The sequence below is a fragment of the Arvicola amphibius genome, chromosome 13 (assembly GCF_903992535.2).
Source record: "Arvicola amphibius chromosome 13, mArvAmp1.2, whole genome shotgun sequence".
Taxonomy (NCBI): domain Eukaryota; kingdom Metazoa; phylum Chordata; class Mammalia; order Rodentia; family Cricetidae; genus Arvicola; species Arvicola amphibius.
In genome coordinates, this window is record NC_052059.1 from 16,131,332 (window position 1) to 16,203,133 (window position 71,802).

At 42.0% G+C, this 71,802-nt stretch overlaps 2 protein-coding genes across 2 annotated transcripts; both read left to right on the top strand.

The window, feature by feature from the left end:
• Nucleotides 1-10,653: 10,653 nt before the first annotated feature.
• On the top strand, nt 10,654-55,298 carry Obi1 (ORC ubiquitin ligase 1). The gene is made up of 6 exons (XM_038310431.1): nt 10,654-10,776; nt 23,377-23,512; nt 24,616-24,707; nt 27,209-27,457; nt 31,072-31,160; nt 52,548-55,298. The coding sequence occupies exons 1-6, from the start codon at nt 10,705-10,707 to the stop codon at nt 54,073-54,075; spliced, it is 2,166 nt and encodes a 721-aa protein (XP_038166359.1). The 5' UTR covers nt 10,654-10,704; the 3' UTR covers nt 54,076-55,298.
• Nucleotides 55,299-65,251: 9,953 nt separating this feature from the next.
• Nucleotides 65,252-67,185, top strand: Pou4f1 (POU class 4 homeobox 1). The gene is made up of 2 exons (XM_038310594.1): nt 65,252-65,374; nt 66,046-67,185. Exons 1-2 carry the CDS (start codon nt 65,252-65,254, stop codon nt 67,183-67,185), a joined length of 1,263 nt encoding a protein of 420 aa, XP_038166522.1.
• The last annotated feature ends 4,617 nt before the right edge of the window (nt 67,186-71,802 follow it).

Below are 71,802 nucleotides of genomic sequence, written 5' to 3' on the forward strand. Positions count from 1 at the left end.
AATATTTTTCTAACAGGATGCCTGAAATTTTTGATGTAGAGTCAAACATACTAATAAAGCAAAATGTGATTTAGATAATATTTAGATAATGTTCCTTTGATTTTGAGAAAGAATTTTTGCTAAATACAATATTTACATACTTGGTAGAAAGAAAGGTAAGGAATCAAATGTGCTAAATAAGCACATTTTCAGAATGTTCACACACAGCAAATTAAAACACAGTTAAATGTTTAGGTCAAATGAAAACAACAAAGAATAGCACACAGGGATAACTGATATTTAAAAATACATATACTATAATTAACAATAATACTGATCTTGACATACATAATACATGCTTAGGCATCCTAGAAAGGTTCTGGAAATACTTCAGAGGCACAGAATTAGATCGTTCTAACTGTAGCACTGGCAATATGAGTTTTCCACTTACTCAAATTCCAGATCACATGTATTTGTTATGTGGATATATGAAGGCAGGAATTAGGAAGTGCATATCTACAAACATAGCATGTGTATGGTGTGAACACAGAATGAACATGTCACTCTTCTCTTGCTTTTCTAAAGTATGACTTCCATTATTTCCCTAAAAAGCATAACATAAATTCTTTCAACATTTTAAAAAAAGATTGTAGGCAGTTGAAACTTTATTTTTTTTCCATTTAGCACAGTTGTTTTTAATGTGCAAGCGTGTTTTGCCTACAGATATATGTATATATATGTACACACACATACACACACACAATCACATACATGCATACAATGTTCACGGAGGCCAGAACAGGGTATCATATCCCCAGAACTGTAGTTACAGATGGCTGTGAGCCACCATGTGGGTGCTGGAAGTTGAACTCAGGTCTTCTGAAAGAGTGTGCTTAAGTCCTGAGCCATGTCTCCAGCCCCAGCTCAGACTTTGAATCTTAGAGACTTCCACTCTTGTACTTTCAAAATTTTTTATTTATCCCAATATATAATGTTATACTTTATGGTTAGCCATTCTACAGTGACATAAACTGCAATGGATCTTGTTTTCCCAAAATAAATGAGTAAAGCAGAAGAAGTCATTAACTTATTCAGTTCTTACAACTGTTGCCCTAACAGGCTGCGAAATGTTCATTTGCCAGGAAATAAGGATCTACACTAAAACAGGAAAACTGAATCTTCATCATTATCATCATCACCATGATCACTATCTAAATTGACCAAAATTGATTGTATTTCTGTGGGGAACAATGGTGTATTTAATGTAAACATTCTAGAATGATTAAATCAAGGTAATTTGATATGTGTATCATCTACAATATATTTTTGCTATATGAACATTTTAAATTCAGTCTTAGCAATTTTGAAACACATATGACATTATTATTAATCATAGTCATGATGCTATATAAGACTTTGTCAGTAAAAAAAAAAAAAACCTCAGAGTTATCCTTCTTAGATGCTTGAAAATTTGCACTCTTTGGCTGGCATCGCTTCTCATTTCTCCCCACTTCTATTCCTTGTAATTACCTGTAGATGGAAGCTTCTGTCCCGCCCGGTCCCTATCTGTCTCTGGGTTTTTATTAATTGTGTTACAGTTACTCACCCACTAGGCATGTTTGACTTATTTAGGTGTCCCATGTAAGTGAGATCACACAATGCAATACTGACTACTCAGTGAACGTATTTAATAATTGCCTATGTTCTTGCCCCTCTCCTGTTATTTAAACTAAAATTCCTAGAGTAATTCCAATTCTCTTTCCCTTGACATGTATTCTAATGTCGGAAAGCACCCTCTTGGCAAGTCAGTTTCTCTACCCATGCAGCCCCTCCTGCTGGTTCTGAGAGCCTTTTCCTTGTTTGCTACAGTATATTCTCACTATCCTTCCTAGAGATGGGAAAATTTACCCAATCCCCAGCCTGAAAGGGATATTCCCATGATCCTATAGCACCATGTAAGCCAAAGTGAGTGTTTCCTAAGGAGCTGGCTGTCATGGCTATATTACCTTATTATCATACTTCATTTGATAAATTTGTTGTTTATTATTTATTTTTTTCTGGGGATTGAACGCAAGGTTTTGTGAATGCCAGTCAAATATTCTACCATTGAGCTACGTATTTCCAGAACTCCATCAACTGATTCAAGATTGTTGAAGATAAATGTTATGCCATCTTGACAACTGACTATTGGGTAAACACCAATCAGAGAGCTCACTAAGAGCACTTAACGTCTTTCTGATATTGGGACTCCTCTGAAGCCCAGTTTTCTGAACATAAGATAGGGACTTGGGCAGTTAGTCTTCAGAGTTGCTGAAAGAAGCACATACTATACACTCTGGAACTCACTGTTACCTTTGCAGCTCTGCAGAAGTTACATTTCTAAGAAAAGAGTTACCATCAAAACCAAACACTTTTGTTCCCCAAATGTTTATCCAAAGCTATGCTGTTCACTTTCTTTTGCTTCAAAGGAATGGTTACTCAAGAATAACAGTTTGGATATAAAGTTTCCCTTCAAAAGCTCATGTGTTAAAGACTCAGTTCCAATGTAAAGCTTGTGTGGAGGTCTTTTAGGTAGTCACTGTATCATGAAGCCTCTGGTTGAATCAATAGATTAATACATCCATGGCTTTAAAATTTGGTGCCTGTGCTGCTTAGGTTTTTGTCAACATAACACAAATTAGGTGTGGTGGTTTGGATGAGAATGTTCCCCAAAGGCTCATATGGTTAAATGTTTAGTCTGCAGTTAGTGGAACAATTTGGGAGGGTTTAGGAATATATCCTTATTGAAGTAGGTGTGACCTTGTTGGAGGAGGTATGTCACTGGCAGTGGACTTTGAGATTTAAAAAGTCTGTGTCATCTGGCTACTCCTCCAGCACAATGCCAGTCTGCCCACTACCATGATCTCAGCCATGATAGTCATGGCTAACATCCTAAAACTGTAATCAAGTCTGCAATGAAATGTTTTACTTTTCTAAAAAATGTATGGTAATGTTGTCTCCTTATGGCAATAGAACAGTAACTAAGACATGAGTTATATTAGGATTTGTACTGCTGCAATAAACCATCACAACCAAGGCAACTTAGAGAAGGAAGAGTTTACCTTGCATTTATAATTTCAGAAGGTTAAGTTCTCTAATGGGTAGGGGTACAGTACAGGTGGCAGACATGGAAGCCGAGAGCTAAGGTCTTGCATCTCTGACTGCAAGCAGGAAACAGAGGGAGAACCTAAAATGGTGCAGGTCTTTTAAAACCTCAGAAGTGCATCCCTATTGACATTCTTCTTCGGGCAAGGCCACACCCCGTAAATCTCTCAAAACAGCCACCTACTGAGACCCTTATCTGGACCAGTGGGTCATTCTTTAGTGAGAGATTTCTGGAAGAGAGGACTAGGGGATGAGAAAGTAAAGATGGGAAAACTGGTGTCAGGAGATCTTGCACAGGCTAAGTCTTATGCCAAGCAAGCTTATTAAGAGGTGTGGCATTTCATGTAGTTTGTAAGGGGGAGATAGACAAAGTCAGCAGAACATACAACAGGACAAGAAAGCTAACCAAGCAATGTCACACCAGGGACATAGGATGTCTAAAGTGCACCACAGACCAAGCACACGTTAGCTTTGGGACTGATAACTCTATTCTCCTCATGGAAGAGAAGTCGGACTCTCATGAACTGAAACTTAACTTCATCCAGATTCTAGCATCAACCCCAGACTGGACCTCACCAAGTCTTCCCCTGGGCAAGGTCATAAAGCTAGCCTTCCCTTTGTTCTTTCATGAGGGATTCCAAGAAAGCTTTGGATTGGCCTGGCTCCCAACAAGAACCAATTATTAAATATCAGAACTATGGGGGACATTGCACCAAAACTACCATGTTAGGGTTATCTGGGAAGAGGGAACCTCAATTGAGAAAATGTCACCATTAGACTAGACTGTTTTCTTGACTACTGATTAATGTGGAAGGGCCCAGACCAGTGTGGGTGGTGCTACCCCTGGACAGATGGTACTGGCTGTACCAAAAAGAAGGCTGAGCAAGCCACAGAGAGCAAAGGAGCACTCTGGCATGGTCTCTGCTTCAGTTCCTGCCTCCAGCTTCCTCCTTCAGTTCCTGCCCTTACTTCCATCAATGATAGACTGAGGCCTGACTTCTACCCAAGTTGCTTTCTGTCATAGTCATGACCATAGTAGCAGAAAAACATTAGGACAATGGCATTACTGGGAGGTGGTATAAACTAGGAGGGAGGAGAAACTGTATCACTCTGGATGCCCAGGAAGGATGTGACTTGTTCCTGAAATTTTCTCTAAACCCTGCTTCCCACCACCATGAGGTGAGCAGATCTCTCCATAACATGCCTCTGCTGTGATGTCCTCTCTCGTCTCAGTCCAAAATCAGTGGACTGAGACCTCTGAAATTGCAAAGCAAAATCTTTTTTCTCTATAGATGTTTCCTCTGGTCACATCAACCAAACCTAACACATCAATGAAAGATACGAGTCACTTGAAACTGATTCCTCCCTTTATAAATTCATTAATCTAACTTCTTTATACATCTACATGAGTGTGTTAAATGTGATAAGTACTGACTGAATTCATTTTTTTTTTTTTTTTTTTTTTTTGGTTTGCTTTGGTCTTGGTTTTCAGAATCAGGGTCTCACTGTTGTAGCCCTGCCCATCTTGGAACTTGCTTTGTAGGCCAGGCTGGCCTTGAAGTCACAGAGATACACCTGCTCCGCCCACTGAATGCTGAGATAAAAGCTGTGTGCCACCACACCTGACTTCACTTCTGGGCTTTCAAACCTGAAGTAAGGTATCAGAAAATAATCCAACTTGTGCTCCATGTGGTATTTTCCACAGCACTTCCCTGGTGTTTCTGACTCCTTTAAGGTCTCCTGGGTGACCGGCAAGTCCCTGAGAATGCCTCAGTCACTCATACCCTTCCTTAGAACAATATATATGATAAATTTCTGTGTTTGATAGTTGTTTTGTGATATGATTAGATTTAACAACTAGGTCCAGTGATGGCTTGTTAAACTAAAGAGATCATTCTGCAGTAATTTTGCCCAGACAAAGAACCTAGAGAACTAATGCCCACAGAGAGGTAGTGACCATCTGCCACACAGGCAGGTAAGCAGTTCTGTGGGACCTGCCTTCTACACCTCTGCTTTCCATTGCAGTTTAACATGCACCAACTGTTTACACAAGTATACCGATTGAGGTGGAGTGGAAGGGAGAACGTAAGGCTGCCGATCAACAGTTGAGGATTCTGAACTGGTGACAGGGGTTCCTACTTAGATGACAATTCTAACTGGCTGATGAATCAGTGACTGGGCACACAACAGTTCTAGGAAATGGAGCTCCGTTTCTATGAAAATAACTTTATGAGATTCCAGCGAGCTGCTGAGGATCCCATGGTCAAGTGCATGACACTTCTTTGGGAGAACTGTTCTCAAAGAGAAGGCAATTATCTGTGGACCCTCAAAAAATAGTATAAAAACATTAACATTGTCGATATTAGCTTGGCTTCGGGGTTCCTATGGGGAGCATCATGTTGGAACTTCTGTTCACACACAAAGTGAAGGCAAGAAGGAAGTAAGCATGTGCACATGTTTAACTTATTGTTGATAGCAGTGGTTTCCTGTTCCTCATAATATTCTGGAAAATCCTGCAACCTCCTCAACCTTGGCGATTGTTGCTACAATATTCCCAGATGTGATATTTTCTTCATTTATCTCCTACCATTCAGCAAACACTTGTGAAGCAACATTTAGCCTTGGGTGAAAATAAAATATTCTCTTAAAAATGACATAATTTAAAACAATCACCCCATTTGCAACATTTTAAAATATTTAATATTATAGCCTGCTATGTCACAATGGCCAAGGGCAAACCACAATATGAGTATCCAGAAGAGAAACTACAGAAGCTATAGCTACTTTAGGATGGAATCCACATGCTAGACTCAGTTGTCAGATTCATCAGATGCTTCATTTCTAGTACAGTGACTGGGATGTTATTGAATAACTTGGATGTTATTGATAATTTGGTGACTAAATGAAGCCAGGGATCTTGTTTGTTCGATTCACAGTTTTACACCCAGCCCTCAGACAAGCGCCTAGCAATAACAACATTTAAATATTGGTGGAATGAACAAATGAATAACTACTTTCACTTACTGATTCTGCAACCATTATTGCCGTGTCTACATCGAACTTGATGTACACTTTTATATTGTTACCCAAGAAGTCAGGCTTTATATTGCTTCAACCCAATGCAGATAACTTTTGCAGCCGAGTGTAATGTGCATGAATTTTATCTGAATGAGCTTTCCTTCATACTTCTAATGAACAGTCACCAAATGAACAAAGGCATGAATGAAGATTTGCAATGAAAGTGGACAACATATATCAATGTATTCATAAGTAAAACAAAAATACACTGTAGAAGAACACCCAATTCCTCTGCTGCGCTAAGAAACATGCTTTTCTGCCTTCAACTTGGGACATTTTAGCTCATAATACCTACATGAGGATGTTACCTTAGATAGTGCCCATGCAACTGAACCAGTACCTCTGATTAATTTTTAATATAATTTTTATGAGTTTCCTTAGTTTTAAGCACAATCCAGGTGGGGTGTATAAATTTCAAACAGACCAAAAATGTTTTTTTTTTTCAGAAATGGAAACTAAATTTAACCTGAAATCAATATTTATGAAGTTCTGTTTAATTGACTGATGATCCAATGATTACAAACCATCTGAAACATCTACTCAAATTTATTAGGTTTAACCAAAAAAAAAATTTAAAAACAATCTAAACTGGGTCAATGAGAGAATAATGCATTTCTAATCAATTTTTAATAGCACTTAAGATTTTATTTTTTTAAAACTTGCTTTTAAATTATTTATCATTAAAATGAGTCTGATTTAAACAAGGGGTAAAAGGTGTTCCAGGGCTATTTGATGGTTTTCATAGCAAAGAAATTCAATTATGACTGACTTTTTATTACTGAACTACTTTATTAATAATAATACATCTTGCATTTGCACAAAGGCATTGAGCCAACAACCTCAGAGAGTCCTCAAGTGTGAGCTAAAAGTTAGCTCTAATTCTCCCATTATCTGTTGTGTTGCTATAGCCAAGCCTCAATTTCTTCATCTGTGAGAGACCAGGCCTCCATAACAACCTCTAAGAGCCTTTCACCTTCTATGGGCTTGTAATTCTAAGGATTCAGGAGGCCTTAATTTACCTATTCCATGTGCCATTTGTCGCTGGACTCCTCAGGTCAGAGGGTCCCTTGTAAGGTCCTAAGAGATGTCAGCGAGATGTCTCAGCCGCAAAGCCACTTGGCATCAGGCATGATGACACCCATTCCATCCCCAGAACCCACGTGGAAGAGGAAAGAGAGAAAAAGACTTCCAAAAGTTGCTCTCTGACCTCACACACACACACATTTTTTTAAAAAAGAATATATTGAACCACACAGTTCAGTTAGCTATAACAGAGTCTTTTCCATTGGCAAATTCCTGTAAGATTATTGGATATATTAAGATTGGTTGTCTGAAAATCTTTGACTGCTCCTCTCTATTCTTATAATGCAACACTGAAATTGGTTCTGCATTAAATTCCTCTGTCTAGAAAAAAAGAATATATTGAACCAAAAAATCTATCTTAATTAAAAATAAAGAAAGTAGGTGAAATTGAAAATAAGTATTCAGTGAGCCATGGAATCTTGTCTTTGGAGAATAACAATAGCTTCTTTTAGCAATCGGTGCCAACCTATTTAAAGTATAATTTGTCAAAAATGGGAAATGGTCTTTGTGGAGTAGAGAGAAGAGAGGTTTTGCCCAAAGTTGCTGCCTTATCTAAAGAAAAGTCCAAGAATGGCCTGGAACCCTTATGGTCCTAGAGAGTCCTAGTTAACCACTATCCATAGCGATATAGCAATATTATGTGGATGTGGATTTGTGCATACGTGTGTATATATGCATGCTTGGTACAAAGCATTAAGTGAACAGAGCAGATCTGTGACAACATTAGGCAATGTGTACTTATTCACACACTAATATGCACATTAAAATGCTTGTGAGGGCATGATCTAGAGTGTTAAGAATGTCAGAACATGTAGGTGAACTTTCACTTACTATGGTGTGCATTTTAAATTGTTTAATTTTCTTAAAATGAACCTTAGTATTTTTTTAATTTATTTTTATTAGAACCTTAGTATTTTTATAATTCTGAATATATATTCGTGTGTGTGTGTGTGTGTGTGTGTGTGTGTGTGTAGTTTTCTCTTTACAAGTACCCCAAAAACATTGTTTAAAATAAAATGGCTTGGACTTAGAAAAAAGCTGCTTATTGGGAAAAGATACATTATTATTGTAGAATAATCAACTAGTAGCATACACTTGAAGAATTAAATGCTGTTCTTAAACTCAAGAAACATTGCGACTGGACTTGGTTGTGCATGCCTTTGGTCTTAGCACTTAGGAAGTGGAGGCAGGAGGATCTCTATGAGTTTCAAGCTAGTCTAGTGTACTGAGTGAAGTACAGTTAGTGTACTGAGTGAAAGTCAGTTAAGGTTATATGGTAAGGTGTTCTCTAAACCAAACAAAACAAAGGAAAAAATAACAAACAAAACCTCATAATTTGTTAAGGTAGTAAACATTTAATCTACTACAATAGAATTAAGCCAGTACAGGCATAGCTATATGGAGACAACATTAGAAAGCTGTGGCAATAATAGCAAAATAGGAAGAGATGTTAGAAATAGTTAAATCTTGTTATTCTAATTAAAACAGCTTTTATTTGTACAATTTATCTTTGAGACTAGGTATTGACATGAATCATGAAAATCAGCAGTCTTTAACTTGTCGATCTCGAACCCTTTGAGCTCAAATGACCCTTTCACAGGGGTCACCTAAGATCATCAGAAAACACAGATATTTATATTACAATTCATAACAGTAGTAAAATTACAGTTATAAAGTAGCAACAAATCTTTATGGATGGGGGACATCATAACATGAGGTATTAAAGGTGGAGAACCACTGATCAACATGATCTATAAGGCATGCACTAGCCAGGTACGAAGTGGAACTCTTTTGGAATGGAAGTGTCTTTTACATAGGTGTCCCTCGCTGTAGTATTCTCAGGGATAGACGTCACTGGCAGGTCATCCTCACTCCTCTGTCCCACTCAGAGGTTGTAGGAGACCCTGAAACATGAAACTTTCTCATTCTAATTCCGGGCTTCAGCCAAGAAACATACATTTTTCTAGGCTTGTGAATTCTAGACTTGGAATAAATATGACTTTGCTTTCAAATAACCATAAGGTTTTAGAAGCAGATTATTCTCATGCTGTGCATTCTGAAGAAGTGTCTACTATGCAGGAAGTCAGTATGGCTCGTTTGCCCAGTTCTCCAATTCCAAGCTGACCATAGCCTCTAATTCTTAGGAAACAAAGATAGTGAGCTGATTGGGACATACTCACTGCCAGGAGTGAGCAAGTTTTCAATTGGACTTGGGCTTCTCCAGCTTCTAACTTTTCCAGTCATATGGTTGCCTGGTTATTTTAGAGCCATGATGATTGGCCTCCACCTTCATTTCACACAACGCATTCAGAGAAAGGCACTAAGGTATAAATTGTTTAACAGGCTGCCTGAGGCCATGACCTAGGAAGTTGTCCAAGGCAGGGATGTCTTTTTCAGTCTCTTTTGAAAAAGGATCAGCAAAAGGCGTTTCACTTGTTTCTAAATTTCCAGTCTCACACAGTACATTTGTTTCCACCATTTGCCACATTAGCTCTTCCTCATTTGCACCAAGTTGCAGTTAAATCCCAAATCTCACTAGTAAGATTCACTTGGGAACATTTAGATTTTCTTTTCTTTGTAGTTGTTGGGAATGCTAATTTGTAACCTGGCAAATTAACTCGTGGCGTTCTACAGCACAAGCGGTACCTTTCATATCCTACTTGTCCCTAAAATGAAGTCGTGAAAATGCCTTGTGCAAATGTCTGCCTTGGACCGTTTGAAGTTTCCTCACTTAGAATCAGGGCCCTGGCTAGAATCCGTAAACCTCTTGACAAGGAAAGCACAGAAGGGCTAGTGAAAGTTGGTCTCCAAGTAGAACTGATATTGTATTTACTCAGGTATTTCTGGATAGTTTTGGAAAAAGATAACCATTGCTTTTACGTCAATTATCTGGGTCTTCTGGAAGCATGCTGTAAGAATAAGGACGGAACTGAGAGAGAACGGTTGTTTTGAAAATATTAAATGAATAGGTTACGTCTTTTCTCGGTATGTTTTGAGGGCTCCATTTTATCAAGACCTGTGGCTTAACTCTTCAGTCCCATTCGACTCTTTGAGGAAAGTTGTGGGGACTGAAACACCATAGCTTTCTCCTATTTCCTGCCCAAATTAATTAAACTTTCCTTTAAATTTTCAAGAGCCTCGAAACCTCTAGTAAACCGTCTTCTTTCCCATTCCCAGCAATTTTTTTAAAGCTCCTGACCCAGGCACCTATTTTTAATCTGTTCTTAATAATAGTCATTATTCAGTAAGGAAAGGAAAAAAAACGACGGGGTGACTGCGCGTCTCAGAAGCGCGTTTCCGTCCCCTTGCCTGGCTCGCTATGGCCCTGCCAGGCCGCCGTAGCCGGCCTCGCGCGTTCCCAGCGTGGCAAAGAGCTGCTGTCGGCGGGACTTCCGTGTTGGCGGGATTCTGAACGCTGCCATGGCTCAGACCGTGCAGAACGTTACATTGTCCCTCACTCTGCCCATCACGTGCCACATTTGCTTGGGGAAGGTAATGGGTACGGCTAAGGAGACGGGGTTGAGGACCCGATGGCCGCGGGAGGCGAGCGAGGCCCGGTGCTGGGCGGGGACGGGGACGGGGCGTGAGGCGCCGGGATGCGAGGGAAGGCTGACCTGCAAGCTGCTCGGCGGCGGGAGGCCGGTCCTGGGGGACGCGGGGGGGACGCGGATCGATGGGCTCCGCTGGCGCCTCTCGGAGCCCGGGGCTGGGCGGCCTGGGCGGCCTCCGCCGGCCTGCGAAGAGCGGGTTGGAGTCTCGGCGCCGCAGCCTCCATCCTCTGCAGCCGGTGCAGCGAGCCGCGCTCTGAACAGCAGGCTCGCCCGAGGGAGTCCCCGGTCTCCCGTCCGCCACCCAGTGTGATTGTTCTGGGAGCCACGGTCCATTTTTAAAGGCCTTCCTTTTCCTATCCTCTTCTGGAGGATGGCTTTTGCCAGGTGTTCAGATGGCTCCTGGCCCCCACTCCCTTCTGTGCTGTTGAGAATGAGAAGCGTGGTCCTAACTGCCGAGATTGGGATCAGTCACAAGAGGCAAGGGATGCCCGTGGGCTCGTGAAAGTACGAGGAGAAAGTAGGAGAAAGTAGTTTGGTATTAGAAACGGAGTTTTGAATGTTCTCCTGCCTTCGTATTTCCTTTCGTTTCCGTTTGTGTTTCCGATTCGGTTTTTTAAAAAAAAAAAAAAAAAAAAAAAAGCGTGCCTTTACCGCGTGGTTCAAGGACGGCAAAGAACAGGAACCCTCCTTTTCCACCCTGGACTGCTGCTTTTTTTTTTTTTTTTTTTTTTTTTTTTTTTTTGTAGGTAGTGTGTGCCCGAGAATGTGGGCTACAGTTTACAGCCTCTGGCTTAACAGGGAGAAAAGAAGTGAGTGCCAGCCAATAAGATGGCTTGCCTTTAGGTGTTGGAGGTTCAGCGTAGATTAGCCAATTCAATAAATAAAAGCAAGTTAGGATTGAAAGCAACTGCTGACCTAGACAGAGTCAGAGAAAACGGCCAGTAAAAAAGCACATGGACTGTGAGAAAGAATGGCTTGCTTGATCCCTTTGGCAAGCTGAAGGATGGATGGCTTGATCTGGCCAGCTGGTAAATCTGAACTATATTTCTTCATACCCATAGATTCCATCAGTGCCAGCTCTTGCTTCTTTCAAACATACATCTTTCTGTTTTCTTTTTTTACTTCTAGATTATCGTTTATTAACCTTGCTCCAAGGTGGAAGAGCTTTTTAATATTTGGACTGAGTACAACTCAGGTTTTGTCAGTTACAATCTATACTGTTGTTTCCTTACGTCTACTTCCACAGCTGAAAATGTATTTAATTTTATCAACCCCATTAACTTGTTGGAAGGATTTGTGTGGTCCTCAGTGGAGTGGAGATAGATTTTTGGTCCCCGGGAACATTTATGAATATGTAATTCCTTTTGATTGCTCCCAGGGGTAAGCCAATGGCATCTGATTGGTGGTTTCAAGAGCTGCTGCTAGCTAAATTTCTTATGATATACAACACAAAAATTCTTCAGTTTAGAAAAAGGTTGATGGTGCCCCAAATGAGAAGCCCCTACCTGAACCAATATATAATTCCTAATCAGTAAGCCCCGGATAGTAGGGCTGTTATTAATGGAGAACTTTAAACATGACTCCTCCCCAACACATTTGCTGTTTTAAGAAGAGGATTTAGGGGGCAGGGAGGGGACGAAATAAAAATTTAAAAAAAAGAGGATTTGAGGTCAGGTCGTGGTGATTCACGCCTTTAATCCCAGCACTTGGGAAGCAGAGGCAAGTTGATCTCTGTGAGTTTGAGGCCAGCCTGATCTACAAGAGCTAGTTCCAGGACAGGCTCCAAAGCTATACAGAGAAACTCTTTAAAAAAAAAACCAAAAACAAACAAAAAGGAAAAAGATTTGGTCATACGAGATATGAAATGATATAATAGAAACACAAGCTGAGTGTAATGGCACATGCTTTTAATCTGTAACTTGGAAGGCAGAGACAGGTGGATCCTGAATTGAATACCAGCCTGGTCTACAGTTCGAGGACAGCCAGGGCTACACAGAGAAACCCTGTATTTAAAAAAGAAAGAAAGAAAAAACACAGAAAGGACGGAGACGGATTATAGAGTTAATCTTTGCACCAAAGCCTGCCCCTTTCTGTCCACTAGTGTCCAGAGCACAGTATTGCCCTTTACTCTCTCCTCTTCCTATCCTTCCCCAACATTATCTTACGATGCTTCATCCTGCAGCATGCATGCTCTGAAGAGTTAAGGATTTCATGTGCCACTTAACCTTTACCATCATGACCTAGCCTTTTAGATTTTAAGGGCACTGTTTTATTGCTAGAGATCTCATATGAGAGGAAACTGATTGTGAAGACTAATGACCTGGGTGAATTATGAAATGGTTTCTATATCTTAAAACTTTAAACCTTTTCCTGTTTGGGTATTTTGTATAGTGGGATCTGGGTAGAGGATCATGGGTTGACAAAAACTGAAGGAGTATTAAATTCTTTGCATTTTACTACTCGAGTTCAGTCAAATAAAAACATTTACTTTTAAGTTAGTATTTATATTAGTTACTTCTTGTTGCTGTGATAAAAACACCAGGAACAAAAGTTACTACAGTATAGATCTCTCTCTTGGTGAACCACTTCCTGTATGCAGTTCTCCCTGGCAGATGTCGTATCTTGGGTTCTTCACCCACGATGGATTCTCGGGGCTTCTAGCCCTCTCAGCTTCCCTGCTGTGTGTTCCCTGGCCTCAGTGGCTCTCAGAAACTATAGAGGAAGAATCCACGACTCTCACTCTTAACATCATTTGTGCTTCCAAAGGCAGCGCCACTTAGAGGACACCACCAAGTTGAGCTGCCATTTTTGGATGGACCCTCACCTTCTTGATCACATTAGTAACAACTTTTTATGTTTTCCTATGAGCAAGCCACCCCTTAAGCTTTCTCCCTTTATGCTGGAAGCTTGGCCTCATGTAGTCCTGCCCTCAGAGCTCCGTCCTGTGGCTTAAGGCCTCTCTTTAGTGGCGATCTCTTCAACAGTTGCAGTCTCCTTTCAGCACAAGTCTTGACTGGAACTTTTCCTCTCATACTGTACTTTTGATTTATTATTATTTTTTTTTTTTGTAATCCTGCCTGACCAGTTTCCCCTCCTTCCTCTCTTCCCAGTCCCTATCCCCATCCACTCCTCCATTCGTATTCAGAAAAGGGCAGACCTTCCCTGGGTACCAACCGAGCACGGTATAACAAGCTGAGGTAAGACTAGGCACCTCTCCTTGTGTTAAGACTGGACAAGGCAACCCAAGTATGAGGAATAGGATCCCCAGCAAAAGAGTCAGAGACAGCCCCTGCTCCCACTGTTAGAAGTCCCACAAGAGAACAAAGCTTGTTCCTTTCATTGTAGAATTGTATGAGTTATTAGTAATAACCATACCACAGACTCAATGTTATGCTATCTTGAAATTTCCTCTCTCAAAAAAATTCCTTTTGAATTTAGCCTTGGGCAGGTTCTTAGGGCATGGGAGGAAGATAGCTATAGCTTTGCCGAAATATCACGGAAATGATCTTAGCCCAGCTACCAGTAGTGGGCTTGTTCTCCGAAGTCTCTCTCAGCCGCCATTGCCAGTCCACATCCTCTCATCACTGGTGTCTCCAGGTTCACATTGCTTACAGCAGTCCACTAGTTTAAAAGCCCAAGTTTCCGTCTTCTGTATTTTCTCCAAAAAAGAAAAAAGTCAGGTTCTTCACAGCAATACCCTGTGTCTCCTGGAACCAACTTTGTATCACTTTTTGCTGCTGTGCTAATGCACCATGAACAAAAATGACCTGTGCAAGAAAGAGTTTATTTGGACTTAATAGTTCCAGAGGGAGAGTCCATAGTGGCAGAAGTGGCATGGCAGCAGGTGGCCCGATTAGGATTCCGAGAGATCTCATACTCAACAACAAACAGGAAGCAAAGAGAGTGAACTGTAAGTGGGGCAAGACTATAAACTCTCAGAACCAGCCTCCAAAGATAGATTCCCTCTACCCCTTCAAAGTCCCATAACCTCCCTAAACACAAGTGCTAGTACCCAGGGACCAGGTGTCAAGTTACACAAACCTCAGGGGGCATTTCTCTGTCGGACCACCATGGCATCCCAAGTTTTATATGTGCGTGCGTGTGTGTGTGTGTGTGTGTGTGTGTGTGTGTGTGTGTGTGTGTAATTATATTTCTCCATTTTCCTGTTGACTCTTTTCTTCCCAAATAGCCCCTCCTGCTTTTGTGCCATGTTTTATATAATCTCGCTTCCCTATTAAGATCTTCCTCCCTCTTTTCTATTTTCATAACCTAGACTGACATAAATTTAAATCTGGATCTCACACATGAATGAACACATTTGATATTTGAGGTTTACTTCTTTCTCCTAGCATAGATGGAACTGGACAGTTTCATCCATTTTCTTACAAGACCTGACTTCATTTTTGTATATGTATCCTATTTATCCATTCATCTGTTGATGGGCATCTGAATTGGTTCCATATTTTAACTCTTATGATTATTGCAGCAATAAATATGGACATGCAAGTATCTGTGTAGCGTGTTGATTTAAAATCCTTCCATATGTATTCAGAAATGATATATCTGTATCACAACTAGTTCTAATATTAGTTTTTTGAGGAACCTACACAGGTACTTCTATAGTGTCTCTTTCAGTTTATGTTTGCACCAGCAGTATATAAGTGTGTAGGGTTATCACTAGCATTTGTTGCATTTGTTCTCTTAGTGAATGCCATTCTGATAATGATGGATTCTCTGGGCCATTTTGATTTTCATTTTCTTGTTGGCTGAGAACATAGAACACTTTCAAATATATATTGGCCATTTTTATTTTTTTATTTAAGAACTGTTGTGTCAGTTCATTAACCCATTCACTGATTGGATAACTTGGCTTTTGGTGTTAGGTTTTTCCAATTCTTTATGTATGTGGGATATTAATATCTATCCGATGTATAGCTGGCAAAGGTATTTTCCCCTTCTATACTGTCCCTTCACTTTGTTGTCTTTGCTGTTCAGAGGCTTCTCTTCTCTATTTGTCAAGATTTGGGGTTATTTCCTGTGCTATAGATTGTAGTAGGAGCTGCTTGTTTGTTTCCAGCTGCCCATAACCGAAATAATCACACAGAAACCATGTTATTTGCAATACCCTTTGACCAATCACTTAAGCGTATTTCTGGCTAACTCTTATCTTAAATTAACCCATCTCCATTAATCTGTGTATCGCCACAAGGCTGTGGCTTACTGGGTAAAGTTCCAGCGTCTGTGTCTGGCGGGGCTATATGACTTCTCCTTACTCCGCCCTCTTTCTCCCGGCATTCAGCCTAGCTTTCCCCACCTAGTTCTGTTCTGCCCTGCCATAGGCTCAGGCAGTTCTTTATTAACCAGTGATATTCACAGCATACAGTGGGGAATCCCACATCAATAGATCTTTTCAGAAAGTCTTCCTTTGTGCATTTATTTTAAATATATTTCTTATGTTTTCCTCTAGCATTTTCAAATTTTCAGGTCTCTGATCCACTTTGGATTGTTGCTGCATGCAAGAGTAGAGTTATGGCTCTAGTATTATTCATCTATGTGTGGATATCCAGTTTTCCCAGCACCAGTGTATGTTTTCTACACCATTGTTGAAATTAGGTGACTGATTAGGAGGTGTGGTCTTCTTACTGTGGGTGGGCTTTCAGAAGCCCCTGTCATGCTTCGTGCCATGTTGTTTCCAAACTGACCCTCTGGAACTGAAGAAGTCTCCGTTTAAATACCTGCTTTTAAAAGCTTCCTTGGTTGTGGTGTTTTATTTCAGCCATAGGATAGTAACTAAGTTGACAAAGATTTAAAAGCATATTTTTCTAAACATTAAAATTATGAGAGAATAATTATGAATAAGGTTATTTCACACATTAAAAAGAAAAATTAGGTGTCTATAGCTCTCTGGATCCTCTGTTTTTTATATATATATGTATGTATGTATGTATATATACATATATATATGTATATATATGTTATATCCATACACACACACAATATAGTTGGTGTTACTATGGCTCTGTGGTGTAATTGAAGTCAGATATTGTGATACTTCAGCCTTGTTCTTTCTATTTAGAGTTGCTTTAAGTGCTTAAGGTCTTTTGTACTTTCATGTGAATTTAGGGATTTAAGAGAATGATGTGGATATATGTGCAGGACTCTGCAAATGTGAGTGCTGGTGCCCACTGAGTCCAGAAGAGGATACTGAATCCCCTGGAGCTGGAGCTCCAGCTGCGAGCAACTTGATATGTGTGCTGGGAACTGAACTCTGACCTTTTGCAAGAATACTATGTTTGCTTAACTGCTGAACCATCTCTGTAGCCCCAGTTGTTAATTTTAGTTCTGTGAAGAATATTGATATTTTGATAGAGATTGCATTGACTCTTTAAATTTTTTTCAAAAATTACCATTTTCAATGTTTTGTCTGTCAGTGAACATAGGAGAACTATCCATCTTCTAGTGCCATCTAAAATTTATTTCATCAGTGTCTTTATTGTAATCTTTCACCTACGTAATTAGATTTACTCCTAGTATTTTATTTTTGAGGCTACTATGAATACAAGTTTTTTTTTTCCTGATTTCTTTCCTGGTAAAGGTCATTAGTGGTGTATAGGAGTGCTAATGATTGGCATATGTTGATTTCATGTCCTTCCACATGGAATACAGTGTTTATCCATATAAGAGTTGTCTAGTGGAACAGGAAGATCTTTTCAGTATAGGACCACATTACCTGCAAATAGGGCTGCCTTCAGCTTTTCTTCTCCTAGTTGGAACCCCTTTCATGTCTTTCTCACCATGGCACTCTAGCTGAGACTTTTAAGTAGTGTATTAAGAGCGGGAAGAGTGGGCACTTCTGTCTCAGTCATGATTTTGGAAGACATGTTTTCAGTTTTTTCTTGTGTAATACATGTTGCCTATAAATTTGTTGTATGTACTTATGATCTTGAAATATGTTCCTTTTATTCCTAGGTTGTTTGTGACTTTTATTGTGAAGGGATAGTGAACTTTATCAATTTTTTTTCCTGTCTGTTGATATGTTCATATGATTTATGTCCTTAACTCGATTTCTTATATTTACTGTATATATTGATCCATTTTTGCCTTGCTAGGCTAAAATCAACTTTATCATGATATATGATTTTAATGTGTTCTTTAAATTTTTTTCTAAGTTTTATGTGTATGAATGTTTTGCTTGTATATTCACTGTGTGTGTACTTTGTGCCTACAGAGGTCTGGTTCCCTAGAACTGGAGTTACAGACAGCGATAATGATCCATCATGTACAGCATTGGTTCTCAATCTTCCTAATGCTGAGGCCCTTTAATAGAATGCCTCATGTTGTGGTGACCCCCAACTAGAAAATTATTTCCTTGCTACTTCATAACAGCACTTTTTTTTACTGGTTGTAAATGGAGACTGCTTATTGGTTTCCCAGCCGCCCAGACCTGAATAATCACACAGAAACTATATTAATTACAATACTGTTTGATCTGCTAGCTTAGGCTTCTTATTAACTAACTCTTACATCTTAAATTAACCCTTTTTTATTAATCTGTGTATTGGCACGGGGTTGTGTCTTACTGGTAAGGATCTGGTGTCTGTCTCCTTCGGTAGCCACATGGCGTCTCTCTGACTCTGCCTACTCTCTCTGTGTAATCTCTTACAGCCTGACTATATTCTGCCCTGCCATAGGCCAAAGCAGCTTTATTTGTTAACCAATAAAAGCAACACATATACGGAAGGACCTCCCATGTCCACTTTTATGAATTGTAATGTAAATGTCTGAATGCAGGACATCTGTGTGTGACCCGGGTCTCCTGCAGGAGTTTCTGTGGTCCTGAGTAAGACTTACAAGAATTTTGGTGGAAAGTTTTCTGTTTGTGTTTGTCGGTGAAATTGTCCTGCACCCTTTCTTTACTTTTCTTTTCTTTTCTGTGTATTTATCTGGTTTGGTGAGTATCATTCCCTTCCTATCTTGTGTAATTTGAGGAGTTGCTGTATTACAGTTTAAGGATTATTGTTGATTTACAGTTTGCAGAGTATTGCCATTGTACAGTTTGAGGAGTATTATTTGTTATCTCTTTCTCAAACATTTGGCAGAACGTGTCAGTGAATCCATCGCTTCTGGGTCTTTCATAAAGTGAAAAGCTTTTGATTACTCCTTCAGTCTCATTACTTGATATGGATCTGCTTAAGTTGTTTATATCATCTTGATTCCATAAAATTAATGCCATTATACATCTCTTTAATAATACAGATTATGCAAGTAGATAAAAGTTTCAAAGTAGTTCTCAGTGAACCTCTGGATTTCATTGTAATCTGTTGTAATGTTTTCTATTCAGCTCTAATTTCATTACGTTGGGTCGTTGTCAGTTGCACACTCCTCGGAGGACACCGTTTTGTTTGTTCCGTGTGTTGTCCTGTCGTTTCCATTTCATCACTGGTCTGCTCTAATCTTTATTATTTCTAACTACCTTGTCTGGTTCTGATTTTACAACCTCAGTGTGCATCAGTATGCTATTTATGTAAGATATCTTTTTCTAATATAGTATATTTTTCTCCTATATACTATATAGTATTTAGACAGATGTAAACTATGGTTCTAGGAGTGACTTAATTGTGTCACAAAGTTCTAGGAAGTTATATTTTTAACTTTCATTTCCTCTAGGATTTTTTTAATAGTTTCTTTGATTTTCAACAACCCACTGGTCATCAAGAATGTATTGTTCAATCTTCAAGTGTTTGTGTAGTTTCTGTCGCTTCTCTTATCTTCATTTTAGCTTACTGTTGCCTGACAATATCTACAAGATTATTTCTGTTCTTTCATGTTTAAGGTTTGTGCTGTGACCTAGAATGTCGTTATTTTAGGGGTGGTTACACAAACTGTGGAGAAGATGTGTATACTGTTTCTATTAGATAGAATATTCTCTAGATATTTGTTAATTCTATTTGATTGATGATATAATTTAACTCTGAAGTATCTTTAATTTAGTACACATATTTAAAATTGTTACTTCTTCTTGACCAATTATTCCCTTTTGTTGTATAGCAGTTTCTTCCAATGAGAATAATTTTGGAGTTTAATACCTCTGAACTTGGATCCACCTGTTTGCCTTTCACTTCTGTAGATTCAGAAAGCTTTGATGTTCCAGCCCAAAACTCCAGACATCCACATCCTTCCAGCAGGAAGCTCAGTATTTAGGGGACTTGGAAAGTACAAATCCTTTGCCTATAGAGTATCATGGTTGCTCCCTTACTTCCCTCAGATTGAACATTGCCCACCCCAGAGAAGGGCATAAATCTGAGGAAATGGGAGGACCTGCCCAGCTGATGGACTGTGAAACTAAGTGGATCTGCCAGCCACACGTAGCTTCACAGGGATGCTGGCAGTCTCTTCCTTCCAGGGGCTCTAGCTTACCTTTTAGATAAGATTTCTGCTTCCTCTCCCCTTGCTGCAGATCCCCATGGGGGAAGCTGTATTAAATTGGTCTTACTTCTTTTCTGTGCATTGCTCATTCGTTTCGTACAGTCTGCCGTTATACCACCACTTTTGTGCGCATTTGAAGCTCTTTTGTTCTTTTTGGAATAGAGTCTATTCTGGCAGTGATTCTCCTTCTTAGTGTCACAGTAGGCAGTTTCTAGTCCCACCATCTTAGCTGGAGAACCTTAAGGTAAAATTATATTGCCATCTAGAAATACTTATCTTGTAAGTAGCCTGCCCAGAAATGGGTTAGCCAACTTGTAGAAACCCAGCACGGTGACAGTAAGAGAAGGTTCCAACAGTACAGATAATTCCGCTGTGGGGCATTGTTGATGGCTCCAAGCAGCCAGGGCAACGTAGTCTGCCTGTAGCTGTTCTTTTTTATCATTTGGTACACTGAATGGTGAGGTAAAACTTTTTCCTTGTGTTTGACCATAAATCATTTTCTTCAGAAGACAATTTGTGCAACATTATCTCACTTTTGGATTTTCTGCATCAATATTTACTTTTATTAATCCTACATCTTCAAAGCAATGTGCCAAGTGCTGTAAGTCGATACAAAGAGCAGGGCACTTCTGTGTCCCCCACTGAGACTGAATCTGATCGGGAAAGTGGAATATAAGCAGTTTTCTGAGAAGGGCACAAAGCAGAACAGAGAGCTTTAGAGGGGAACAAAAGAGTGTGCTATTACTCTTTTGTGAGAAACCTTCCCACACTGTGAATTTCATCAGAAGCACGAGGTACAGAAGAATTAAGGCAAGACTGAAACCCAGCAAAACAAACATTAGATAGAGCGTGGTACTCCACACCTGGCATTCTGGACACAGTGGAATTTGATAACCCAAGGGACTGGGAAGCCTTTTCTAGTAGACTACTGGGGACAGTCCTCATGATCATGTAGCTGGAGCTGGCTCCACTCACGGTCTGTAGTTTCCCTACATGTTCTCCTTCCCATCTGGCATCTCTAACTTCTTTTTATGTGTTTGTTTCATGTGGAAGCTGGCTCCTCCCTCCTATGGAAGACAAAATCTTCCTGGTGCTTGAATCTTGTCCCCCTTTTGACTTCTTGGGAATTTGCTGTCTCTAGCTACCCTCTCCATCATTGTGACGTTGCTAATAATGGACTAATTTGGATGTCTTCTCCTTTAAATATGAAACTTGTCTGCATTTTCTGTCTTTATCGTTAATTGCCTGTCAACCTCCTTGTGTTTCTGTCCCCATCATTTGCTGAGAAACTTCAGTAGCAAACCATTTCATACAGTTAAATACCACAGCGTCATCTCTACCTCCTCAGTGACTCACTTACTTGGGGACTGTCTTCCTATTAAGAAGCGTCTTTGTTTTGATTTCTGTGATTACTACCATGCTTTCCTTCTTGACACCAGAGCTCCTATTCTCAGTTTCCTTTAGTAGACGCTGCTCTTGTACTTACCCTTTTCCTCTAGCCATTTTGCCTGCACAACGAATCTGCACCAGTCCTGTGGTTTTAGATGCTGTTATCTTTTATGCCAATGACTCTCAAAGCCTCTTATACCAGGATTACCCATTTAAAAGTGAGTTTGATGTAAGAAACTTCACATGACCAAAATATGACCTGTACTTTCAGTACATACAAAACTGTTCCTCCTGTTATTGACACTTTAGTAAAAAATATGCCAACTAGTGCATTTGATCAAAACCGTCTTCTACATTGGGGGATTGTTTTCTTTAACCTTTAGTGTATGACCAAAAACATAAAAAAATCTGATTGCTTTTAAATTGTTTTACTGGTTCCTTTTACATAGTTTCTTACAAAGTAGAGTGTCTTGATGCCCCATATATAATGTGTATGGTTCTGTCTTCAATATTTTCTTCCATAAATTTTAGAGGTATGCAGGCAGGGTGCTGAAGAATTAATTGAGAGCTACATGCTGATTTGTATGTGTGTGTGTAGCTGGGGGTGACTGGCCCTGTCTTGGGTTTTTGAAACCTCAGAGCCCAGTAACATATCTGCTCCAATAAGGCCACACCTCCTAATCCTTTCAAAGAGTTCCACTCTCTGGTAACTAAGCATTAAAATATATGAACCTATGGGAGTCATTTTTATTCGAACCACGACAGAGACCATTCTAAACTAGCTATTGGTCTAAAGAAGTAGCTTCCTTCATTACTGGAGTTGCTAATCTTGGATAGAAGGCACTTTTAGAACAACGGCAGGCAGTTTTAAGGGAAGGAGTGACTTCAGGGTGAATATGGCGCTGTGTTCTAGTATTTGGAAGTCTGCCGTGCTTAAGAGTTTTTACTAACAGAAGGATAAAATTAAAACATTTATGAACGAACTATGACTTGGATTTCCAATCATGTGAAGAGGGGAGAAAAGAGGAAGGAAGGAGGGAGGGAAGGAAGGAAGGAAGGAAGGAAGGAAGGAAGGAAAGAAGAAAGGAAGGAAGAAAGGAAGGAATGGAGTTAAGTGGTGAGATAGGAAACAGGGGACTAGGGAGAGAGCCAGAGTTGGTCTTTTTATTGACCAGCTCCTGTGGGAACTAATCTGTTACCAAGACAACTCACCTGCTCCCAAACTTATAATCACCTCTCTTAAAGGTGTTTATATTGGAGAATGAAGTCATGACAAACCACATCGTTATCAAAGCAGATCTTTTTGTAATGTTTAGTAGGTGGTTGTTGATACTTGATGTTGTAGTGGAATGCGCTGAAAAATTCAAGCGTCAGATTGATGGTCCCGCTATCCTATGATTCTAATAGAAAATAGGCTGAGGAATAAGGTCCCAGAGTTAATGAACAGAAAGCCTTTTCTTTTCTGACCGTGAATGTTCAATACATAATAAGCATCTCAGAGTGAAGTTGCATGGTCTCCATGAGCAGCGCTGTCAGCTAGCTTCTCTGTCTTATGAGAAACCGTGTGGTCAAAAGAAGCATGTTTTACCATCCTGTGTTCTCTCTATCCCCCCTGCTCCCCTGCTCAGCGTACTTGAAAGGAACAATCTGTTTGCTCTAAACATATCACATTGGGAATCCAGTTATAAAAGTTGCTCTGTACTAAAAGTAATGTTTTTTTCCAAAGGTTCGTCAACCTGTTGTATGCACCAACAACCATGTGTTTTGTTCCATTTGCATTGACTTGTGGTTGAAGAATAACAGCCAATGTCCAGCTTGCAGAGTTCCTATCACTCCAGAAAATCCTTGCAAAGAGATTATTGGTGAGGGTTTATGTGCGTTATGTGCGTAAGATAGATTTAAGACAATTTATAAACAGTGTTTGTTTGGGGAATGGTGATATGAAATCTTCATTGCTACAGATCAACATCATATTGGGTTTATTGGTAATTTTATATAGTATATGTAGTACAAAGGACCCTCAAGCCAAATGCAGCTTACGTTAGAGACTGCATGTGGACAGAAATATTAATGATTTAAAGTTACAGGTGCTAAGAAGGGAAAATAAAGGGCTAGAGGGTGTTGGAAGGAAGGTGAGTAACTCTGAGAAAGTCTTGATGAGGTATGTGACCTTTAGGTTTTGAGCCTCAAATGTGCTTTAGGAATATTGGCTGAGTGGTGGTATGTAGCCTGTGTAGAGGTGAGACAAAATTTAGTCAGATTGGAGACTCTGGTCCTGTTGAGGATAATGTGAAGCTCATTTTAGTTTACTAAAGAAAAGGAAGAATTTTACTGCTAAAGTAAAAATAAAACACCAGTAGTCTCTCTGAATGTGTTACTTTCCTAGCTCCTGTTTGACACTCCTCTTGCCCCTCCTAATGTGGCACTAATTTTCTTTTTTTAACCTTAATTAGTTTCACATTATCTTTGACTGGACCAGAGTCTCCAATCTGCATATCTAAATTTTGTTCCTGGGAAGTTATATTGAAGTGCGATTAATAAAAACTTAGAGACAGATATTGGGGTTCGATCTGAAGACCAGAAAATCAAAGCAACCAGCCACTGTCTCTTACCTCGACCTCAGTCCAAAAATGGTGATCCTGCCTCCAGGAAACCTGAGAATGAGACTGAAGCTCAGGACTGTCTCCTCCAGTCTTATTTTCCTCTCTAGTTCTGGGATTAAGGGTATGCACCATTACCGCCTGGTTTCTATGGCAAGCTAGTGTGGCTACTGGGATTAAAGGTGTATGTCATTGCTGCCTGGTCTGTAAGGCTGGCCAGTGTGGCTGTTTTACTTTGCTGACCATCAAGCAAGCTTTATTAAAAATAAAAATGAAATACCACTACATTATATAATGCAATATGAAAAAAAAATGGTTCATTTTCATTTTGCCCAAACCAAACAAAAATGTTTTTTTCCCTCCAGGAGGAACAGGTGAAAGTGAACCTATGCTGAGCCCTATGGTCAGGAAGCACCTTCGGAGAACGAGACTCGAGCTCCTCCACAAAGAGTATGAGGTACTTAGCACTGCTCTAATGCGACTCCAGCAGTGGACTTAGGGAAACCGGTCATAGCCCACATGGCTGAGACCTGCATCCTATGAAGCTTTGCTCTTTGTGTTTTCCCTCGGGTCTTTTTTGGTGTGTGTGTGCGGGGTGGGGGGGCTGTTTGTCTTCGGAGAGTCTTGTAACCCTCGAGATGACACACATTCACCTCCGTGCCTAGTCTGAAACCTTAAGTGCCAATCTAAACATGTGTGATAAGTTCTTCCTTTTCTGTTTTAAATAGAGAAATGCTTTTATTTAAGTAAAAGATGACTAAGATTTCATAGAATTGAAAGAAATGGAAAATTTTTCCTTTCTTTTCCTTCTTTAAAATTGTTTTTTAATTTGAGATTTTTATTTTATGTATATAAGTGTTTTGTTTGCATGTATTCCTATGCACCACTTGAGTGCCAGGTGTTTGAGGCCAGGAGAAGGGGTTGGATCACCTGGGACTGCCAGGTGTGTGCGGAGAATCAAGCCCAGGTCCTGGAGAAGAGCAGCAGTCCTGAGTCAGCTCTCTCTCCAGCCACTTCCTTTTCAGAGAGAGAGAGAGAGAGAGAGAGAGAGAGAGAGAGAGAGAGAGAGAGAGAGTCTGTGTTTGTGTGTGTGCACGCGTGTGTGTGTTTGCTAATTTGTACCTCTTCGGTTTATTTTATATTTGTTCCTTTAAAAAAAAAGAAGTGAGTGATTAAAGAAGCCCACTTAGGGAATGCAGTTAATTTGTTACTGTCTGTAGAATCACTGACAATTATAAACATGCTGAATTCTGGAACACAAGTAAACGTTATGTTTAAGTAAACTGATATGTTAGCATCAGTGTGAAGTGTTATTTCTAATCTTCATCTAAAGGTGAATGAGCAGACTGGTTTACCATGAAGGTGGAATTTTTACAAATGAATTCAATATACTTTTGATATTCATTAAAAGAGTAATGGAGATTTTATAATATACATATATGTATATGCATGTATATATTATATTTGATCTAGTTTTATATCCCCCCCCTTTTTTCTTAGCAGTTGAAGAAAGGCTTCTTGTGGGGGGGTAAGGAAAGACATGTGCAGTAGATACACAAAGACAAATCCTCTGCAAGCAGAGGGGGCATTGTGAAGCTGAAAAATTTAGTCTTTCTTGGGGACTGGGTATTTTTTTAAGACTCTGAAGGGTCTTTATCCCTAATTTAGGCTTGGTCAATTTGAAGGAAGACAGAATGGCTGATTGGCATGCAACAAATATTTATACTGCTGTGTAAATATAGTATGCTAGGAAGGTATCTTTAAATTAGACTCTGCACATGGAAACTATCTGAGCTGCCTCAAACATTTTAATACACTGGAGCATAAGTGATGGAATAAGTGTTCATTCCTACATTTTCCCCATTTGTGAATATTTAAATGCATGTTTGTTTACTCATTGTTGTATTTATTTAAAGATTGCAATTTCTTATGCTGGATATGGTGGCACATCCCTTTAATTTCCCGCTCTTGGGAGACAGAGGCAGGCAGATCTCTGCGATGTCGAGACCTGCCTAGTTAGTGTGCAGAGTGAGTTCAGGACAGCCAGGACTTAAAAGAGCGATGATTCTTAACCTTCCTAATGCTGTGACCTTCTCTTATAGTTCCTCATGTCTGGGGACCCAAACCATAAAATTATTTTCTTGCTACAGCATGACTGCAATTGGCTACTGTCCTGAATTGTTATGTAAATATCTTGCGTGCAGGATGTCTGGTATGTGACACCTATGAAAGGGTCGTTCGACCCAGGCTCAGATGTAAAGACCTTGTCTCAAAACACACAAACAAAAAGTGGGGTGCGGAAGGATGCAGCTTCTTTTAGAATACTGTTAAATGTATTATAATTTACTAGTAAATAGTACTGTGACAAATCTAAAAGGCACTCTTCCATAATTAATAAATGTCATAGATATTAATTAGAGAGGTCATTGACTTAAGTCTATTTTCTCTTGCTTTAAAATCAGAACACCTTAAACTGGCTTATGTTGAAGACCCACTGCTGGGATTGATCTGGGATGCAAAGTGGAAAGATTTCATTCCCACTTCACATATAGAAATAAAAATATAAACAAAGTTCTGGCTATTTTGAACAATAGCTTTTAAATTTCTCTCTGTCAAGCAATTAACATTCCTCAAATTTTCTGTCTGAATAGAAATCTACTTTGTTGTTGAAATTCATGTTTTTTCTTAATTTTTTGATGATACTTTAAACAAAATCAAAGAGTTGACATTTATAAATCCAGAGCTGTCTTTGAATTCAGCTGTAAGTAGCTGGTATCAATTTTTCTGAGAGACAAAAACTTTGAGAATTTAAGCTGTTTCCTTAAAATACTGTTCTGATATATAAAGGGTCCATGTATGTATGAATGTTTGAGTGTAATATTCAAGAACACATTGGCTCTGGCTTAGCATATACAAGCATTAGTTCATATCTGATCGTTGAATTCCGTACTCTTTCAGGATGAAATAGATTGTTTGCAGAAAGAAGTAGAAGAACTTAAAAGTAAAAATCTGAGCTTGGAGTCGCAGATCAAGACTATTCTGGACCCTTTAACCTTGATGCAGGGCAGCCAAAACGAAGACAAACATCCAGCAGCAGATAATCAAAGTAAAACTGACCCAGAAACGGTAGTGGAATGGAAGAAAAAACTCAGAACAGCTAATGAAATCTATGAAAAAGTAAAAGATGATGTGGATAAGCTAAAAGAGGTAAGTTGTAGTCGTGCGAAAATCTATGGTGGTTGTTTTTGAAGTTCTACAATATTTTACGTACTTTCACAAGTATAAATAGCCATATCCTTGACTCACCATAGCTCATGTGTGAGAGCAGGACTAAAGCCTGGATGAGATGTTCATGCAATAGGAAAACGTCGTCTCATTAGCTGTCTTTAGCTGCCAAGAAGTATCAGGTGGTTCCATTTGTGACTATAATTGGAGACGCTGTAGTGCTTGTCTATGCGCCTGCTTCTGGAAGAGCTGCATCAGTTGAAAGGATGCGTTTCTGTCCCCCTCTTTGTGGTTCGCCTTAAGTTTTTAAGCTTACAGCAGTGACTGCTTTGTGGGCATTGGCTTGTTTCAAACAAGCATATCCTATCTCCCAGCTTAGCAAAGAAACATTTATTGGCTTGTTTTTTGAGGCAAGATCTCACTAAATAGTCAAAGATTGCCTGAACTTGCTATGTAGCCCAGGCTGGCCTCACATTAACCGCCCTCCTGCTTCAGACTCCTAGTGTTAGGATTGCTAGTGTGTCTCACTGTACCCAGCTGAACAAAAGATGTTAACCAGGTCTTTCTTAGCACTACCATTTTCTGATGTTGAAAGCTGAGCGTAAGTACATTCTGAAATTAGTTTACTGACTAACTCCAGAGAAAGCCGTGAGCTCCTGCTTTAGACCACTTCCGCAGGAGAGTAATGGGGCTGATTCATTTTCCTAGTTGTCTGTCCATCCAGCAAGATATAGAGGACATTAGTTGAGGGTGGGGAAGCAAACTTGGGATTTTTTTAAGTCTAGGAAAGAGATAAAGATGCATGCCATTAACACTAGCACAGTGACAGGTATTCTATTGCTTTCTGGAACAGAGAGCAGCCTTTAGCTTGACTTCAGGATTATCTGCCCTGCAGTACAGTAGTGGTAAATGGTGTGATTTTATAGCACTCGTTTTTACAACTGCCCTTTTAACCTATCTGCGTTCCGTTAAAATGCTGTTCTTGTTCTGAATTACTGCGTCCTGAGCCACGAAATCGTTAATGGACTCTGTATGGTATTTTATAGAAGAACCACTGCATGTTAGCTCTCATATCTTCAGCGAGGTTAAGTAGTAGAAAAACATTTTCAAATTAGTGTAAACCATTCTCCATATACAAAACGAATGTTGTGCGATTCATAAAAGGCCAGTGTGGAAGGAGTATGGAGACTGCTTTCAGAAAGAAGAGCTGCGTCCATACCTCCCTGCGTCTTGATGAGGGAAGTGTGTGCTGTGCACTGCAGCCAGCCTTAGTGTATAAACATGTTACTTTAGTAACACATGTTATCAGAATTAGTAAATGAACACGTAATCAGAATTACTGTGTTATCAGAATTATTTGGGATATTCACTAAGCCTATTTGGGGGTACCCAGTGATAATATTAGGTAATAAATTACAAATGAGTAAGAAACATGGACTACAGAGACAAAATGCAAATATGAAGTACAAATAATAATCTCAGTCAGATGCTGAAAAAAATGATTCGAGAGTATGACCTGGTGTGAGCAAATGGTCGCCTGATGCTGCCTGGATTCCGTGGGTTTGGAAACATGAGACCTTGTCACTCCCAGTCAGAGTTGAGAGTGCATAATAATCAAAGCCTTTGATATCCCCAGGTACTGTAAGTGGGCAGAACTCTACTGTTTATAACCTTTAGGTCCTTTAAATAGTTAGGAGCTATCCGGCCTATAACGAGAAGCATTAAAAAGCCACAGGGCTGGTGAGGGATCTTGAAACATACTATGATCCCAGTATTAGGGGGTGGGGTAGGAAAGGAAGTCAGCTGAGTTCTAATTTAAGCTTCTTGTCATCATCAAAAAATATTCACTAAGTGCCTCCCTTTACGGTGCTATGCTTGAAAGCTTAATTCATTGTTGGTGTATGAGGAAGTAAATGGCTTTCCTGTATCTTCAGAGGGTAATAATGGTGGTGTCTATCAGTCACTTAAAGAATTAACCCTTCACCATCCTGGTTTGTGTGCCTCCCTGAAGAAGGTGAGCAAGTGCTCAGAGCCTAAAATAAACTTGGTAACATTTGAGTAGGGGTATAGGCTTCAAGTGAGTATTCTCCACCTCCCTTGCTTGTTACCATTGAGATACAATTGTATTAAAGTAGGTAAGTAATACATTCTGGAAGTTAGTCAGAAACTCTGGCCAATGTTTTTATTATAGGTTTTCAAAATTCTTAGGTTTCTCTTTCTTTTTCCCTGACAGTAAATATGAACATAAATGTTCTAGCCATGGCATTTTCTTGGCTGGCTGGGTTAGTAAGTTTGGTGACTAACCTATAGAATTTAATCTTCTCAGTGGCACACAAATGCAGTAACAAAAATTTAAATAAAGTGGCTTTTAAGAAAATTCTAAAGTCTAAGAGTGTAGTTTGTTTGTTTGTTTGGTTTAGTCTTTTGTCTCTTTTGGTCTTCGGCCTTTTCCCAGGAGCCCGCCACCTAGCTTTCAAATAAATCACACGTGGAGGCTTATTCTTAGTTATAAATGCAGGGCCTTACCTTGGCTTGTTTCTAGCCAGCTTTTCTTATCTTAAATTATCCCATATGTGGCTGGGTGCCTGGCCCCTGGTGTCCTCCTCTCCTATTCCTCCTTCTATTTATTCTCTCTGCCTACAGCCCCACCTATTCTTGCTCCTGCCCCACTAATTGGCCATTCAGCTCTTTTATTAGACCATCAGGTGTCTTAGACAGGCAAAGAATCACAGCTTCACAGAGTTAAACAAATGCAACATGAAAGAATGCATTGTATCTTTGCATCATTAAACAAATATTCCACAGCATAAACAAATGTAACACATCTTAAAATAATACTCTACAACATAAGAGCATGAATTTTTATTTTATTTTATCTTTTTTAAGCTATTGTGATACTGAGCTTCTGGCTTCCCTCTTTTCCTTTGTGTCAGCCTATGCATCCCAGATGAGCTACTGTATGATTTCCGTAAGTTTTAGGTATTAAACAAACAAAGGAAAAAAAAGTCATTCTTAAAGGATTTGTTTTCTTCCATGTGTATGTCAAGGTACAATTGGTGGAATTTACTAGGAAATATTGCACAAATTTTAAGGATATCAGAAGTTGAAAGACAGAATAAGAAAGACCTGTTAAAGAAGGAAATTCAGTAGATTACGTGGGTTAGATTTATCACTAGAGAAGTGTTAAATAGTAACAAAGAAACTAGTCTCATGGTTTAAGAATTAACCCTTTAGCATTAGTTTGTAAATATTTGTGTATGATGTAATCTTGTCTTGTTTAGAGCATTCAATTATGGTAAAATTTAAAAAAGAAACATATTTACCATCAGCGTGGTCCCTTAATAGCTTTGAGCTAGCTGACACAACTTCATTTCCCTGAGTATAGGATTTAGAAAGTGCTCTGGAATGTAGATTTTAAATACCTAGTTGTATTCGCAGTTTCAAGTTATTCCCACTGGTGATTTTACGTTTCTGAGGACTGTGTCTAGTATTCAGTTTGCTGATATTGCTGTAAGAATACAGATGGCTCATGTCATCATTTTTATAAGGTACTTTTGTGTTAGCTTATGTTTAATTATTTTTAACTCTTATTTCAGGCAAATAAAAAATTGAAGTTGGAAAATGGTGGCCTGCTGAGGGAGAATTTACGGCTGAAGGCTGAAGTTGACAACAGATCTCCCCAAAAGTAGGTATCTTACAGAGCAAAGTCTCTGCTTGTCAGTGCTTTTAGCTGACTCTGTAATGGCTTGTGCTTTCTGTTTGACTCATCATTTAGAAAAGTTGAATGTTTTGAGTGTCAAGTTGAAGTCTTAGCTTTAGTTGAGGCTAATTGAGAGGAAAGGATTTCATTCTAAACTCCTTTCCTTTTTTGATGTATAAGAATATTGTTTTATGTTCCCTAAGGCAAATGAAGCTTTACTTGGTCTTACATCTATTTAATAGTACTAATGAATATTAATCTTAAAACAGTCCCCTTTAGCTATTTTCTGAATATATAATCTTGATAACAGTTGAATGTCCATGTAAGGCACTCTCTCCCTGAATCAGTAAGCTGTGCCTTAGATGAGTGAGAGGTGGAGGCGCAGGGGATTAACTCCCTTGTTATCTAAATCTGCTCAGTAGGAAGAGGTAGCAGTAGCCTTTGAACTCAGGTGTACCACCTCAGATTCTGAGCACTTCTCAGTTGCAGGAAATAAAGTGGGGTGTTCTCTACTAAATCTTGAACTACAAATTTGAAACTGTAATGAAGCGAATTGACTCCTCCTTTTATGATGGTGGAGACTTCACCCTGTTAGAAGTTCTAAGTTTTGACCTGCTTAGCATTTTGATTTGTCTATCTAAAGTGGTGAGGAAGATCTAGGAGTTAAGGGGGGAAGATGGAAAAGAGATGAGAGAACTTTTGGAGTCCTTCCTGACCCACCCATCCACACGAGGAAACAGGCAAATGAGAAGGCAGTATGGATGCCAAGGTATGCAGTCTCTTTGCAGGATGTATGTCAGAATGCCACCATTTCTTTGCTTTGTAAGAACACAAAAGTAAATGATGGACACATATCCTACCAGAGAAGAAATAGCTCTTGTTGAATGCAATACGGTTTAGGAAATGGTGGAAGTAAATCCTGATTACACAACCAGTGCTGACAAAGGTAGAACTTTTTTTTAATATTTATTTTTATTTTATGTGTATTGGTGTGGATGTATGTCTATGTGAGGGTGTCAGATCTTGGAGTTACAAACAGTTGTGAGCTGCCATGTGGGTGCTGGGAATTGAACTCAGGCCCTCTAGGCGAACAGCCAGTTCTCCTAACCACCGAGCCATCTCTCCAGCCCAAGGAAGAACTTTTACTCTTAGATGTTCCCTTCTCCCGTGCTCTCTAGCCCTGTTTTTCCTTCTTGTCAGATAATGTCTTACTGACAAATTAGTGAAATAACCTGAGAAAGTGTTGCTTTTATGTGGGCTCGAATCCCTGTTATTGGCAGCTCGCCCTGCCAGTCACAGTAATGCTTATCCATTAGTCGTTTCCCACAGCGTGCTGAATGGAATGAAAGCTATTTTGTTTGTAGCTTTTATTTCTTGAAAAGTTGCCCACCAGATTTCAAGTTTAATGCCAGCCACAAAGATGTATGCTTTTAAATATCCATGACTCTACCAAGTAAATAACGGGAGACTCTCACCTGAGGAAATCTGGCCTCCGTCCACTTGCAAACAAGCAGCCCCTCATCTGAATCTAGCCTCCCTGTAGCATCTGCAGTCTCTAATGTGCGTGTCTCCTCTCCATGGGAAGGAAATAGTTTCATTTGGACGGTGATTTGAGCTGACCCCTATTCCAGATCAATTTGCAAAGCATTGAGGTATTAAATGCATTGTATGTGATTTATAGCCTTGTTTACTCTGCATCAGTAAACCCTGGAGGGATTCAGGGACAAGCTGATCACAGCTGAAAATGCCCAGATATGGTTCACGACAGAGTACTTATGTTTATGTAGAAAAGAATATGAAATTCCAAGAATTTAAAAGTAAATACAAACATACAAAAATCACTAATTCATTTCCTTCTCTACATAGGAAGTGCCTTGACTAATTATTTTCCTTTTGTCTAGTTGTCAAGTGTAAAGGAATAATTCTTACACAGTAACATGGTATTATTCTCTGATACAGTCGTCAGTTTGAGCAGACTATTCTCTAAGTCACCCAGAAGAGTGCACTTTAGACACCGAAATAGAAAAGAATTCAGAAGGTGTATTAGTCACCTCAGGCTTCCAGAACAAAATACATACACAGTTTGACTTAAATAATAGATTTATTTTTTTCACAGGGGCTGAAGGCTGAGCACAAGGTTTGGCAGGTTTGTTTCTTGTGTATGGCTCTTTTTGACTTACTGACAGCAACCTTCTTATCGTGGCTTCAAATAGTAAAGAGAGGAGAATGCAAGGGTTTTGTTTTGTTTAATCACTCTTCTCTTTTAAGAACACTATTCTATAGGCTTAGGCTTCACTCTTGTGTCCTACTTTAATGTTATTACCCCTTGAAGACCTTGTTTCCAAATATAAGCATACTGAGACAGAGGTCTTCACATAGTCTGTGACTGACTCTCCATATTGAAAACAAGAGGAACTTGAGTGCTTATTGGTTTCAAGTAAAATCAAAGTCTGAATTATCATTTGTTTTTCTTGCTTATCTTTCTTTTCTGTCCTTGATCCTCTATGATATCTAATCTTGAAGTGCACTGGACAGTTTTCCGTCCTTGACTTGAACTTCAGTGTCCTCTTGAGCAAGTGGAGGCTCGGAGGCTCTCCTAAACACTTCTCCCAGGGATCAGTCACCCACACTGACGTGTAAGAAATCCATTCTTCCTAAGTAGGTAGTCAGAAAATGGAGTCTTTTTTCCTCCTTAGCAGTTCCCTTCTGAGTGCATTATGCTGGGAGAACAGTTGTTTGCTATGTAGTGGGCGGTGGGCACCTTTAACCCTCCAGTTGTGTATCCCAGGAAGCTCAACTCTATAGCCGAATAAGAAATAGTTAATCTTTTCTTTTTATTTAATATTAGAGGGGCGGCTTTGAATATGGAGAATATATATTCTGCCAAACTCTGCCATTGACTAGGCTCTTCTCTGAGATATCTATTAACAGTCCTGACTTTGCCTTCTTGGCTCATAGCACAACTAAATTTATATTTTGTGTAATTGTTTCATGACTTTCTTCTGTTTGAACAAAAACTACAGTTTTACATTGATATTTACTACATTTATAGAATTTTAACTGTGTCCTGGTTTTAATACATGTTGGTTGAGTAAATGGAAAGAAACGCACAACCCTGAGACTACTAAGTATCATGGTTATTTAAGAAAATGTTTATCTTGGACTTTGGGGGCAGTTATAACAAAATGCCTATATACTGTATGATTTACAAATCATAAACATTTATTTCTTATAGTTCTGGAGCCCGGGACTGAAGTCCAACACCAAGGTGGGGGCAAGCTCAGGCTTTGATGCAGGTTCATTCTATGATTCATAAATAGCTGGGTTTTGTTGTTGTTGTGTCTTCACGTGGGAAAGAGAACAAGAACATCCTTGGACTCTTTATGCTGGTACTAATGGCGTTCAAGAACTAAAGGCCCCCATCCCTTCTCCAGTTGTGGACATACATCATGTTGTTAGTGCTCAAGAAATAGTGGCTTTCTTCTCAAAATCACCAGGAAAGTCAGCTGTGTAGTTCTTATATCACTACATTATAATCACCGTTGCCTTACTTCCTGGCTAGCAAGTTATCCCTAAATCTACTGTCTGCTTCTACAAGTTCAAAGCTTTACTTTTATTTGTTTGTTTTGTGTGTGTGTATTTTTGTTTGTTTTGATTTTTTTGAGGCAGGGTTTCTCTGTGTAACCCTGACTGTCCTGAAACTCACTCTGTAGACCAGGACAGCCTCAAACTCGAGATCCGTCTGCCTCTGCTTCCCAAGTGCTAGGGTTAAAGGTGTGCACCACCACTGCTTGTTCTTAGTCTGAGTGTAAACTGAGAAATACCAAGAGCATCACAACCCACATAGTTTAGAGTGGGCCCAAGCCAAAGGAGAACAGATTAATAATGAATTTTTCATATTTCTAGATTTCCTTGACTCCAAATTCTTTTCCTAAGCTGTCTCTGCAAGTATGGTTGCATTTGTACTCGATGGAGTTGGGAACTCCTTAGTGATGTGAAACATTTGAAGGTCCTTCCCTCATTTGTGCGTTTCTCCGCTTGCTCTTTCTAAGTACTTGCACTAGTTACCTTTCCATCACTGTAGCCAGAACTACACAATAGCAGCCTAGGGTAAGAAAGACTTATTTCAGCCCATCAGGCAGAGGATAGTTTGAGAGATCTGTCCATGTCAGTGGGAATAGGAGGTAGCTCATTATTCACACAGATGGACCAGGAAGCAGAGAGTAGACTGGAACCAGGGAGGCTTCCTCTGGTAACTTGTTTCCCCAGTTTCCCCAGCCAGGCCCCAGTTCCTAAAGGAACTAAAGTTCATAGTAATGCCACAGAGGTGAGCAGGTACTTAAAACATCAGCCTCTGGGACATAGCAGACTCGCAATGATACTCTGACATATAACATCTCATAGTTTTCTGTGGCCCCACAGCCCTGCCATTTGTAGGGTATGTGACCTGGCTTGGCCTGGCTCCACAAAAGCTTTCGTTCACACCATTCTGCCTGTGTTCTCCATTGCAGCTTAGATGTCACCTCAAAGCTTGACTCATAGGATACTCGGGGGCTTCCTGTAGAGAATACAGCCTCATGGGTGTTTTTGTTTGTTTGTTTTGTTTTGTTTTGTTTTTTAATGAAATCTGGGTATAAGCCTTCAGCTCTATAACTCCTGCGTTCTGTATGCCTATAAAACAGTACCATATGAGCAACACCAACCTGTTGCCAGTTGAGAAGTAGTTGGCCCCTTTGCACATTCAGCAGTCTCCTTCTCCAGCTGCATGGTTAAACCTGGGAATCATTTCACTGGATGGCCCTGTTCTAGCAGGGGCCCCTTCAACTTTCTGTTTTTTATTGAGTTCCAAATACGTTTGCAGTTTTACACCCTAGGACTTTTAATGGGAAGGGTAGTACCTTCAATATTTCAGTTTAATGATACTAATGCTGTCAGTGTCTACATCAAGCCTTTTCGCAGCCTAATTTTGTGCTGTCTGACAAATGAATCGCACTATTGTGAGTGTATAATCCCCACTCAGAGTTTCAGGGCTTAGGCAGAGTGTAGCTAGGTTCTTTGTCAGAACATCACAGGATTGGCCCCTGACTTAATTGCTTCTGATCTTTGGTTCCCATCTGAAGCTTCATGTGCAGTCTTTGCTATCAGTATTTCTGTCAGCATTCTGGTCTTAAGAATTTCCACTGGAGACCCTATTAGAGACTTTGAAGATTCCTTTAGCCCGTATCTCCAAACTGGCACTCATTTCCCCACAAACCATTTCCATAGGCCTAAGAACTTCATTATCAGGTTTACTTTATTGAGGCAGTAACCCCATTCTTGATAATGATTTTCCCTAGCCTTTGCATTGCTGGGATCAAAATCCCCAATAGGATCATTGAAAAGAGGAAAGACTTGGTTTTTTTAGCTTACTGTTTCAGAGAACTTCCAGCATATCAAAGGTGGAGACATTGGAAAGGTTTGTCTGTGGCATCAGAATCTTGAGGCAGCCACTGTTCCTGTGGCATGGACTAGGAACCACCTAGACCAGAAGAAAACCAAGGATAGTTGTAACCTTCAAAATCCTATCCTAGTGACCTGCTTTCATCCAGATGGCTCCACAATCTTCCAGAAACCACCCTGGATGGAGTAGTCAAAACATGAGTCAATAGGGGACGTCCAAATTCAAACCCCACTAGGCAGAAATTTTGCCCTGCTGCCAGTTATGGCAAAGCAGATACTTTTATCCTCAGCTGCTGAGTCACCTCGGTTGTGTAGAGCAGAAAGCCAGATGAAAAAGTCTTGGAAATTGAGGCGAGAGATGGTTCAGTTAAGAGTGTATATTGCTCTTTCTTTTTAATTGATTTTATGGAGCTCTACATTTTTCTCTGCTCCCCTCCCTTCCTTTCCTCTCCCTTTCAACCCTCTCCCATAGTCCCCATGCTTCCAGTTTACTCAGGAGATCTTTTCTTTTTCTACTTCCCATGTAGGTTAGATCCATCTATATATCTCTTGGGGTCCTCTTAATTGTCTAGGTTCTCTGAGATTGTGAATTGTAGGCTGGTTTTCTTTGCTTTATGTCTAAAAGCCACTTATGAGTCAGTCCATGTGATATTTGTGCATATTGCTCTTATAGATGACCCAAGTTTGGTTCCTAGCACTCACATCAGGGGTTTACAACTACTTCTAACTCCAGCAACAGGAAATCTAACACCCTATTCTGGCTTCTGCAGGCACTTTGCTCACATGCACAAGCCTCCACTCACACACTTGTGCACACACATAAATATTTAAAAAATGAAAATTAATTATTTTAAATTCTGAAAGTCATTACATAAAACTTGATTATAAATTTTGGATTTAACGGCTTTTCTTTCTATAAGTATGTATCTTGGTAATTTGTTATCATTGTGTCTTTATTGTGGTCTGTGCGTTTGATGTCTCCCTGCATGCAGCTTACTGTACAACCAACCTCAGGACTTGTCGGGTAGACCTGTGTTCACCCATGCCTACCCTGTCTTTAGGGGAAGTTAGAGTTCTCTGACAGTAAGAACCACGTCATTTTAATAGAAAACAAGGGCACTAGAAAGGAAGCAATACACTCCTGGATTGTAGCCTGACATTCCTTACCTTCTTACTACATTTGTGTCTCTTGAACCGTTTTGTCTGCAGTGACTTTAATAGTCAGCTACCAGTGTGTCTGACTGTCTAGAAACACAGGTACAGCATTGGCCTCACTTCCTTTCCTGACCTGCAGACTCACGCTTACATTTTCTACTACTGTCAGCACAGAGCATGGTGGTTAAGTCTTAGTTCCAGAGATGGACTGCCTGAATCCAGTTTTCTGTGTTTCCACTCTGTCCCTGGGTTCTCTGCATAATTCATTTTCTTCTACACTCAGAAATTGTCTATAGTACAGACTCAATCAAGTGGCTTAAATTTCCTGTTGAAACTGCAGTGGATTTTCCAAAAATGAAATCCGGACTCTGCATATGCTACTCTGTCCTGTCTTCTTCCTTCTCCACGTTCCCAGCTGCCCTCCTCCAGCTTTCCTGGCCTTCTGTTTATAGAGCATGCAGGGCTGGTGTCCTCTGCTTAGAATGCTCTGCTTCCTGATCTTTGTTAGCTGCCACTGTCAATCAGCAGTCACTTTTCCTGGCCATGTTGTTGAGACCAGTCCCTGCCTTCATTGCTTTCCATTCCCTTACCATTTCTTGTCAAGACCAGAAGAAGAAAATCATACAGGAAAGCGTTCAAGTATGTTGATGCTTGAACTCTCTAGGACTGAACACTAGCTACTTTGAAATGGGCCAATGAAACTTATCTACCATAAAGGTTATACTTGAGGTTAAGCAATTAAAGTTTTGAATGTACTTATAGCAGAGTACATAGTTATACTCAGCCGGTCTTAAAGCATGCTCAATTTAGTCTTTCATTTTTCTTAAATTACTGTGTTCAGTTCATTGTTCTTCAATTCTGAACTCTTAATTCAAAAGACTAAGAATGTTGCAGCCTATATCTTTTACGTCCAGGACTCTTAAACCTCTTAAGCACCTGGTAAGTATTGGTTAAATAAGCAAGTTAACAGTAGATAACATTAAGCACAATGTTTAGCTTATTGATACTCTCAATTTATATAGATAATATATTGAGAGGATTAATGATGTAGGTGTGTCTTCTATCTATCTGATGATTTCATTGGTTAATTAATAAAGAAACTGCTTGGCCTGATAGGTCAGAACATAGGTGGGTGGAGTAGACAGAACAGGATGCTGGGAGAGAGGCAGATGCCTCAGGCAGACACCATGCCTCTCCTCTCTGAGACAGTCGCCATGAAGCCAGCCACCAGGTCAGACATGCTGAATCTGTCCCGGTAAGCCACCACCTTGTGGTGCTACACACATTACTAAATAATGGGTTAAAGCAAGATGTGAGAATTGGCTAACAAGAGGCTGAAACTAAAGGGCCAGGCAGTGTTTAAATGAATACAGTTTGTGTGTTCTTATTTCATGGCATAAAGCTAGCCAGGTGGCTGGGAGCCGGGCGAGACTAAAAGCAGGCCTGCCCGCAGCTCCATCTACAGATTAAAGGAATTTTTCTATATCTTTTTATAATAAGTGCCCTAGTTACTGTTCTATTGCTGTAGTGAGACAATGTGTCCAAGGTAGATTATAAAAGAAAGCATTTAATTGGGGGCTTTCTTACAGATTCAGGATTTACTCATTGGCCATTATGATGGGGAGCATGGTGGCAGGCAGTCATAGCACTGGAGCAGTAACTGAGAGCTCACATCTTTGTCTAAAGACAGTAGGCAGAGGCAGAGAAAAACTCAAATGCCACCCCTAGTGACCACCTCCTCCAACTAGGCCACACTTCCTAATCCTTCCCAAACAGTTCTACCAACTGGGGACCAAACATTCAAGTTTATGAACCTTTGGGGGCTTCTCTCATTCAGACCACAACTGTAACAAAGAATGAAGGAATGGGGTGTTTCTTTGTCTGTGTCTAAATAAGTATACCCACTATATTCCATACTCCATCCTGTGCATAAAACTGTTTATTCTCTTGTTTCTTTGTCTGTGTCTAAGTACGTATACCCACTGTACTCCATCATGTGCACAAAACTGTATATACTCTTGGTTTATTTGTATCTTTGTCAGTAACTTCACTACTCATCAGGTTGCCAAATATGGAAATATTAGTCTTAGTGTTACTATCTTTCCTCATTCCACACCTGGCTGTTCAGATGTCCTTTTGAACATTCCTCTCGGACCTACATTTGTCAACTCTCCTCTCATTCCTAGTAGCCTAGATAGAAGTAATTTCTTGTTCAACCCCACTCTTTGCTTCTTCTCCCTTGAGAGTCTCCTGAACCTCGAGTATCTACTTTATTGTTGCCTGAAATCTAGATTATAAATCTGATCTTGCTCTTCTGTCTGATGACATTTGATGGCTCCCAGTCACCTTCATAGTAAAACTCAAATTTCTAACTCTGGTCTACAAGGCTTTGAGTGCTTAACCTTTAAACTTCCTTGTGTTTTCTCTTGCCTTGTTTTCTTTCTGTTCAGTCATGTGGAATTTCTCCCTGGGCCCACATATTTGTCTTTATCCTGCTGTACTTGCATACCTTGGCTCACACCTTCTTCCTTGTCTTCCCTCGTCTTGTCCAGTATTATTATTATTATTATTATTATTATTATTATTATTATTATTATTTAATGGCTACCCATTCTTTAAAATCCAGCCCAGTGTTACTGTTTATGAGGACATCCACAATTTCTCTAGGCCAAGTTGTGCCATGCCTCCCTTTTGTTCTGATTATTCTGATACTCATTAAAGTGGTATCAGTCCTGCTGCGTACTGATCAGCCTTAGAACTTCGTGACGACTTACTCTGCCAGCCCAAGGGCACTTAGATGTATTTGCAAATGCACGTACGTATGTTTACACTATGTAAATATATATCCGGTGTGCATGTGTAGCTTTCTGTTCTGGGACTGACAGAAGGAAGCTGTCTGTTCACTTTGCTCCATCACCACTTAGAGTAAACTAACTGGGGTGGGAAGATGTTTAATTTTTTTCTGTACTCAATATATGTGAGAGTTTTAAGATAACAGGACATCAGAGATTAGCATTTTCTCCAAATGAAAAGATCTTCAAGTGAACGGAGATTTTCGGAAGGTTCTCTAAGGTATGACAGAAATCGGAAGTTTGAGAGGAAACCACAGGAGATGGAGGTGTGTTAAGAGATTCTCCAGTCCTGGATTTCTTTTTCTTTTTCTTTTTTTCTTTTTTTTTCTTTCTTTTTTTTTTTTTTTTTTTTTTTTTTTTTTTTTTTTTTTTTTTTTTGGTTTTTCGAGACAGGGTTTCCCTGTAGTTTCTAGAGCCTGTCCTGGAACTAGCTCTTGTAGACCAGGCTAGCCTCGAACTCAGAGATCCGCCTGCCTCTGCCTCCCGAGTGCTGGGATTAAAGGCATGCGCCACCACCGCCCGGCCAGTCCTGGATTTCTTGTCTGAGTCTGTGTAAGCTGCATTATCTAGCTCTGTTCTGGCTCTACGCTGTGGCTCAGTTCTAATTGGTGAGTCTGCTTTTCCTCAAGGACCACATGCCAGTCCAGTCCCTTTCGTAGCCACTGCTCACCTGGCTGGCTAGGGTTGCTCTTCCCCCTTGACCTATTCATTCCAGCATCTTTTTTTCTCTCCAGATTCTGCTCTGACAAACACAGTGATTCCTGGTATTTGACCCCAGCCTGATCTAGTGACTGATTCTGTTCTGCCCTTTGGTTTTCCCAGAAGGAGAACTTGTACACTGTCAGGGGAAGCATGATGATACCCTGGGGCCAGACTGTGACAGCAGCTAGTGCTCAAGCCCTTGGGCTGGGCGCCTGAGGGGCCCTTCTCTGGACAGACAGCTAATTGGTGATAGACACTTACTGCAGTTTTCTGTGGCCTTGTCTTTATTGTGTTGATAGTATATTTTAGGTGCTGGCAGTGCTGATAACTAAGCAGTGTGGTTGTCAGAGCGATTATAATGAACTTTTGAGAACAGGAAGGATGGCTTCTACTTGTAGTCCTTCTTATAGCCCTCTGAGCACACGCTAATTCTCAATAACTCATCTGAATAATAATTACAGAGTAGCCCAGATCATAGTTCTTTGTTTTATTCTTACTGTTCCTTATACAGAGAGAAGGAACAGAAAAAGAATGAGCAGATTTAGCTAAAGTGAAAAAATGCATATATCTGTACTTGTCTGGGGAGTTTTCAATAACTGAGCACACATCAGTAATGTTTTCTACTACTGAGATTTTGTTATGATTACTGTGCTTTGGAAATATGCCGGTTTTTAATCTGTAAATATAGAAAGACATAAAATGGTATTTTTTTTCATGAATGATTATTATCATGCAAACTTTAAGGGCAATCCTTTCCTAAATTTTTTCCCCAAAAATGAGATTTATCTCAGATTAAAATGGATCTGTCTCTCTGATAGCATAGAGATAATAGTGCTTGCTGGTTGCTAGGGTGTGGGAAAGGTGATTTACTAGTTAAGAGTTTCTAAGCAAAAGACCAGAGACCAAGTCTCTCACCAGTGGAACAAGGAAGGAAAAAAGCTAGCAAAAAAAAAAAAAAAAAAAAAAACCCACAGTCTATAGTTGCCATTGTGACCCTAAGTGACCTTGTGTGGGCCCATGCTTTACTAGAGACTTGCCTTCAAAAGGATTAGTGTGTCTCTCTTCACAGATGTGGCCCAATGTATATAGGTCATTTCTCATGAGAATGTCAGCAGCGTAACCCTTTAAGTCTAAGTGCATGGTTAGTTTAAAATGGTTTTGCTGTTGTTTTCAACCCTGTTTTCTATTTGAAAGCTTGCCAAGTAGATTCTGTCTTGCTATTGTTTTGAAAGAGGGTCTCTCTGTGCCTCCCAGATGACCTCAAACCTGGAATCCTATGTTAGCTTCTGTCTGGTTGGTGTTACAGGCACTGCCACCATACCCGGCTTCTACCTGATATTTGAAACATTACTTTGGGAAAGTGGAAGCAAGAGGAATTTACAGTGATCTCTGTCTCGTTCCCCTGCCAGCAGATACTCAGTAAATCCTGGTGCTCCTCTCAGTGTCACCAGCAGTGCTGACAGTAGTCACTGTGTTCGCTAAATATGTGTTCCAACTACTCTTGGGAAGTTAGAGATAAAAATGTGCTTTCCTTTTTATATTTTATTCTTTGAATGGTGGGCCAAGGCACAGAAATCGTTTGTCTCGGGTTTTTAGAAGATATGTTTTCTTTGTCCTTCAATATACCTCCCTAGATGACATTTTTACAGAAGTATGCTATGACTAAGATTGTCATAGACAATACTTTTTGATTGGAAATTCTCTGGGAGTTTATGGAACTAAGTGCTTAATTTTAAAAAGAGAAAATTTTGAGGAAGCGTTTTTAGGAACATATCTCAGTAAATGTGCCCAGCTGGGAACATGGCTCAGTGGTATAGAATTTGCCTATCGTGTTTGAGATGCTCAGTTTCTAAGTCCAAGACTTGGGTGGGGCTTAGAATCAATTTTCTTTGTAGTGTGTAGATAGAATATTTCTCCTGCATCCTGCCAAAACACATGCAGTGATAAAATAGACATGGGAGATGTACAGCCAAGCCATAGAAGGCAAGAGAAGAATCATGCTGAAGCATTTGAGTCTTCTTTCCCACCAAATGTAATTTGGAGTTGCTTCAGCTCAGCTCTCCCCTTTCCTCTTTACCTGAAATTTTCCCCCTCTGCCTCGCTTTGGACCCTCTGTACCCACAAACAAGGCAGGGCCCCTAGCTAATCTTTCCTGTGCATCCCACTCCCATCAGACTCAGAGTCTTGATAGGTTAATTATGCAGGCTATGCACTCACGTTATACCTAATAAAAGTTTTTTTTTTCCAAATCAGGGAAGTTCCTAATGGGTAGATTGTATATACTGAAGTAGAGTATAAGGAAGAAGAGGAAAGAAAAATACAACAAAGAAAATACTTCTACCAACGTGCCTATAATGCCAGCATTTGAAAGAGTGAAAGAGGTGGAGGGACCTTGAGTTTAAGGCCAACCTCACCAATATAAGGAGCCCCTGTCTTAAAAGTAAACAAAACAAACCCTGTACTTAAAGTTATATACAAAGGCAACTCTGTGATAGATTTTTTTCTTTTTTTCATTTCTTTTTTGTTTTGTTTGTTTTTGAGATAGGGTTTCTCTGTTCTCTTTGTAGTACTGGCTGTCCTGGAACTTACTCTGTAGGCCAGATTGGCCTCGAACTCACAGAGATCTGCCTACTTCTGCCTCCCAAGTGCTGGTATTAAATAATAAATAGTACAGTTATAAGTATGGATGTTTTGCTTGCATGTATGTCAGTGCACCACATTGCATACAGTGTCCTCAGCAACCAGAAGAGAGAGCAGGCAAGTGCTCATAGCTTCTGAGTCATCTCTTCAGTGCCTAGGCCATTCTTTATTACAGTAATTGTGGTTGTTCTTAAATACAAAATCTTAAGAGTCATGGGTCAACTATTTTCATTTAGGTAGTCTTTATTCTGCGTAGTAGTTCATAAAATAAGTAGGCAAGCTGTTTTAATAATCACTGGGAAAAAAGTCACTGTTGTCTTATGGGCTTTAATTTCTTATGCTGATAGTAAGATGTAATGTTTTGACAACAAACGATAAAATCCATAGGAACAATTGTGCATTTTCTCCAGTGATGGCTAAGACAACTTGCCTAATCATTTTATGAATTACTATGCAGTATAAGCCAAATAAATCCTTCACATTTTGCTTTGGTCATGTTGTTTATTACAGGAATAGGAAGAAAACTATCAGAGTGAGCTAACCTCTTTTTGATAGAAGGATAAGTTATCACACTCCTATGTATGCGTAAACTTCACCATTTTATTCTGTCTGCTCTCAGTGTAGTGACATACACGTGTTCTAATGTGAAAGGTTTTCCTCCCCACTTGTCATTTCTTTTGGGTATCCTCACACTCAGTAACGGTCCTCACCTCTATAATGATTTTCCTGCGTTAAGCTCTCCTGGCGTGTCTAGCATCTCTTGGACAGATGAGCAGGATGGTGTTCTCGCAGTCCACTTGGGTCGGAGTTTACTTTTTGCGTTAATTCTGCTCAGTGTTGTGCTGTGTCTCCATTTTTGTTGAGCGGTTCTGTCTTCTGTTTGTCTGCTTCTCTGAAGTGCCTTGTGAGGTGTTTCTTTGGGAGGGGGAAGGGAGGGGAAGGGGAGGGAGGGAGGGAGGAGGCAGCATAACTAGTTTGCTGCCTTTGTGCTCACTGCATAGCCCGTGCTCACTGCATAGCTCATGCACATTGCCCGATCATTGGGACCTGACAGGGCACTGATTATGTATTATTTGTATTTGTGTGTGTGAACTGGAGAGCTAGAAGTTGGAGGCTTTAATGTTATGGAATTACAGTAAATAAAATGTGATAACTACAATTTGAGCCATGTTAGGAAACTAGTGTTATTTAACTGAGCTAGGGTAATGTGTGCTTATTGGAATCATGTTAAGCAAGGATATCAGTACTGAAAACTTTTAAAATTATTCATTTATTGGTTTTTCAAAACAGAGTTTCTCTGTAAACCAGTCCTGGCTGTCCTGGAACTCACTCTGTAGAGCAGGCTGACTTCACAGAGATCCTCCTGCATCTGCCTCCCGAGTGCTAGGATTAAAGGCGTGCACCACCACCACCCAGCGAAAACTCTTTTTTAATACCTGGTTTTATTTAGGATACATTTCTATCAGTAGGAAGACAATGATTTGTGTAATATTTAGTGTCACCCTTCTGTGGCTCATTTTCATTGTTTGGATAGGTACAGCCTTCATAGACTAATATGTTTGATGCTTGGCACATAGGGAGTAGCACTATTAGGTGTGCCCGTGTTGGAGTAAGTGTGGCCTTGTTGAAGGAAGTGTGTCACTGTGGAAACATTCTGAGAGGTATCATATGCTCAAGCGGTGCCCTGTAAGGAAGACAGTTGCTTCTGCTGTAGAACTCAACTCCTCCAGCACCGTGTCTGCCTACACACCACCATGAAGATAGTGGAATAAACCTCTGAAACTGTAGCCCGCCTCAAAATAAATGTTTCCCTTTGTAAAATTTGTCATGGTCATGGTGTCTCTTCACAGCAGTAGAAAACCTAAGATACTCATGGATTTCAAAATAAGAATATTATATATTTGTCTTATTTTATGGAGTAAGATAGCACTTAGCAATATAGAAATCTTAGAATAATGGGACAACCCATCAACAATTTACATGTTTCTTAAGAATAGGGTTCAATATTAAGCCTATGATCTCTAGTGATAAACAGCCATGACACACTGCTAGCAATACAGTACATACTGGAATGGTAAAGGAAATATTAAAATTGAAAAAACAATAGCAAAAGAAAAAAGATTAAAGACTGCAGTAAACACATGGTCACAACCCTAAAGAAAGAGCTAACTGGCTACAGAGGCATATATGGTGCTTCTTAGCCTCCCTTCTAGCCCAGGATAGTTTGGTATCTTTTTTCTTTTTTTTTTTTTTGCCATATTTACTTATTTATTTTGTGTGAGTGTATATGTATGCTCTGAGGGTTTGATGCTTGCATCCCATGTGCTGCATGTTTTAGAACAGCTTGCTGGAATTATCTCTCTTTCACCATGTGTGTTTCTAAGATTGAACTCAGGTCACCATCAGACATTGCACAAGCACCTTTACCCGCTGAATCCTCCGCCAGCCCAGGAAATACTTATCTCTAACCAGATAACCAGAAAATGAAGGTGCAAAGCACTTAACACACCAGGTCTTTAAAATCTTTGCCTAGCAAGTAGCCATAAGGAGCCATACTAGGGAACAGGTTATCAGCAATCATGTAGCTTTAACCTGAAGACATCATTCCCTAAACATTGTCCCGTGTTACTTTTGTGGTTTGGCCTCTTCGGTGCTTCAGCATAAGCCTGGTGGATGTTTCAGCTCCAAAGACAAGGGCTCCTTGTTATGCCAAGATTCTGGATCACAGAAACTTAGGGTTCCTCTTACACTTGTTATTAACTAGATGGCGAGACAACAGTTTGGCCAGAGTTGAGAAGGTATTCCAGAGCTCTACAGAGACATTTAACAGCACAGTAGAGCCATCTGCAGAAAACTGGGCATGCCGTTGTCAGTTATAAAGAGCGTTTGAAAGGGAGGATCATCAGATTCTGCCATCTACTGTCAGTACAACCTGCACGCCCTTCTCAAGGTGTTTGCAGTTAGTTGAGCATGGACTCTGGGCCTGCTATTATTTTGCCCCTTTTCCGGAGTCATGTGGATTTTAAAATAAGCGTCTTGAAATGATATGTAACTTAATACTTAATAGCACTGAAATTTGTCAGTGAGGCTGGGGCACAAAAAACAGTCCAGACTCCAGGTGCTTTCACTTTGTTTTGGCTACCTCTGCTTGTACGTAAGGAAAAAGTAAGGAAGCCAAAGATTCTGCTCCCTCCCGCAAACAAGATGATGCCTGGTGTGTGCCTAGCCTGATGACTGATTCTCATACATCAGGAGAAGGCAAATGGTTTTTCCAGAATGCCATGCTCAGGGGTGGCTCAGCAGGTAAAGGCCTCCAGCCTGAGTGGAGGAGATAACTGCCTCTGCCTTTTGTCCTCTGACTCCCACATTCATGCTGTGGGGGAAACACATGTGCACGCATGCACTCACGCGGGTGCACACACACAAAATTGTAGAAGGAGCTGTGGGGCTGTGTCCCACCACCCGGCCACCGGCTAGCTTTACATCCAAAATAATCACACGGAAACTGTATTCATTTAAATACTGCCGGGCCCATTAGTTTCAGCCTCTTACTCACATCTGTATTAACCCATTTTTAGTAATCTATATAGCACCACGAGATGGATCGCTTACCAGGAGAGATCTTAAACTGCATCCATGTTGGAGAGGAGAAGCATGGCGACTGCATATGGCGACTGACTCAAGCATCTGCCCACTGCCTGCTACCCAGCATTCTGTTCTGTCTACTCCACCTACCTAATTTTCTGTTTTCTTAAAGGGCCAAGGCAGTAGCTTTATTAATAATGAAAGTAACACATAGACACTCCTCCATCACAAAATAAGAATATGATCAAGTCTTTGAGGAAGAACCTTTCTGGAGTTGGTAGTCTTGCCAATCCCCTGTGCTTATTGTATTTAGTCCTTTAATTGGGGTTATAAATGAGAAAGGCAAAAGTTTCTCAACTAGCTAATTGTATACATACTGAAACTTTATTAGTTCTTCAGACGTTAGGTTCTAGTAATTGTTTTTGCCTCGTTTGTTTTCTTCTGGCCCCTTTGAAACACATTTTGTTCCTTCCTTATGAGACACTGTGGAGAAAAGTAGTCCTATGAACTCTGTTGTTATAGAGGTTCTTACTGTAGTGAGGTCTGCTGTGAGATAGTGTCTTTCATGTAGAACACAGAAGATACACCCCCACAAGCTCAGCAATGAACAAGACATGATAAATGGACTCCACCAATTGAATTGCCAGCACGAAAGGAGGAGTTCTCACAGAACTGTTTTCTAGAAGAATAACAACTACAAGCAATTGATGACTATGCGGAGAGGACAGGAGAATCGGTCCTTTCCAGGAACCAGCCTGTAGATTAGCTGATCCAGAGAGGTCAGCCCTAAACACTTGAGAACACTGAGTGACTTCAGAGGGTTTATTTATAAATCTACACACATATAACTGAAAGATAGGAGGCCATGGGTTTGAGGAATTGGGGTGCATATGAGGGGGAAGAGGAGAAGAGGAAGAATGACATATACTTGTATATGAAATTCTCAGTAAATAATTTTAAAAGGAAAGATAAATGTTCAAAAGAAAAAGATCAACTTAATATGACTTTCACTCATCAGTGTTCTGGTAAGGTCGGGAACAGGCTTTTGCCTCTGTATCCTTTTCTCTCATCCAGAACATAGACTTCAGTTAACATTGGCAGGCTGAAAATCCTGTAAGCATCTCTAGAGTCTGGCAAAGATGTGTCTCCAGCGTCAGTTCCCAAACTGTTCGCAGTGTTTCTCTGGCATAATGAAGCCTTTGGCCATCACTGCTACTTTGAAAATCAAAGCTTTTTGGTCTCTAATGGAATGTTTATAAAAATGCACCAATGTGAAATTTGCTCAGGAAAAGGAAGTAATGTTAAATGATACTTAGAAATCCCTCTTGCCTTGGCATTGCTTCATTTAATGTTATGTACTCTGGAAATATCGGGAATTAGTAGGAATAAAAAAGTATTAAAACCATAAGATAAATAAGCCCTTGTGTCCGTTGTCTTATTTTGTGCAAGTATGCCATTATATCTGCTGCTTCATTGTTCTTTCTGTGTGATAGCTTACCTTTTGCCAAATTCAATAAAAGTGTGCTGGAATCACTAAACTCTCCTGACCCCTGTGTCAGACTCATCTTGTCTGCGTGTTTTACTCAGGTGGAAAGGAACACTCTCTGGATGCAGCTGTAAGAATGCTAAGCCTATAATTAAAAAGCTGTGCTGTATAAAGTCCACAATAAAAGGCGACATGCCACTCCATTGCTTTCTGTGTTGCAATAAAAGAAAGTCACATGTGTGAAATATATTTAGTGTGATAATAATGGTGACTATTATAATGTTTACACATAAAAGGACAGGATTTAGCTTAATTCATCCTGTGGTGTTAGCTCTGCCTTAATAAACTAATGTAGTTTAAAGTAGGCTGTTATTTTTTTGAGATGTTTATCAGAGGACTGCTGTTTACCAGGGATTCTTCTAAGAGTCTAGCAGTAAGTGTAGACTAAGAGGTCCCTTGTCCCCCTGGCACATCAGAGACAAGAGACAAATCAGTTTCCATGGTTTTGACTATACATTTCTGTTAGTTTGCCCATTAACACAGTTCGGAAATTCCCATCACTCAGTATTATGTTTGCGAATTGTTAAAATGGAACTTTGGGGTTCTGGAATCTTTGACCTTTTAGAAAACAGCCTAACTTTCAATGAGTTGTGCTTTGCCTGTCCTCTTTTCCTTTTGTTTCTTTTTTTGGGGAGTGGGAGGGCTTCTTGTGTCTTTTTAAAACTTTTTATTCTTTTTGTCTTTCAAATCATGCATCCCAATCCCACCCATCTCCTGTTCCCTTGCATCCATCCTCTGCCCCTACAACCCCATCTCCAATAAAATAAAATTTAAGAGAAAAATAGGGGGTGGGGGAAAAAGAGAGAAAGGGAAAATCTCATCGTGGAAGCTGCAGTAAGTCACACAGTAAACCCCTTTATCCACACATCTTTACATGCAGGCCTTGATGGCAAAGAATCATTGGTCTGGTTTGAGGCCCTCATCTATGCCATAGACACTGGACCCTCCCTGGTCCTCTTCCTGGACATCAACTCCTAGCCCTGGTACTGGGCCTGGGCAGTTGCAGGGTTGGTCAGCCGCCAGCTCTCCCTGTCTTCACCACCACCATGGTGAGCTCTCCAGCATTGTCCCGGCTAGTTCATCCTTTGCAGCAGTGATCCAGTTCTCCCACTTTCACGTGCCTGTCCCTCTTAGTATAGGTTCAGATGGGGCACTTCGGCTTTTCCTCTCCAAAATACAATACCAAAAATATGACTAGGAATATCACTGACTTCATCTCAGAACCTTTATACTCTTTTAGAAATATAACTAAGTGGGGGTGGGGAGATGATTCAGTGAGAACTCTCACTGCACAAGCTGAGTGTGGATTCCCGGCATACATCACAAGCTGTGAGTGCACATATACTGCTGTTGGAAGCGGGACAAGAGGACCACTGGAGCTTGTTGACAGTCTAGCGAGAATATAGCATGTTCTAGGTTCAGTGAGAGGCCTGAATCTGCTAGTATGGCAGAAAGGGAGAGGGGACACTCGGCACATGCACATATACGTGTCTGTACCGCACACACATCCATTTGGGAGCATTCCTTACTTGTTACTAGTTCCCAGTGGCATCATTTGGTAGCATCTGATGTGCTTTCTAGTGGCATTATTTGATTTTAAATCATCTGGTCATTTTTATGTGAGGATCTCTGTGTTACAAAGTCTGTACTTAAAAGTCAATCTCTGTGAGTAAATGTAAGGCTGTCATTTTTGCTCTTTGCATTAAATAAACATGCTACACAGTTTTTCCATTTAAAACCATGCAGGTTGATTATACCAGAATAGTTTTAATCAGGAACTCACAATATGTTTGCAGAACATACTCCAAAGTCTTCCTAAAGCTCTCTTGCCCATCTACAGCACTGCCCTGGACTATATTTAGAAGCCAAAACATTTTTTTAACAAAGAAAATCTTCTGTTGTTACTTAATCAAATGCTCACAGTAGCAAACTTTGTCTTAAGACAAAGAGGTCCGCTCCTTTAGTTTTTGTTTTTATTATGTCTCTTGCTTTTGTCTTGCATTTTAGTAGTTGAAGGCAAGGTGCTCTGGGAGTCGAGTTAATTGCAGTGAGCAGATCAATATTCAGCAATCGTGTCTTTTAAAGCCCTTTCTATCCTGAGATGTGATGATTCTATATTTACCTTTGCTCTTGCTTTTTTTCTGTCAGTAGCAAGAGAACAGAGATGTCAGTGCTGTGCTGGAGAGAAGTTGAGCCAGGGCTTAGGAGACAGGTGACAGGTACTGGGCAGCTGGCTGCAAGGTACAATCGCTCTTGGCTCCTTGTGCTTCTTCATAGGTTTTAGTGCAGATACATTTCCTTTGTTGTAATTAGTTTTTAACTAGGAAGAAAGGGAAGAAAAAGACAGCAGTTTTTAGAAGATACCTTCTGAAATACCTTTCTCCAAACAGACAGCTCCCAGATTCTTGCAGGTGGGTTAGACGGAAGTTATCAGGAAGAAGCTGAAAGAACGTAAGGATTTTTCATGGTCTCATGTGAAGGTAGTTTTATGTGCAAGTTCTCCCCATCATCAGATAGAATTAATGTTGGTATTTCATGTGTTTCTCAACTGGAGTAGTCTGTGTCTCCCTGTACTAGCTGCTAAAATTGTTTTCTCAACTCAATCCAGTACCCATCCTTGACGGAATAATGGAAAATAGATAAAACTGGGTAAAGAGTGAATGTTTGATGTTTTTTCTAGTCATTCTCAAATATTCCCTTTCAGAAAGTATAAAAAATGTTTTATGCATAGTATATTGGAACCACAAGTACTGACTTTGTATTTCAAAGTTGGAAGGAATGAGATTGATGTCCTGTACAGTTGTAAAATGCCGAAAATAAGGAGAGCTGAAATGAATTAAAGCCTAGTGTTGAGAAAGGGCAGGAAAAAGCTTCATATCAACAGTGACTGTAATTGAAAGGGTCCAAATAAGTATTTAAAACCTCCCCTCCTGAGACATCTAGGATTTCTGAATTTCAAATTGACATTTTATGTTTGACAAGGTGACATTGTATAAGAAATGTATTGTAAAACACTGCTGTACGATAGGAAAATGATTGAATGTAAATATTTCAAGATGTGGACTACTGTTCAAATGTTATCATAAATCTTTGCCATTGTTTTAGGGGATAACTCTTCATGCATATGTGAGCTGGATTGATAGCTAGCTCTTGGAAAGGAAATCATCGGCGGGTTTCTGCCTTTGTCTCAAATGCTAGTCTGCCTTTCCCACTAACGTGTTATAGTAGCCCTCTTCTGTGCTGCGCTTGATAGTGCGCGTTCTGTAAGTGCAGTCACTTTGTGGAGGTGCTGCTCTGGCATTGCTTTTGTCCTGTTCCGTTCTGAATACATGATGACTCCACTGTTACATGACTGGGGCTCTCACTGTGATGTGGGCTGGGACAGTTTGTATTTAAACTTTGCATTGAAAACAACCTGAGCTATGTCATTAACCTTCCTTCTATTCTTTTCAGGTTTGGAAGGTTTACAGTTGCTGCTCTTCAGTCCAAAGTAGAACAGTATGAACGAGAAACCAATCGCCTCAAGAAAGCTCTAGAACGAAGTGATAAATACATAGAGGAACTAGAATCTCAAGTAGCACAACTGAAACATTCAGATGAGGTCAAGGAAGATATGGATGCCCTTTGTCAGAGGGCACCCTCTGCAGATGGCAAGGGGCCCAAAGGCAGCGATGAACTTGTGGCATCAAAGAATCAGGGTGACAGTGTCAGGAAGCAGGCTGGCGCAGCCACCTCCACCTCAGCTTCTCACCTAACAACATCTAGCTGCAGACTCGCTGACACCAGTTGTGCCAGGCAGGAAAGCACCAGCAAGACTGAACCAAACTGTCCCAAGAGCAAAGACAGATACCCCAAGCCCACGGAGATGCTGCTGGCTATGCGAGAGACACCGATGGATGCTTATTTGGAAGGAGAGTGGGGCAGTAAGCCAAGTGACTGTGCACCCTACAAAGAGGAAGAGCTTTATGATCTCCAGGCTCCTTGCACTCCTTTGTCCCTTAGCTGCCTTCAGCTAAATACTCCAGAAAACAGAGAGAACTCTGTAATCAAGGCAGGGGGTTCCAAAAAGCATGCAAACCATCTGAGAAAACTGGTATTTGATGACTTTTGTGACTCTCCAAATGCCTGCAATAACAACTCTTCTGAGGATGATGTCAGTAAAACTGAAACTGAAAAGAAGTCAGACCGTTTTGTTTCCCCGGAGACAGGATTCTGGGATTGTTGCTCTACAAGTTATGCGCAGAGCTCGGGGTTTGACAGCTCAGAGCGGAGCACGATAGCCAGTTCTGCTGGGGAAATCCCGAGGCCAGGACCATGCATGTCCAAGAGACTAAATTGTATTCGCTCTCTCGAAATGAACCGGACAAGAACATCCAGTGAAGCTTCCATGGATGCCGCTTATCTGGACAAAATCTCCGAGCTGGATTCCATGATGTCAGAGTCTGACAACAGCAAGAGCCCTTGTAGTAATGGTTTTAAATCAGTGGAGCTGGAGGGCTCCTCAAAGTCACCTCGAGGCAGTGAGTTTCTTGAGGAACCTGACAAGTTGGAAGAAGGACCTAAACTGAATCTTTCCAAAAATGCTCTCACTACTGATCAGTTAGAAAATGGCAGTGAGTGGAAACCCTCTTCTTTCTTTCTCCTCTCTCCCTCTGACCAAGAGATGAGTGAAGATTTTTCTCTGCACCCCACTTCTAATTCAGGAGCTGGTGAAGTCAAACCTCAGAGCTGCTTGTTTCAGACAGAGTTCTCCCAGGGTGTCCTGTTAAGCGGCTCACACGGACTGTTTGAAGAACAGAGGTTCGGCTCCTCTTTATTTAAGATGTCTTCAGAGATGCAGAGCCTTCACAGCCACCTTCAGTCTCCGTGGTCTACTTCCTTTGTGCCTGAAAAGAGGAACAAGAATGCGACTCAGTCAACAAAGCGCAAGATACAGAGCAGCCTTTCCAACGCCAGCCCATCCAAAGCAACGAAAAGCTGACTCCCCAGAGAGAGGCCCCGTGGCTTTGTCCAGAAAGGGGTGTGGTTGCTTTCAGCGTTACTGTAGTCACTTCATGAAGGTTCTATAAATCATGAACTGATAATCTTCAGTAAAGTGTCAAGTCAGAGAGGTGGGTTTACCTGTTTACAGGGTGCTTCATCTTGAAGAAACTTTGGTCTTTTAGTTGGTTATCTGTCTTAGCAGAGAGGTTAGGGGCAAGGGTGTCATTTGTCTCTGTATTGTTCATTGCTTTGTTTAAATGAATGTTATATGTATCTGGATTGGCTATATGTTGTTTTCTAATATCTTATTTAACCGTTAGATACGGTGGCCTGTTAGCTGTCTTCAGAACGTGTGTTTCTTAGAAGTTTTAGTGTTTTCTATACTATAAAGCTATTCCTAGAGTGAGATGGTTTGTATGTCCTTTTTTATTTACGTCTAGTGGTGGCCTAATCATTCTGCAAGACCATGCTGGAGAAGTGGCGAATACTCCACCCGTAGAGTATTCGCTGACCTTTTCAGATTTTACATAGCGCTTTGCCACCTGTTTCATTGTGTTCTGTCCATTTTGTGTGTGTCTGTGCGCGTGCGTGCGCAGAAATGCTCTGGAGTATGAAAGAACATACTTTTTGTATGAAAATTCTTTCCAGGTTGTTTATATTTGCTCATCTTTGAGCGCATCTATGTGTGGTGTAAAGTTAGAAATTATTATGTATTGGAAGGCAGGCACTGATCAGTTAGGTTGGGAGGAATTTGAACATCCTAGCTTCATTTTCCAGATGTGTAGGTAGAAACCTATTAGGTTTTTGACTCGGTGTGTCGCAGGGGAGCCTTTTATGTGATAAAGTTCTTGTTTGCATGTTACTGCTCACTGTGGGAACTGTAAGCATGGGAGCCTTTGTGCTTGCTCTGTTCTCCATCCAGAAGAAAAAAAGAAGTTCCTATTGGCTGATAGACTATCCATTATGTAGGAGAATTGTTTTTCTTTGTGGAAAGTAACAAGTGGGAGTGGGAATATGTAAGAGCTAAGCACAACCTATAGTTTAGGCTTTAAAAGTACATGATTTTAAACATGTTTGATATGCCCATATAGACTGTAAAACTAAGTCTGTATGCTAATAACTTATCTAATGTGCACTGAACATTTTACATGTATTGTCTTACCTTAACACTGCATGATTTTTTTTTATGTGAATTGAATAAAGGATGCCATATGCACTATATGTCTTTGATGTCATCTCTGATAATGGATTAGTTTCTGAAAACCTAGAATACTATTTTCAATTCATTTTAAAATATAGCAGTTGACCGAACTATGGACCTAAGGTGGTCTGTGCTTGTTTGTGTTTGTAGTGCAGAGGCTGCAGCCTAGGACATTGTGGGTACCAGAGCAGTCCGGCTCTGAGCTGCAGCCTTACCTGCACCTGGTTTTGAAAGGTCTATGAGCAAAAAATGAAACAGAAAAGAAAAAACAGCAACAAAACATAAACAAGAGTTTTATAATGTTCCCACATTTTTAATTTTTTTTTAAAAACGTGCCTACTCCACAAGAAAATGATCTGAAATTCCAAATGTGATTTTAAATAAAGGCTTATTAGAACGCAGCTGCACTGTGTCTGTGCCTGCTCCTGATAGGAGAGTGGAGTACTTGCAGCAGAGGCTGTGCCTCGAGAAGCCTAAAATATGGACTGTCTGCCCTTTTCCTTAAGAATTTGCTGACCCTAGTTATAATAGACTCTGAGGATTCAATGAAACCATAAGGAACACAACAAATCACTTTTATGATGTAGAGAATCATGCTCTCCACTCTCAGAAGGAACAATAACCAAGGGGGAGAAAAGCTAACAGGGTAGTATTTGTTTTATCATACATATTTTCCAATAATTCACTTTCTGCCATGGTAAAACTAATGGATATTTTCAGAGCTAGTGGCAGTTTAAATATCTTTGATGATACAGTTAGCTCTACGTTTAGAATTCATGTGGAAATTAAGGGGATTTTTGTCATGGTTAAAAAGTGCTGTCGCCTGAATGTCCCCCAAATTATATATATTGAAATCTAACCCCCAAGGTAGGTAATGATATTATGAACTAGGACTATTGGGAAGTGATTATGCCATAAAGTAGTGGTATTAATGGCTTTGCAAGCAAAGTGGAGGGTACTTGCTTGCCTGTTCTAAACATAGCTAGTAGCCACCATTTTTGCAATAAAGAACAGGCCCATATCAAACACTCTGATGCCTTGATTCTAAACTTCCTAGCCTACAAAACTGCAAGAAATTTCTATTTCTTTTTCTATAATCAGCCCAAATGGGCCAAGACAAAGTAACCTCACAAATTCCATAATCAAGAATGTGTCTATTTTTTTTTTTATCAATTTGCATTCCATCATTATTCCTGACATGGAAGTTGAAATTTGTAGCCTAGTTTGCCAATGACTATCCTGGTAATGCATCCTTCTTGGACCAGAATGTTTGTTAGCTGCTTACCTTCAAAAGCATCCTTCCATCCTCCCTGAAACAACATTTATTACATTAATGTATAATTAAAACCACTCTCTTGCTCAGCTAAAGGGGATAGATAATTATATAAGATTTGACTTTAATCACATTCTTATCTCCCTTACTCTCAGTATCTGATTTCATAACAGGCAGCTTCACAGATTTTTCAAATGTGTGTACTATGTCCCCTCCGAACGAAATACCATTGAAAGGTTGTTGTAGCTTGTTGATGAAGTTCTTTTCTGGCGTTCCCTGTAGCCTGGCCTGTGTTCCATTCCTAGCACTGTGTAAAATCCTATGTGGCGGAGCACACCGTTGAACCCAGCAGCTGGGACGTAAAAACTAGACCACAGTTTACCAGCAGGCAAGAGAGATGGCTCTTCCAGAAGATCTCGGTTCCTTTCCCAGCACCCAGGCAACTCAGGGGACCAGAGAGCCTCTTCTAGCCTCTGAGGGCACCAGGTTTCCATGTGGTGCACAAACAGGCAAAGCAAAGTCATCCTCAACTACATACCAAGTTAAAGGCAAGACTATGATACAGGAGACTCAAAAAAGAAAAATTCTAAAATATTTGAAGCTAAATATTAATATTTTTCTAACCTCCATTTCATATACCACTTTCAAAACTTCAAAACTTCCAATTTGTGGGAAACCGGAGTTAGTGACCACACCTATAGAATGGTATGGAACCTTAGTTTAGAGCTGGATGTTAGTTTAGAGCTGCAGAGGAGATTATCTTCCTTGTCCACATTTGCATAAAAATGGAGGAGGGGGAGGGTGTTTGGATTTTCACGAATATTCTTTTTAAAGTGTCTTGGGAGTATTTGTGTGTTTCTAAGTAACAGTCGATTCCGGTCTGTATTCCTGAATGCAGCATGTGTCCACCACTGTTCCATTTGAAGGTTGAAGTTAGGGTGTCTGGGCACAGTGGTTTAGCACAGAGTGTTTTCAAGGGTTCACATTAGCTGACATTTGTATGTGCTGGACCTTCCTTCCCTATGGGCTCATTTCACATAAGCATTCTGTGTTGGGAAAAGATAACCCTTGTCCAGATACACTTTGACACGGACAGTTCGTGTTTTTATAGAAACTGCTTTTTATCTTTAATTTTTCTAAAAAGCTGTGTCTACATAACTCTAAACAAGATGTTAGAGGCTTCTTGTTATGACATTCTAGTCCTTGTATTTAAAAATCTGCATCCATTTAAAGGCTAAAAGTTTTACTGAACTAGCGCGCGCGCGTGCACACACATACACACACACACACACACACACACACACACACCACTGAAAGTAGACAACTAGGCTTCACAGCCCCTTGGTTTCTAATCTGCTTTGCTTTCCTCTCTTTGCTTTCTGTTGGTTGGCCTGCAACAAAGGCACCATTGAACAAGGGAAGACCTTGGTCTTGGGCTGTGTAATGTTTCAGGGCCGTATTGTTTCTGCAGACATGATTTCTAGTTATTAAAAATGTAACACAGGGGCCGGGCGATGGTGGCGCACGCCTTTAATCCCAGCACTCGGGAGGCAGAGGCAGGTGGATCTCTGTGAGTTCGAGACCAGCCTGGTCTACAAGAGCTAATTCCAGGACAGGCTCCAAAGCCACAGAGAAACCCTGTCTCGAAAAACAAAAAAAAAAAAAAAAAAAAAAAAAAAAAAAAAAAAAAAAAAATGTAACACAGGGAATTTTCTCCCTCATTCTGTACCTGTGGATGGTGTGTGTGGAGAGTATCCGTTTGAAATGAACGGTTCATAGTGTGCAGCCTGCTCTACTAGAAGCTTCCCAAAGCCTCACAGAGGTCTTCCATTCCTGTCTGTGGGAGTCCTCCAAAGCAGCCTTGGCCTATCTCTGTGTAACCCGATCCCCTTAATAATACTTGGCAGAGAGAAAACCTTTTAAGCAATGATCTCAGAGTGCAGAGTGAACATTTATTGCCTAATTCTCGGAACCCTGCTCACAGCAAGGAAGCATCTATTAAGGTGCAGATTTAAGAATCCATCTGGAGCACAGCTAGGGTGAGCCCAGTTTGGTGTGGCTGTGGCAGTCTAGAACACCTTGAGTCGCAGTACCTCTTTTTCAGATAAGGTTTTCCGTGATGTCATAGAGGAACAGGCTCTCTATTAAAGTCTCTACTGAAGGTTGGTTTGGTTTAAACTTTTGTGTAGACCTGAGGACTTTTTGTGTTAGTTAGGGTACAAAGACCCATTCTTCAAAGGGCAAAGATTTGCAGGCACTTATCAAAACTTGCATGAGGAGGGAAGATGGAATTTTGGCCCCATTTGATTCTTACGGCACAGGTGACTCCTGAGGACGTCTGGAAACTTCACAGAGGTGTTTTCCCCTTAGAATCTTGAAGGGTAAATAGAGTTCGTTGCAAAAGAGGGCCTCTCTTCTGCTGGTCGGAAGGGGAAATGTTTTTTAGCAGCTTTCTTGGAAGAGGTACTGGAGGCAAGGCTCTGAGCGGCAGAGGGCTTCCGGTATTGCTCCAGCCACAGCTTTGCTCCTCCTCCTCCTACTCCTCATCCTTTCAGAATTCCCCAGAGACTCTAGGTCTCACTCCAGCCGCCTGAAGCGGCAGCCTGGTGACGAGACAACGGCTCCCTAGGCGCTGGAGCGCTTTGGAGATGGCGGGGCGAGCCATGAGCTGTCCATTAAGCCGAGGCTTGGCCCTCTGAGGGCTTGGAGAAGGTCATCGTCGTGTTTAGGGTGTGGAGGTGGGGTCTGGCCCACCCGCAGCAGCTCAGTCCCTTTTCCCACCACTCTTCCCCGGGAACTCAGCCATTTGGGATTCCTGCCAGCTTCCCCTCTGCCCAGGCCCTCCCCTTCCCAGTCACTAGGGAGGACCCACCCGCCTCAGGTCCTTCCAGCCCAAGTTTCCCGCGCTCTTGAGGGCGCTCTTACTTAGCTGGCCCTTCCCAGGCAACATTCCACTAGCCGGTTCTGTGGTTTCCTTTCATTTTATTATCACTTTCGAAACCTGGCGATTAAGACGCGAAACCAACAAAGAGTTTTCTTTCCACCTTAACCTTGCACACAATCCTTTAACAAATTAATTAATCCTAATGAATTAACACTTCATTTATTTAAACGCGCTACAGTCCATGAATTAAATTTTCATGCAGTGATTAAAGGCTGTTAAAATATGCATGATTTCGTTAAAATTTTATAATAAATCAGGGCAATGTGTTACATGACAAGGCAACTATTTCCCAGTCCCTCGCAAGGGGCTTTGATTTGTGCGGGTGTCGGGAAGGAGGGGCGGCTGGCGGCCGCGCGGAGAGCGGTAGAGCCGGGCGGCAGGACCCAGCTCTGCACTCTTGTGCTTGGACTGGCGGCCTCGCGCTTCTCTCCGCGGCTTCCAGACCCTCGAGGGATCCAGCTCCTGGAGGCCGATTGGAGCCTGCGGAGGTCGGCGAGCGCGCCCTTCTCCATCCTCAGAAGGTCTCTTGGGTGGAACTGCTGGTCCTCGCCGGTAGCGCGCCGCGAAAGCAGGGGGAGTGTGTGTCCCGGACCTAGCGACTGATTAGCGGGTATCTGACACAGGAAGGCGACCGCACTAGCATCGTGTCGCGTGGGGTCAGGGGCCGGCGTACCTGTGGACGAGTTTGTTTGTGGTTATTTTAACCCAGGGACCTGGACGCTCCTTCTCTGATCAGCGCGCTCCTCTCTAGTCTTGAGCCCGCAGGGCGCAGACGGAGCATGGGGCCTCTGTTCTTCAGGGCCCTAAATCATCGGGGCCGGTGACCTTGTTAATCGGACAACAAAGATCATTTGGCTTGAAAAAGTAACAGTGTCGACTGACAGGCAGGGAGGCCCAGCACCGATGAGGGTTTTTCTCTTGGGTCGGTCTCTCCGGGAGGGTTTTCTAAGGTAGGTTGGTTTGGTGAGAGATTAGGGCGGAAATAGACACAAGTCTGTATATAACATAACCAACGCTAAGCGCAGAGTGACCTGTAATGAACTTACTTGGGACGCTCAATCCTGCTTGCAAGGTCATCTTTGGGTGGGGTGGTCATCTTCAGTAAGATGCCCCCAAAGGAAGTAGCATTTAAGCTAAGCTAAATGCGAAGGGGGGAGAGTATAGAGAAAATGAAGTCATGACTTTTCCCACTGTTTTGTTTTACTTGAGAACTCATCCCACCTCCCCGCTTGGCTGTTCCTAGCAACTGTCCTTTCTGAATGCAGATTAAGGAGTCTTGGAAAAGGACTCAGGTAAATCCAATTGCCTCTCAGGCCTGGACCTGTCAGACCAAAGGAGGAAAGGCAAGCAGCTGCAGGACTGAGGGGTGGGGCAGAGAGCAAGAACAGTGGCTTCCCAGAAAGGCTCCTGGAGTCTTAGAGCGAGTTTGCGGGGGTCCAGCTCAAGTGTGCACTAGACTTCCTGAACCAGGCATGACGGGGTTACCCCACAGCACTAGTCGGGGGATGGTGCTCCCGTGAGTGTCCAGACTCCCAGAATACCAGAGAAGGCGCTGGGCAAGGAGCCTTGGAAAAGGGTATACAAGGCTGAGATGCTCAGGGAGAAAGCTATGCTATAAGAGGTCAGGTAGCTCCCTGGGGAGGCGGTCCTGAGACCTGCCAATCCTCCCCAGCGCAGTGTTGCAGTGAGGAGGTATGGGGCTGTCAAAGTGCATCCTCCCCTAGGACCCTAAAACCCTACCTTAGGCCCTTATCTCCTCTGTCTGTACTCTCACACTGTGCTGAATGGACTTTGAAGCTAGCGCTCTGGGCCTTTGAGTTGCCCATGAACGCTGGTCCCTCACTGAGCTTGGAAACATGTCTCATTTTAAACTAGACAGTGCCTGTAGATCCATGACTTCCAGAGTCTGGGTAGCACTCCCTGCATAACCTTGACTTCCCTGTGTTGTTCCCACCACACCTGCAACACTTGTTACTGCAAGTACCCTCTTCCTGTGGAGTCCCCCTGTTCACAGACTGTCACCTCCTGGAGAGCAGCCATCGACTTAGAGGCTATACCAGAAACTTAGTTTTCAGCGTCCTATTTCTTGGAAGGAAAAAAGCTAGTATCCAGATGGACAACAGGCTGTGCACATCCTCCTGGGTGAAGGGTGGGGCCAAGCGGAAGAGAGTTCTCCCCCAGACTGAGCAGGCCCTAGCTCTGGTTCCCCCTCGTGTCCTCACTCCAACTAACCAGTGTGCTCTCTAGTTCTGTAAAGTAGTGCTGCCAACGGAAATATAAAGCCAGGGCTGCCAAGAGAGGAGGAGAAAATTAATTAATGAGGGAAAGAAATGTGTCTCTGACTGAGACGATAGACCACCGCCCCCCGTCCCTGGGGGCAGAAATTCCTTGGAAATCAATAGCTGGGCATTCATTACCTCTCTCTTGATAAAATGCAGAGCTATGAGCTGGGGAGGGAGGTGTAACTTGTGTTGGTCATTGAACAAGAAGGTGGGGGGGATTGCCCCAGAATCCATGCCAAGGTGCAGACCCCATGTAGGCACCATTAGCAGAGGCAGAAGCCAACTATTTAGAGCAGTCGCCAAGCCAAGAACACAAAGCGGTGACATATGGGAGGACAGAGCCCTCAGAAGAAAGTGTCCCAGGGTAGTGTGGAACTGAGGCTGTGCAGCCCTGGGCAGGATGGCTCTCCAAGCATCATTTTGCCACTTCCCTGTGTCAGTCTCTCATCACAAATCCCACACCTATAGCACACACACCCTCTTCCTGTGGTTTCCCAATACCCATAGACTGTAAACATCTAGAGATCAGGCACTCACAAATTACAGCTCTTTTTATCTCCAGGGTCTTGTTCGGTCCCAGATCAGGGATGAGCAAATGCTAAGGAAGGAAGATAGGAACTGGTCAGCGGACTATGAAAAGCACATGCAGGGTGCATCTGCCTAGGGCAAGCACACCCTGTTCCAGGCTCTGACGTCTTAAGGAGATCCCTTCACCCATCTTGCAATCCCCCATCAGCCTTGGTTTGTTGAACACTTCCTGACTTTTTCTCTTGTCCCTGGCCCCTTCTCTTTTTTAAACACAACTATTATTTGATAAATCTCTGTTTGCTACAAGTGTCATGGTGGAAAACAAATGAGCCACGGATGACCTTTGGATTGGACCCATAGTCCCTTTATTTCTAGTCCCAGCAGAAAGAACAAGGCAGAAGTCTGGCCTTACTCAGAGAAAGAAAAGTACCCCAATTTCAAAAGAGAGGTGCCTTAAGAAGATAATCTTGGGATGGTTAGCCCCTGACTTCAGAACATTGCACCTCCCAGCTGGGTCAGAAGGGTGAACTGAGGTTTGCTTGGGGTAGGTAAGGACACCATGCCCTCTACCCCCCCCCCCCCCATGGATCCATCTGGCCACAAACCTACCCTGTTTGGCTTTCAGTCTGTCCTGCACCATTTAAGGTCCCTAGAGGCAAGCGTTTCCCCGGGACCTGGGAGTTCAGACTGCTGGAGCTTGCTACTAAAAAGGCAAGGCATTCTGCCTTACACCCCACAAGCCAGCGCAAGGACCCACTGCAGTGGGTGTCAGGAAGGATTAGGTTAAGCCCGGACACCCAGTGGGACAGGGACCATAGAACTCACTCTTTCTCTCCAGCGTCGTCCCGCTCTTGGTCCACTCCCGCTGAGATAAAGTTGCATTTAGTGCTCCCTGGGGAATCACATAATGGATGAAGAAGTGGCTCCTTCTTGCACCAGCAAATGAACATCCTTCTCACTTCCCTCTCAGGCTAGAAGAAAGGGAGGGGGTGGGAGGACAGAAAGGAAAGAAAAGAAAGAAAAAGCTAGTGACGCCTGTGGGCTTGTCTTGCAATCTGAATAACCCGAGTGGGTATCCTGAAGACGTACACGTTTTAAAGCAAAGGAAAATAAAATCTACTGGACTGCAGATTTAGGTTTTCAGAAGCGAGATCTGCCCTTTGGTGAAAATGCAGACCTCCTTGGTGTGTGAGTGATCAGAAAGATAATTTATCTGATCTCTGCTTCCCATAAGCAGTTTCTTGCCTTTCTCAGGCTAGCAGATGTGATAACATCTGGACCGTTATTATCACCCTAGGCAAGAACTGTGTCCTTAGGGACTTAGGCACCCGAGCTGAGGCTCCCCTGAGAGGCCCTTGATCTTCCTGCTACATGAGAGCAATATAACAGGTTGGTTAATTGATTTCTTCTTAGGTCTGATTTCTCAGGCTTATTATCACTATTATTAAAAACTGGACCAGACAGGTACCAGTTTATTCAATCTGATTTGAATTAATATTTTGAGTCACAATTTCCTATAGGTTAGCGTCATCCTGTTTTGGGGGAAGAAAAACAATATAAGCAGGCACAGATAAGACGCCAGGGTCCAAAACGATGCTAAAGAAAGTTCTCTTTTCAACATCTTATTCTCTTTTGTCTGAAGTGATTTTCTTTTGCTGGAGTTTCCAGCAAAAAGTGGTGTGTGTGTGTGTGTGTGTGTGTGTGTGTGTGTGTCGCCAGAGAGGAAAAGATCCCCGGCTACACCCTGTTAACTGTTTTTCCCTTTTGATGACTAGAAGCCTCAGATCACCTATCGCTCCTTTGAAAAGTGAGTTTGTACACGGTTAAAGGAGACACACAATAAGAGAAACGCACAATTCCATTTCAACAGCCTTTCCTGAGTAGAAAGCACATGCTCCTAGTGGCTCCTAAGTGACTGTCACTGGTGCTGCCTGACACAGTTATATTCACAACAACAAAGTATGCAGAGAAATTAAATTACGTGGAAATCAATAGCGTCTGACTGCTTCAAACAACTGTCTGTCACGGCTAGTCTCCAAGAGCCTATTTATAAACCATGAAAGAAACAGGTTCCTGCAGCATAAAGACAGCATCTTCCACATCGCCTTTCTGTGTTGTTATTTTTCCCCATATACAGAGGAACGCGCGGGCATAATTTAACATACAAATGCCTCTCTGTATACATTATATAACAGCTTGTTAGGCACCCAGTCGTGGAGGTGTGCCTAATAATGCACATATATTCTGGACAGGCGACAGGGTGGGAGGAAAACACACACAGAAGAGTGCTTGCATCCCCTGTCTTCCTCCAAAAGATGCCTACCCTTAGACAATAGCTGGCCTTGATGATCTTTGCAGACCCGCGGTGGCAAGGTGAGGCGCGCAGTGCGCATGCCTGGCCAGCTACAGGTGCATCACCTGCCTCGTCCTTGCTGGTGGTCACTATAAGAGCGGCTCCCACGCGCCGCCGGTCGCTCGCGGCTCGACGAGCGAGCGAGGGAGCGCGCGCGCGCTCGCCCAAAGCACGGCGCCGCCGCGGCCGGGGAGAACGCGCGCCAGACAGACGGAGACAGCTGATGCCTGTCAGCCGCCGCGCGGCGGGGCCGCGAGCTCTCGCGAGAGCTCCCCGGACCGGCCGCGAGAAGTGGGGCGCAGGTGTAAGAGGAGCGCAGCCCGTCGGCGCGCGGGGCTAGAGCTCTTGGAGGAGCGGGATCGCGAGACCTGCGCGCGGGCGCTCTGCGCGGTCGGCTCGGAGGCTGCGAGCCGGCGGGGGCAGCGTCAGCACCAGCGGCCTCAGCAGCATCAGCAGCCCCGCGGCGAGGCCAGTGCGAGCCGCCCCGGGCCGCTGCGGCCGCAGCCTCGGAAGGGAGGCCGGGCGAGCCGGCGTGCGCACTTTGCGGCGGACTTTGCGAGTGTTTGTGGATATTTCCATGCCAAGGCGTCAAGATGATGTCCATGAACAGCAAGCAGCCTCACTTTGCCATGCATCCCACCCTCCCTGAGCACAAGTACCCGTCGCTGCACTCCAGCTCCGAGGCCATCCGGCGGGCCTGCCTGCCCACGCCGCCGGTAAGCGCCCCCCTCGCCCGCGGCCCCGGCCCGTGCGCACGCCCCCTCCTCCGCTCCGAGGTGCTGCATGTCGGGGGGCTGCCGTGGGCCGCCCCGGGTCCCGCTTCGGCGGGCGGGATTTTTTTTTTAGAGGGACCCCGCTGTGAGGCACGTGTGGCCAGGGGCGCTTCAGGTACTGTTCCTTCGGCCCCGCGCCTCTGTCCAGCGCCTGCCAACCGCGGGCAGCTCTGGGGCCATGACTCTTGACTTTGCTGCACTTTCTCTGTTAATTTCACGCCTAGACAAGGCGATCTCTATGCTCGCTTGGGTGTGTAACACGGGTCCTTAGCTTCGAGTTACATCTCCGTTTCTTCTTTTTCTTCTTTTCGTCCTTTTTCCGTCTCCCGTTCCCTTTCCCGGAATGTATCCCTGTGTCCCCTTCTACCCATCTCCGCTCTTCTCTACTGCCCTGTCCCTTCCCTTGTGTTCCCCTGCTCGTTCTCAACACGTCCCCCCAACTCCTCCGTTTATCCCGCACTTCCACCCCCGTTGTTGTTTTGGTTTCATTGTGTTTGCCTTTTGCCTGTGCTTTCCGGTTTGTGTGTTTGTTTTGTGTGGCTATTTTTTTTTTTTTGGTGTTGTTTTTCCCCCCTTTTCTTTTCTTTTTTTGGTTTGGTTTGTGTCGCCTGCAGCTGCAGAGCAACCTCTTCGCCAGTCTGGACGAGACGCTGCTGGCGCGGGCCGAGGCGCTGGCGGCCGTGGACATCGCGGTGTCCCAGGGCAAGAGCCACCCTTTCAAGCCGGACGCCACGTACCACACGATGAATAGCGTGCCATGCACGTCCACGTCCACCGTGCCACTGGCGCACCACCACCACCACCACCATCACCACCAGGCGCTCGAGCCCGGCGATCTGCTGGACCACATCTCGTCGCCGTCGCTCGCGCTCATGGCCGGCGCGGGTGGCGCGGGCACGGCGGGCGGTGGCGGCGGTGCCCACGACGGCCCTGGGGGCGGAGGCGGCCCGGGGGGCGGCGGTGGCCCGGGCGGCGGCGGCCCCGGGGGTGGCGGCGGCGGCGGTGGCCCGGGTGGCGGCGGCGGCCCGGGCGGCGGGCTCTTGGGCGGCTCGGCGCATCCGCACCCGCACATGCACGGCCTGGGCCACCTGTCGCACCCGGCGGCCGCGGCCGCCATGAACATGCCGTCCGGGCTGCCGCACCCCGGGTTGGTGGCCGCGGCCGCTCACCACGGCGCGGCGGCGGCGGCGGCAGCGGCGGCGGCGGGGCAGGTGGCAGCCGCGTCGGCGGCGGCGGCGGTGGTGGGCGCGGCGGGCCTGGCGTCCATCTGCGACTCGGACACGGACCCGCGCGAGCTCGAGGCGTTCGCCGAGCGCTTCAAGCAGCGGCGCATCAAGCTGGGCGTGACGCAGGCCGACGTGGGCTCTGCCCTGGCCAACCTCAAGATCCCGGGCGTGGGCTCGCTCAGCCAGAGCACCATCTGCAGGTTCGAGTCGCTCACGCTCTCGCACAACAACATGATCGCGCTCAAGCCCATCCTGCAGGCGTGGCTGGAGGAGGCCGAGGGCGCGCAGCGTGAGAAAATGAACAAGCCCGAGCTCTTCAACGGCGGCGAGAAGAAGCGCAAGCGGACTTCCATCGCCGCGCCGGAGAAGCGCTCCCTCGAGGCCTACTTTGCCGTACAACCCCGGCCCTCGTCGGAGAAGATCGCCGCCATCGCCGAGAAACTGGACCTCAAAAAGAACGTGGTGCGGGTGTGGTTTTGCAACCAGAGACAGAAGCAGAAGCGGATGAAATTCTCTGCCACTTATTGAGAAGGGTGTGAGGTGCCGGGTGGGGCAGACTGGGGAGCTGAGGGGTGCATTTCTTCTCCTCTGGCCTACTTCCCCTCATTTAGAGTGTCCATTATCCTGCCTGCATTTGGGGAGTCCCTTTTCTCCTCATATCTTCAGCCCCACTCTGCACCCTGCCCCAACCGTCCCCCAGCCCAGAGGACCAGGGGTGTTGGTTGTGGAGAAAGTATGGGATGACAGGAGAGAATTGGGGGGCATTTGGGTGAGCAGGGCATGGTGGGGGGGAAGAAAAGCAAAGACTAGAGCTGGGGGTTTGGAGGAGCAGGATGGTTCTGGGGACTAGGGTGGGGGGAACGATGGGGAAAGAACTGGGAACGAACCGTTTTCTTGACCAGAGACACTTATCAAAATCATCTGGGGACCAAGGAACTATGTACAAAGATAAAACTACCAACCACCACCAACAAAACAGAACAAAACATAAAACCCTAGACAAATAAAGAAGGGGTCGGGGAGAGACAAAGAAAGATGCTTTAGAAACTGAAGTCCGGGGGAGGGGGCAGCATTCTGCAGCTTCATTTGCCCCAAAGGAAGAGAAAAGAGCAATAGCATTTCTACCACCGCCCCAACTCCGCACACACAAGTGAGTCATAAATGAAAACCAAACAAACTGGAGCGTGAAATTCTGGATAGGAAACTAGCTGTTCGGTGTTTAATTTGCCCTTCTAAAATCTCACACCCACCCAGCCATACCCTCTATGATTTATTTCTTTTTCCAAAGAGATTCCAGGGCTTTGCTTAAGCTCGGGAAGGCGCTGGAGCTTAGCTCAAAGGGGCTTGGGAGGCCGGCTGGTTGCTTACACTGAACCTTCTTTTTCCAGGAGCCCGATGGCCAAAGTCCTGAGGCCTGGTGTTGGTCAGGTGAGACTCTTTATGCGATGAGAGTCTAAAAAACAGAAATTAAGCGCTCTGAAATAAATGTTTTATTCCGAGATAATTAATAATAACTACAGTATAATCTTTCTTTTTTCATTTTTGTTCCTGAATCCATGAACAGATTATCTGAAAATATTTTTTCCTCTCAGCCCCACTTATAGAACTTTACCTTAGCTGGCCCTTTGCTTTTCAGTCCACATTCAAACTATCCTCTGACACTCGTTGCTATTAATTTAAACAGAATGATAGGATGACAAACCTTAGGAGAAGAACTTCCTCCCGTTTCCAGTTTTCTCCACGGAATAAGAGTCATCTTACTTTTTCTAGGTCCCTTTTCTCCCCCTCTTGGAGTTCATGAAGTGGTTGAAAAGCTCAGAAGTTTCTGCTTTCATTTGGGGGCAGAAGTTGGCTGTCAGATCACCTAAAATCCCAGAAGAGAGGAAGACATTTAAAGATTTAAAGACCCTCTCCTCGCCTTGTTTGTTTCAAATAGGTCTGCACTTCCCTGGGGAACAGAGTGTTTGTTTCCTTCTTCTTGTTGCTTTTGTTCAAGAATCATTTATTACAGGGCATAAATGTTGAGTTCCAAAAACTTTAATTTGCACTATGAGTTTCCAAAATAGGAAATCATGTATGGTATTTCATACTAACAATCCAAACTGCTGATGGATTTTTTTAAAAAAAAAAATGAGAAAGACAGTTGAAGGTGGTTTGGTGAAATTCCTGCTTTGTGTACAAGATATTATTTGGATCTCACGTGGAGATGGTTTGTTACTATCATTTAACCATAAGTAAAGGTGAAAACAGAACAAATGAGGGGGGAACATGAGTGATTAACAAGACAAATCATGCATGATTTGAAAGGTGCAGAAAGAAATACGATTAGGTCTCACTCTGGTTAGGCGCTGTTTTAATTATGTTGTATATCATTGTTTGCAGCACAAACATTCTATGCATTTGAAACTGAGCACTAAAGTGGGCTAGCTTTCTGGTAGACCGTTTTGTGGATAGCGTGATTTCACAGTCTACTGCCTGTCTCCACGGAGAACACAACATTATTGTAAATATTTTCTTTCGTGCACAGGCTCACACAGTGGTTACAAACTGCCAGTGTTAATCCTGCAATGTCTCACTGACTGATCCTCCTGTCCATGCTATGTCTGCAGAGCTTTCTCCTTGGTTGTGGCTTTGCTTCCCCCCCCCCTTCTATCAGAACCATTTCTGTACGCCAACATACAACAGGGAGATGTGTCCCAGTACACTTACAAATAAAACATAACTGAAAGAAGAGCAGTTTTATGATTCGGGTGCATTTTTGTGTTTACATTGAGCCAAGTCCTGGTAGAGCTGTTCAACAAATGAGACACAACAACTAAAAAACACCAAACCAGCCAAAAAGCAAACAAATAAAACCTTAGCTAAACAAATTAAAAACAAACGAGAAGGGAGAAGAAAGGGACATCAAAATAAATGAAAGGATCATGAGATAGGTTTTTTTTTTTTCTACATCAGAATTAGCTTTCAGAAAACTGGTGCTCTGAGTAAAATGAATTACTTGCCCATTTTTGAAATCAATTTTTAAATTTTAATTACAGACACTCTTAAACCCCAGCACTCTGTTTGGAGTGGTGATGGGAAGTTGTGAGTAACCAGGCACCTGAAAAGCATTTGGGCTGAAGGTCAGGGACGCAGGCATCTGGGGTTGGAATGTGCTGTTCTACTCAAAAACACTTCTAAAAAATGTTGTTACTAAATGGCTTTTCGTTGACAGTTAATAAATTTTAAAATTATCATTTGATTTCTCCAGATAACTTGTCAAATGCTTCTCTTCATTTAGAACATTTTGCATACCACTAATTGCTCCAGAATGAGAAGAGATTCTCTATTTTTGGTGACCCGGGACTAGATCAAATGCCAAATGTACAAACTTTCTTAGTAGCTGGGACTATATCCTCTAAAGTCATCCTATTTTAGCTAAATCTTTTTAATTTCACCGGCATATCTGTGAAAGAAAAGTGATGTTCAGAAAAGAATAGTACATTTTAAAAAAGGTGTGATTTTAAACAGTTGTTAATATTTTAAAAAAAACACTAGAGGTATTTTTAAAAATAGATCTCTTCCATCAAAATTGATTTGTTTCTGTTATTGCCTTGAAATATCATCAGAGTTTCTAATAAAATACATTTGTAAAAGAACACATTATTTTATAGAAAAGTATGACCAGATTTCATTGTTGGAGATCCAGGAATGAACAAATAAAAAGATTTACAAAGGTTGTTTTTCTAATAATCTGCTCCAACAGAAATGTTACAGGCATACACATTTGTATTATATAATAATGGATAATGTATGTATTGAAAATTTAAGCATTTGTTTTGTATTAAGTAAATCCTTGCCCAGTACAAAAAAAAAAGACTATTATGTTAATAAAACATCATGAAAACGCATTGCTTTGCAGGGTTTCCTATTTTATGTAGTAGGAAACCGTGCAAAGCAAAACAAAAAAGTTTTGCTTTCTGGCGAGTGGATGCATATATGGCAGGAAGGGATGATACGACTCTTATGTGTCTCTTTTAACTCTCAGCCCACGGAAGATTTTAAATCAAAACCCCCGAAGAGATGGCAAAGGTTTGCTGATCTGTGGTTGTTTTGGTTTCCAAAGTTCCGAAAGTCCAGCATTTATTCTAAGGGAATTTTCTCCTGCATCTGCTAGCGGGTGGAAATAAAAATGTGTGATTCTGAAATCCTAAAGAACACAAGTTTCAGAGGGTAAGGAGAACTAGGCTCTGAGTCTGTTTTAGATTTTTAACACACACAGCAGCAAAGGGAAAGAGAAAATATGCATTAAAGGCACCTGCCACAGTAATGCTACCTTCCTCTTAAAACTGCTTTCCGAACTCATCGTGGGGTTCTGCTTTTTCTGTAGGGCTAACGAAGGATGGCCTCAGCATCCATCAGCTAACTTCTGGATAGATTTTTGTCTTATGCGTGTTCTGAAATTACTCTCAACCTCAATTATATACTGTTAAATAAACCTTAGGCACCCACTGCCGTGATTGTATCGGTTTTTACTTTCTTGTGATAATAAGATTGCCTGGGTCCAGTTCTTACATTTGGTCTCGCAGGAGGAGGACCCAGAGCAAGACTCTGATGGTGGTAAGTCCCAGTCTTAGGCTCACATTCACCTTTGTTGTGCCTTTGTTGGCCTCTCCACTTGACTGCCACCTGCCCAAACACCCCTATTCCATCTTGCAAATGGGTGGACTTTCCTTATTTAGTGTTTCAAGTATAAACAAGAGCTTTAGACAGGCTAAAACCCGGGTTTTCCAAGCTTACTCTAAAGGTCTTGATGGCCAGAGGGGAGGTGACGACCACAATTATACTGGCTAATGTTCTACCATCACTATCATTGCGACACCAGTCTTAGCCACACGGGAAGAGCCACATAAACCTCATAGGCTGTTTCAAAGGGGGCCACCAGCCTAATTGATTTTTTTTTTAAGCAGCTGAAATCAAGTTCTCGTGGGGGCCTCTCTTTCACCTGCGAGATAAGCCTTGTCGCAATAATTACGTTATTTAATATTTGATCAAACCTTCGCGCCTCTGCGACTTGAGGCGCGCAACACGGCCGCAGTCCAGCCGGGCACGTGCGACGTGGACGCGCGGCCACCCCACTCAGGTTGGCTTGCCCTCTGAATAATT

Excerpts from the sequence above, each read along its gene's own strand:
- Obi1 (XM_038310431.1), top strand. The coding sequence starts at position 10,705 with ATGGCTCAGACCGTGCAGAACGTTACATTGTCCCTCACTCTGCCCATC. Across the intron at positions 23,513-24,615 it reads TCCTTGCAAAGAGATTATTG|GAGGAACAGGTGAAAGTGAA; the intron begins GTGAGGGTTTAT and ends TTTTCCCTCCAG. Across the intron at positions 31,161-52,547 it reads GACAACAGATCTCCCCAAAA|GTTTGGAAGGTTTACAGTTG; the intron begins GTAGGTATCTTA and ends TATTCTTTTCAG.
- Pou4f1 (XM_038310594.1), top strand. The coding sequence starts at position 65,252 with ATGATGTCCATGAACAGCAAGCAGCCTCACTTTGCCATGCATCCCACC. Across the intron at positions 65,375-66,045 it reads CCTGCCTGCCCACGCCGCCG|CTGCAGAGCAACCTCTTCGC; the intron begins GTAAGCGCCCCC and ends TGTCGCCTGCAG.